The 54,162-nt window shown below is 45.1% G+C and overlaps 1 protein-coding gene and 2 gene segments (V, D, J or C); all 3 read left to right on the top strand.

The window, feature by feature from the left end:
- Window positions 1-2,238: 2,238 nt before the first annotated feature.
- Window positions 2,239-3,293, top strand: LOC134136575 (Ig kappa chain V-VI region NQ6-8.3.1-like). The segment is given in 3 exon segments: window positions 2,239-2,291; window positions 2,409-2,708; window positions 3,262-3,293. Coding segments are annotated over 3 exon segments (375 nt in total).
- A 6,793-nt stretch (window positions 3,294-10,086) lies between these two features.
- On the top strand, window positions 10,087-11,143 carry LOC134136574 (Ig kappa chain V-VI region NQ6-8.3.1-like). The segment is given in 3 exon segments: window positions 10,087-10,144; window positions 10,262-10,561; window positions 11,112-11,143. Coding segments are annotated over 3 exon segments (375 nt in total).
- Window positions 11,144-17,936: 6,793 nt separating this feature from the next.
- On the top strand, window positions 17,937-50,855 carry LOC134137074 (immunoglobulin kappa light chain-like). The gene is made up of 6 exons (XM_062569571.1): window positions 17,937-17,994; window positions 18,112-18,440; window positions 37,856-37,907; window positions 48,642-48,950; window positions 49,431-49,499; window positions 50,254-50,855. Exons 1-6 carry the CDS (start codon window positions 17,952-17,954, stop codon window positions 50,379-50,381), a joined length of 930 nt encoding a protein of 309 aa, XP_062425555.1. The 5' UTR covers window positions 17,937-17,951; the 3' UTR covers window positions 50,382-50,855.
- Window positions 50,856-54,162: the final 3,307 nt, after the last annotated feature.

The raw sequence follows: 54,162 nt of genomic DNA, 5'->3' as shown, positions 1-54,162 counted from the left end.
GCATGTTCCTCCTAAGGGCCCTGAACGGCTTCTGTATATCAGATCGGAGAGAGAAATTTCTTATGATCATGACTCCTATAAGAGCAAGTACTTTCCTATGAAAAAAGAAAGAAACATCTGTAGGCTCTCAGTAACTGACCTCAGTCTCAGTGATGAAGGCACCTACTACTGCGCCTACTGGGAGTATCACAGAACTAGCAGGCCACTGATAGCCTGTGCAAAAAGTCACTAAACTCCATGCTGATGGCATTTTCTCTTTCTTTTGTTGCAGACATGTCTACGCAAAAGCACCTGACACCGATTTCTGCATCTATCGCAAGGAAAAGAGACAGAACAAAAGAATTTGCGGTACTACTGCTGGCATGAGATTTAGCTGTGCTCAGAGTTATGGAGAAAGACCAAACAAAGATCCAGAGAGGAGTCTCTCTTTTGGACCAGAGAATCAGCAACCAGATTCTGGTGAAAAAAAGTTTGCTGTTGAGAGGTCTCCTGAACAACGAGGCACAAAATGCTTTTCTACGGGACAAGTTTCCAGAAGCGTGGCAGGTCATAGATTTAAAAGTGCATCCTCCAGTGTGTCCAGCAGCAGAGAGACATGCAGTACCTCCTCTATTCCGTGAACAAAACCAATGTTCCTGGTAGGAACTGACCAGGAACCAGCGGTAACTGGAACAAGTCAGAAGAGTTTCAGGAGAGAACTGCAGGAAAAGACAAAAACAAGAGGGTGTCTTTCGAGGTGGTCCTGAGCCCACAGCCAAATGGAGTGTTAGTAAGGAGGATGGGAGTGAAGCAGGTTCTGGCTTTGTGACTTCCCTGCTAGTAGCGTCTGTGTTTTCCAAGAGCAGCCAAGGCAGACCTAACCTGGCTCCTACCTAGGCTGATGGAATCTTTTTCAGGGGCTCCAAAGGAAGAGCCAAACCGTGATCCAAGGCAATTGGGCATCCTCGGGCTTTAACCACGCACAGTAATGGCAGGGCCAGCATTCGGATGTGGTTGATTAGGCGTAATCTTTGCAGTACTGCTGTTACCCGCCCGCAGCACACTGACAAGTCCTCCTGTGTGGCAAAGTCCCAGCGTGGCCCACTGCAAATGGCGGCAATGTCACGTAGCATCAGCTTATCCCAGATTTTCCACGGGTGCGTGTGTGTGCGTGTGTGTGTTGGGGACAAGGGACGTTTCCAATGTGGTTTTCCCTTTGTTTTCCCCTTTCTCTCCTTGTGACAAACTGTTGATTCTGATGAGTCTCGTGCAGGTGTGAGCCACAAAGCAGCACTGCTGCTGTAGAGCCGTGAGTGAACGGCTCTACAAGCCCATCACCAAGGAGGGCGAGCAGCTAAACATGAGGTGAGCCCAGGAACCTTGCAGCCCACAGGCCATTGCGGCCAGAGGAATTGGCCCCCAGGAGCTGGTGTGCTGTCCCAGAGGGACACCCACGCAAGGGAGACGTAGTTTGCTGGCAGACTGTCACGTGAAGTAATCTACTACGATCTGCTTTTGCCAGCAGCAATCCCATTTGTGCCACAAAAGCAGGCAGTATTTGCTAGGGCAGGCTGGTGAGAAGTGCTTTCAGGAGAGTGTTGGGGTGTCTGAGGAGAGGTGGACATCGTTGGGTGAAGGGATTGATTGCACGGACTCCTGACGGGTTCTGATCAGAAGACGTTCATCCGTATCAGAAGGCAAAATATATATATCGATACAGCAAGCACGAGTTGTGCACGAGACATACACAGCGCAGTGATTGGGTATACAGCGACAAGCACGCGCTCCAGCTACTAAAGCGATTGGTTATGTCCCTTGATACAATTTTCTCACAAGCAGACACCACAGTTATCTGCTTGGCTCATATTCTGCATTCTTGTTCTGTTTCTCACAGCACACCTGCTTCTAGTCTCAGCTGAAGGACGGGTCGCCTAGCTCAGTGTCTAACAAACCCCACAGTTGGGAAGGGTGGGCTTGGACATTTGGAGCCATTGTGTGTGTGCTTAGCAGGATTTGCATGTAAGCTGGAGAGGAACGTAGTAGATAGTGGAACAAAATGGGAGTATCTGAGCTCCTGACTACGCCATTCCCGCTGTGGTTGAGCTTGTCAGTAGATGTAATCCTCAGCGGCAACAAGTTGGAGAACTGCCATTGGCTCTATCAGACGAGTCATTTCCTCCTCCCGATTGCCCTACTCTCTTCCTAGCTAAAGGGCTTCACCGCATTTCTGCCTCGAGCTCAGTTCCAGGTGTAACCGCCCGCAGGCAGCATGTTGCTGCTGCCAGTCCTTCTGGTAGCTTCGTTTTGGTCTTGTAAGTCCTTTTGCCCTTCTCCTCCTCTTTGCGTGTGCTCAGTACTGAGAAGAGAATGCTTGTTCCAAAATCTGGTGCCTTCATCCCACCACCCAATGTCTCCCCTTTCTCTTGTAGGTGGAGACGCACAAGCAATCCCGGTACAAACGCCAGAGTTGGTGACGAGGATGGAGCGCAGCTCAGCCAGTATAGAATGCAGCATGAGCAGTGAAGACATTGTTCACTGGTACCACCAGCGTGCTGGACAGCCACCGAAGAGGATTCTGTATGTGTCAGGACATTCACCTACATTTGATGACAGTTCCAGTAGCCGGAAGTATAACGTTCAGAAAGATTCTAGCGAGCCCCGGTATACTCTCATAATAGCTTATTTAACCCCAAAGGATTCTGGCCTTTATTACTGTGCCTATTGGCATATCAAGATCACCACAGCATCAGAAGGGTAAAGTTAAACCGTACACAAAGCCACCCTGCACTCTGAACCACAAGCTCTGAACTGTGCCAAAATGCAGTTGCTTCCGTATTCCTCCCCTCTCAAACTGCTGTCTGCAGCGGGATAGGAAAAACAGCAGCTTCCCACTGCAGCTGTGAAATAGGTGATGTTAATAGTCATGATCGTACCCAGATGCTTACCGACATCCGTAACGTCCGGAAACTGGAGAGTCCCCATGATTTTAGGCCCCAAATGTATGGGGCTTAGCTGCTCAGATGAGGACTTGGTTGTGCAGAAAGTATTCACCGGGCCGTGAACACAAGGTGTCTGTGTGTGTGAACAAATGCCAGTTGTAGAAGGACCACTTTTGTGTCCTGAGGAGAACCCCTGGAGCACGGAGAGAAACATTTCTCCATGGCCTCAGTATTTTGCCCTGAGGAAAAGCAAGAGAGGGAACAAAAACAAGGAGAGAAGACCAGATGATCTTGCACATCCCCCCCTCTCCCACATCCTCCCTCCCAGATTGCTCTTGTCCTCCTTTTCCTTTCAGTCACTACAAACTCCTGTAAGCATCCCAGGAAGTCTAATTTCATCGACACAATTCCTCACCAACTATGTCCCGAGAAGAGCTTCAGCCCTCGTCTGTGGGCTAGGTCTCTGACAAGTGGAGAGTCCCCGGCACTTCAGGACTCATTAGTTCTCCTGGGCTTCACCATGAAATGGTAGACATTTTTCCTGATGTAAAAGCAGCATGTTTAGAAAGCTCCTTTCTCATCCTTTGGATGAGCCGTTGGGATTTTCTCTTCTAGGAGGTGCTAGAGTCGTGATGGGCCTGTTCTGGTGACTCCTCCTTGACTCGGCGTGAGTGCTCAGCCCTTGGCCAGATGAATCCTTCAGGGACGTGCCAGTGGAAGTCAGTGGAAGAAAGCCTTACCTTAGTAGGCCTAAAATTTGGCCAAGGGATAGCCACAGTGCTCTCCCATACTTGCTTCAACTCCTGCCGGAGTGGAAATGACTGGCTTTGCCTGAAGTTGTTTAAAGCTCTCCAGAAAGGGCAGGATTGGCTCCTGAAGTCAGCAGGCTCTCTAGGATTGGTGTGCACGGTGGAGGGATCAGCAGCGAATTCCCTCAGCTGCATTGTTACATCCAAGCTCTTCCCCTGGGGGTTTTTTATTTTGAAGGTGTATTTCTGCCATTCCTGCTTATGTACTGGGCCCCACTTTCCCCACCCACGCTAGAGAACTGCTGCCCCGGCGTTGTGGTATTTCAGCTCAAGTGAGGATTACGAGCCACTCGCACGTCCTCATCAGGAGGGTTTTGCGTGTGCCGCAGAAGGGCAGCAGCCTGCAGAGCTGTGTGATAGCCGAAACACAGGGTGTGAGGAAAACTGTCCTTCTTTGAAACGGCAGCGGTGTCCCAGATAGGGCTAACTTGCTTTTCCCTGCCCTGACAAAACTGATGAAAGCCCTCATGGGTCTTTTTTTTTGGGGGGGAGGGTAAGCCATGTCCTTCCCTGCTATGCACGCCTCCCAGGCGCATTCTCCTTGGAAAAATAGCTGAGCTGGCTGTCCTGTCTCCTCCAAAAGCTGTCAGTTTTCAGCAAAGGGAAAAGCCAGCTCCAGAAAGAAAAGTTGTGTCAAGATACCAGCATCCTCAAGAAGTCCATCAGAAGACAATCCGCACGTTGCCATCATTACTATTAATCATTTTAAGCAATTACTGGGCATGTGAATGTGTTTCGATTCTCTTCACAGTTGCTGTGATACACCTGTGGGCAATGCCGAAAGTACTAGTGTACTGTTAACTTGAGATTTCCTAGCTAAAATCAGAAAAATGGACAATGTTGAATTCAGTTCCTGGTATTACATAGCCCAGACCACCAAAGGCTCAAAAACTGCCCAAGCAGGCTCAGGAAAACTTTGTGTTAGCTCTCTCTGCCCTGGGTGAGATTACAGCAGTCAACGTTCAACCTTCTGGTGGACACAGAAGCCTGTACCTCGTGGGTGAGGTACATGAAATGTCATTTAATGCCATCACTCCGAAACAGCTCTACAAAACTCCTGATGACTTTATGATCTGATATCATGTAGGAGAGAAGGAGAGAAACCCCTGTTGTACCAAGGGTTTTGGCCTTGGGTTTGGAAGAAGAAAGAGTGAGGATTCTTTTTTTGTGAAAGGTGATAGATTGGTTGGTTTCCTTAGCAGAAACTCTTTTCCATTTATCTGCATGCTGTGAGCCTGGGGATTCAGTCGCTGCTGCCGTGACAGTGCTGTTGTCTGCTTTTCTTTGCAGATGGAGCTGCACAAGGCCTCAGGCAGCCAAAACCTTCCACGAGCAAGAGGTAGCAAATAACACCTGCCTGCTGCTTGGCTGTTTGAGGTCAGTAACGTCTGCTGCGCTGCGGCAGAGCAAATGATCCTTGGGAGTGCTTTCTGCAAGGCTTTGGAGAAACCTGCCAGCAGATGGTGGCAGATGCCAGGGGAGCTGGAGGCAGAAAGACAGGGGCAAAAGAGGGGTGGGGAGGGGAAGAAGAGAAAGAGCCCCAGCTCTGAGCGCAACTGTTCCTTTTTCGGCCGGTGTTTGCACCTCGTGGCTTTCTCCAGTGGGCAGCTGCTGAGGAGGGGAGATGCCAGGAAGAAGCCAGGGTCAGCCCGGGCTGGCTGAGCAGTGCCCTCAGCCCTGCTCTGCCTCCCGCAGCAGGCACCAGCGGGCGCCTAGAGGAGACTGTAACAACAAGGGGACGGCAATAATGTCCCAATACGCTCCTTGACTTCCGTGATGGCGAACCACAGCTCTGCCTGTTTGTGAGGCCTTAAAAATCTGGACAGGAAGAAGCGACCTTGAAGCTAATGCGCTTTGATCACATCTTGCAAAGAGAAGGTGAGCCTTTAGGAATCCTCTCAAGCAATCCCCTGGCCAAAAAGAGAAAAGAAGAAATGTTTGCCCCGGGAGTGGCCTCTCTTCTTACAAGGGATCTTTTTGTTTGTCTCCCCTTTCAATTTTATTCAAAGGGAAGTACTGATGTTAAGGCAAAGGCCCATGAATACTTGCCTAAGGCACCTGCAGCTGGCATGGCTGCACTGGGTGGCACTAAAAAAGTTATTGCCGCCCTCCCCCCTCCCACTCCAGATAGGCTTTCCCACTGCTCGACTCTGGTGCTGAGGTTGCTTCGACAAAGCTTGAAGGAGGGCGGAGAGAATGTGGCTGCTGAGGGTGTTTATTTTAGTGGCTGTTTTTTCTTGTAAGTGCTCTGCTCACCCTCCTTTCGGCATGCTCTTTTGTGGCCAGAAAGGAAGATCTATTATTTCTGTTTCACATTTCCATTTTTTTCCTTTCTTCTGCATAGGTGTTTCTGCACAAGCCTTGCGGCAAACTCCGATATCCATCACCAAGCCAGAAGGCAAAACGGTGATAATCAACTGCCAGGTGTCAGCTCCTGACTTTGCCACTGCCTTTATTCACTGGTACCGAAAGAGGCCGAATGGAGCTCCCGAGCGCATTGCTTACATGGCATCCAGGCTCTTCCTTGAAAATAGCGCTGATGATGAGAAGTTCAGTATCGAGAAGGACCTCTCCCTATCTGTCTGCACTCTGACAGTGAGCAAAGTAACACTGCAAGACACTGGAACCTGCTACTGTGCTAGGTGGGATGCACAACAGTAGAAAGCCATAGGCAACTTGCACAAAGATTGACGTGCACCGTTTCTCGAGCAAAAATCACAGAATCTCAGAATGGGTGAGGTTGGAAAGGGCTCTGGAGATGATCTAGTCCAACCTTGCTGCGCAAGCAAGGTCACCTAGAACACGTTGCGCAGGATTGCGTCCAGGCGGGTTTTGGAGATCTCTGGAGAAGGAGACTCCACAGCCTCTCTGGGCAGCCTGTTCCAGTGCTCTGTCGCTCTCACAGGAAAGAAATTCCTCCTCGTATTCTGGTGGAACTTCCTGCGTTCCAGTTAGTGCCCCCAAACACCCCCAAATATTTGAAAGGATGTGGGAACATCCCCACTCATTCACCCACCAGCCCCCGGTCAGACACAGCTGCTTCACTTGAACAGCAAAAAGGGCGCTTTCGTAGGTATGGCTGGATTGCCTCTGAGCACGGTGCCAGGCTGGCAGGGTGGGCTAGCGAAAGGAAGGGGAAATCTTTCCAAACTCGCCTTCAAGTGACATCATCCGGAAAATACCCACCAATCCCATTCTCATGTGGCAGTGTGACAGGAACGAAGTGAAACTAGAGTGAAGCACTGCTCAGGGCTGCAGGTGCAATCTCCCTCTTTAAGGCTGCTCTGCTGGTAGAGAATCTCCTTTTATTTTCCATTTGTTTTCAGTTTGGAGCCGATCGAGCCTCCTCTTCTGTTTCAGCACAAGTCCCTGAATTGATTTCAGTGAGGTTTCTCCCCTAACAAGGCAGCAAACCCGCAAAACGAGCAGTGACTATACAGCAGAAATTTATACTTCTGTTCTGCGAACAGAAAGGTACCACTTTACCTACTTACACCATTTTCATTTGTGCCAACGGCCAGTTGTTAATAGCCTAAGAGCACAGCGTTCTGGTCTGAAAGACCCCAGCGTAACTGGCCTCTGGTGCCCCTTCTCCAGCACCCATTTCGCAACGAGACGGCTGTTGGTTGCAGCTCACAGCGCAGTAATTTATTAGGGTTGAATCACACTACTTGATCTCAAAATGCTCCCTGCCACCAGGACCCCCTCTCCAGATGACACCAAAATGAGTCACTTCCTTTCCTGGGCCGCAGCTCTCCGTCCCGGCAAGGAGAGCGCTCGTGTTTCTGCTGAGGTGGCAGCGAGCAGCAGCGAGCAGCAGCTCTCAGGATGCTGCTGCTCCCGGTCCTGGCCCTGGCTTCAGCCTGGTCTCGTATGTCTCTTTCTTTGCAATGGGGTAGCAGGGAGCAGTGGCGGGAAGCGCTCTGTGTGTGCAGGCAGGAATGAAGAGCAGGGTGAGAGTGTTTGTTCTCGTTTCTTCCCTTCCCTTCTTTTTAGATGGAGAAGCACAAGTGCTTCTGAAACAGCGCCAGCCATCTGTCACCAAAGGAAAGACGAAAACAGTGTCGATTGACTGTATAGCTGAGGGCATAGACGACTTCCAGGCTGCTTATATACACTGGTACCGGCATGTTCCTCCTAAGGGCCCTGAACGGCTTCTGTATATCAGATCGGAGAGAGAAATTTCTTATGATCATGACTCCTATAAGAGCAAGTACTTTCCTATGAAAAAAGAAAGAAACATCTGTAGGCTCTCAGTAACTGACCTCAATCTCAGTGATGAAGGCACCTACTACTGCGCCTACTGGGAGTATCACAGAACTAGCAGGCCACTGATAGCCTGTGCAAAAAGTCACTAAACTCCATGCTGATGGCATTTTCTCTTTCTTTTGTTGCAGACATGTCTACGCAAAAGCACCTGACACCGATTTCTGCATCTATCGCAAGGAAAAGAGACAGAACAAAAGAATTTGTGGTACTACTGCTGGCATGAGATTTAGCTGTGCTCAGAGTTATGGAGAAAGACCAAACAAAGATCCAGAGAGGAGTCTCTCTTTTGGACCAGAGAATCAGCAACCAGATTCTGGTGAAAAAAAGTTTGCTGTTGAGAGGTCTCCTGAACAACGAGGCACAAAATGCTTTTCTACGGGACAAGTTTCCAGAAGCGTGGCAGGTCATAGATTTAAAAGTGCATCCTCCAGTGTGTCCAGCAGCAGAGAGACATGCAGTACCTCCTCTATTCCGTGAACAAAACCAATGTTCCTGGTAGGAACTGACCAGGAACCAGCGGTAACTGGAACAAGTCAGAAGAGTTTCAGGAGAGAACTGCAGGAAAAGACAAAAACAAGAGGGTGTCTTTCGAGGTGGTCCTGAGCCCACAGCCAAATGGAGTGTTAGTAAGGAGGATGGGAGTGAAGCAGGTTCTGGCTTTGTGACTTCCCTGCTAGTAGCGTCTGTGTTTTCCAAGAGCAGCCAAGGCAGACCTAACCTAGCTCCTACCTAGGCTGATGGAATCTTTTTCAGGGGCTCCAAAGGAAGAACCAAACCGTGATCCAAGGCAATTGGGCATCCTCGGGCTTTAACCACGCACAGTAATGGCAGGGCCAGCATTCGGATGTGGTTGATTAGGCGTAATCTTTGCAGTACTGCTGTTACCCACCCGCAGCACACTGACAAGTCCTCCTGTGTGGCAAAGTCCCAGCGTGGCCCACTGCAAATGGCGGCAATGTCACGTAGCATCAGCTTATCCCAGATTTTCCACGGGTGCGTGTGTGTGCGTGTGTGTGTTGGGGACAAGGGACGTTTCCAATGTGGTTTTCCCTTTGTTTTCTCCTTTCTCTCCTTGTGACAAACTGTGGATTCTGATGAGTCTCGTACAGGTGTGAGCCACAAAGCAGCACTGCTGCTGTAGAGCCGTGAGTGAACGGCTCTACAAGCCCATCACCAAGGAGGGTGAGCAGCTAAACATGAGGTGTGCCCAGGAACCTTGCAGCCCACAGGCCATTGCGGCCAGAGGAATTGGCCCCCAGGAGCTGGTGTGCTGTCCCAGAGGGACACCCACGCAAGGGAGACGTAGTTTGCTGGCAGACTGTCACGTGAAGTAATCTACTACGATCTGCTTTTGCCAGCAGCAATCCCATTTGTGCCACAAAAGCAGGCAGTATTTGCTAGGGCAGGCTGGTGAGAAGTGCTTTCAGGAGAGGGTTGGGGTGTCTGAGGAGAGGTGGCCATCACTGGGTGAAGGGATTGATTGCACGGACTCCTGACGGGTTCTGATCAGAAGACGTTTATCCGTATCAGAAGGCAAAATATATATATCGATACAGCAAGCACGAGTTGTGCACAAGACATACACAGCGCAGTGATTGGGTATACAGCGACAAGCACGCGCTCCAGCTACTAAAGCGATTGGTTATGTCCCTTGATACAATTTTCTCACAAGCAGACACCACAGTTATCTGCTTGGCTCATATTCTGCATTCTTGTTCTGTTTCTCACAGCACACCTGCTTCTAGTCTCAGCTGAAGGACGGGTCGCCTAGCTCAGTGTCTAACAAACCCCACAGTTGGGAAGGGTGGGCTTGGACATTTGGAGCCATTGTGTGTGTGCTTAGCAGGATTTGCATGTAAGCTGGAGAGGAACGTAGTAGATAGTGGAACAAAATGGGAGTATCTGAGCTCCTGACTATGCCATTCCCGCTGTGGTTGAGCTTGTCAGTAGATGTAATCCTCAGCGGCAACAAGTTGGAGAACTGCCATTGGCTCTATCAGACGAGTCATTTCCTCCTCCCGATTGCCCTACTCTCTTCCTAGCTAAAGGGCTTCACCGCATTTCTGCCTCGAGCTCAGTTCCAGGTGTAACCGCCCGCAGGCAGCATGTTGCTGCTGCCAGTCCTTCTGGTAGCTTCGTTTTGGTCTTGTAAGTCCTTTTGCCCTTCTCCTCCTCTTTGCGTGTGCTCAGTACTGAGAAGAGAATGCTTGTTCCAAAATCTGGTGCCTTCATCCCACCACCCAATGTCTCCCCTTTCTCTTGTAGGTGGAGACGCACAAGCAATCCCGGTACAAACGCCAGAGTTGGTGACGAGGATGGAGCGCAGCTCAGCCAGTATAGAATGCAGCATGAGCAGTGAAGACATTGTTCACTGGTACCACCAGCGTGCTGGACAGCCACCGAAGAGGATTCTGTATGTGTCAGGACAGTCACCTACGTTTGATGACAGTTCCAGTAGCCGGAAGTATAACGTTCAGAAAGATTCTAGCGAGCCCCGATATACTCTCATAATAGCTTATTTAACCCCAAAGGATTCTGGCCTTTATTACTGTGCCTATTGGCCTTATCGAGCTCCACAGCATCAGAAGGGTAAAGTCAAACAGTACAAAAAGCCACCCTGCACTCTGAACCACAAGCTCTGAACTGTGCCAAAATGCAGTTGCTTCCGTATTCCTCCCCTCTCAAACTGCTGTCTGCAGCGGGATAGGAAAAACAGCAGCTTCCCACTGCAGCTGTGAAATAGGTGATGTTAATAGTCATGATCGTACCCAGATGCTTACCGACATCCGTAACGTCCGGAAACTGGAGAGTCCCCATGATTTTAGGGCAAATGTATGGGGCTTAGCTGCTCAGATGAGGACTTGGTTGTGCAGAAAGTATTCACCGGGCCGTGAACACAAGGTGTCTGTGTGTGTGAACAAATGCCAGTTGTAGAAGGACCACTTTTGTGTCCTGAGGAGAACCCCTGGAGCACGGAGAGAAACATTTCTCCATGGCCTCAGTATTTTGCCCTGAGGAAAAGCAAGAGAGGGAACAAAAACAAGGAGAGAAGACCAGATGATCTTGCACATCCCCCCCTCTCCCACATCCTCCCTCCCAGATTGCTCTTGTCCTCCTTTTCCTTTCAGTCACTACAAACTCCTGTAAGCATCCCAGGAAGTCTAATTTCATCGACACAATTCCTCACCAACTATGTCCCGAGAAGAGCTTCAGCCCTCGTCTGTGGGCTAGGTCTCTGACAAGTGGAGAGTCCCCGGCACTTCAGGCCTCATTAGTTCTCCTGGGCTTCACCATGAAATGGTAGACATTTTTCCTGATGTAAAAGCAGCATGTTTAGAAAGCTCCTTTCTCATCCTTTGGATGAGCCGTTGGGATTTTCTCTTCTAGGAGGTGCTAGAGTCGTGATGGGCCTGTTCTGGTGACCCCTCCTTGACTCAGCGTGAGTGCTCAGCCCTTGGCCAGATGAATCCTTCAGGGACGTGCCAGTGGAAGTCAGTGGAAGAAAGCCTTACCTTAGTAGGCCTAAAATTTGGCCAAGGGATAGCCACAGTGCTCTCCCATACTTGCTTCAACTCCTGCCGGAGTGGAAATGACTGGCTTTGCCTGAAGTTGTTTAAAGCTCTCCAGAAAGGGCAGGATTGGCTCCTGAAGTCAGCAGGCTCTCTAGGATTGGTGTGCACGGTGGAGGGATCAGCAGCGAATTCCCTCAGCTGCATTGTTACATCCAAGCTCTTCCCCTGGGGGTTTTTTATTTTGAAGGTGTATTTCTGCCATTCCTGCTTATGTACTGGGCCCCACTTTCCCCACCCACGCTAGAGAACTGCTGCCCCGGCGTTGTGGTATTTCAGCTCAAGTGAGGATTACGAGCCACTCGCACGTCCTCATCAGGAGGGTTTTGCGTGTGCCGCAGAAGGGCAGCAGCCTGCAGAGCTGTGTGATAGCCGAAACACAGGGTGTGAGGAAAACTGTCCTTCTTTGAAACGGCAGCGGTGTCCCAGATAGGGCTAACTTGCTTTTCCCTGCCCTGACAAAACTGATGAAAGCCCTCATGGGTCTTTTTTTTTGGGGGGGAGGGTAAGCCATGTCCTTCCCTGCTATGCACGCCTCCCAGGCGCATTCTCCTTGGAAAAATAGCTGAGCTGGCTGTCCTGTCTCCTCCAAAAGCTGTCAGTTTTCAGCAAAGGGAAAAGCCAGCTCCAGAAAGAAAAGTTGTGTCAAGATACCAGCATCCTCAAGAAGACCATCAGAAGACAATCCGCACGTTGCCATCATTACTATTAATCATTTTAAGCAATTACTGGGCATGTGAATGTGTTTCGATTCTCTTCACAGTTGCTGTGATACACCTGTGGGCAATGCCGAAAGTACTAGTGTACTGTTAACTTGAGATTTCCTAGCTAAAATCAGAAAAATGGACAATGTTGAATTCAGTTCCTGGTATTACATAGCCCAGACCACCAAAGGCTCAAAAACTGCCCAAGCAGGCTCAGGAAAACTTTGTGTTAGCTCTCTCTGCCCTGGGTGAGATTACAGCAGTCAACGTTCAACCTTCTGGTGGACACAGAAGCCTGTACCTCGTGGGTGAGGTACATGAAATGTCATTTAATGCCATCACTCCGAAACAGATCTACAAAACTCCTGATGACTTTATGATCTGATATCATGTAGGAGAGAAGGAGAGAAACCCCTGTTGTACCAAGGGTTTTGGCCTTGGGTTTGGAAGAAGAAAGAGTGAGGATTCTTTTTTTGTGAAAGGTGATAGATTGGTTGGTTTCCTTAGCAGAAACTCTTTTCCATTTATCTGCATGCTGTGAGCCTGGGGATTCAGTCGCTGCTGCCGTGACAGTGCTGTTGTCTGCTTTTCTTTGCAGATGGAGCTGCACAAGGCCTCAGGCAGCCAAAACCTTCCACGAGCAAGAGGTAGCAAATAACACCTGCCTGCTGCTTGGCTGTTTGAGGTCAGTAACATCTGCTGCGCTGCGGCAGAGCAAATGATCCTTGGGAGTGCTTTCTGCAAGGCTTTGGAGAAACCTGCCAGCAGATGGTGGCAGATGCCAGGGGAGCTGGAGGCAGAAAGACAGGGGCAAAAGAGGGGTGGGGAGGGGAAGAAGAGAAAGAGCCCCAGCTCTGAGCGCAACTGTTCCTTTTTCGGCCGGTGTTTGCACCTCGTGGCTTTCTCCAGTGGGCAGCTGCTGAGGAGGGGAGATGCCAGGAAGAAGCCAGGGTCAGCCCGGGCTGGCTGAGCGGTGCCCTCAGCCCTGCTCTGCCTCCCGCAGCAGGCACCAGCGGGCGCCTAGAGGAGACTGTAACAACAAGGGGACGGCAATAATGTCCCAATACGCTCCTTGACTTCCGTGATGGCGAACCACAGCTCTGCCTGTTTGTGAGGCCTTAAAAATCTGGACAGGAAGAAGCGACCTTGAAGCTAATGCGCTTTGATCACATCTTGCAAAGAGAAGGTGAGCCTTTAGGAATCCTCTCAAGCAATCCCCTGGCCAAAAAGAGAAAAGAGGAAATGTTTGCCCCGAGAGTGGCCTCTCTTCTTACAAGGGATCTTTTTGTTTGTCTCCCCTTTCAATTTTATTCAAAGGGAAGTACTGATGTTAAGGCAAAGGCCCATGAATACTTGCCTAAGGCACCTGCAGCTGGCATGGCTGCACTGGGTGGCACTAAAAAAGTTATTGCCGCCCTCCCCCCTCCCACTCCAGATAGGCTTTCCCACTGCTCGACTCTGGTGCTGAGGTTGCTTCGACAAAGCTTGAAGGAGGGCAGAGAGAATGTGGCTGCTGAGGGTGTTTATTTTAGTGGCTGTTTTTTCTTGTAAGTGCTCTGCTCACCCTCCTTTCGGCATGCTCTTTTGTGGCCAGAAAGGAAGATCTATTATTTCTGTTTCACATTTCCATTTTTTTCCTTTCTTCTGCATAGGTGTTTCTGCACAAGCCTTGCGGCAACTTCCGATATCCATCACCAAGCCAGAAGGCAAAACGGTGATAATCAACTGCCAGGTGTCAGCTCCTGACTTTGCCACTGCCTTTATTCACTGGTACCGAAAGAGGCCGAATGGAGCTCCCGAGCGCATTGCTTACATGGCATCCAGGCTCTTCCTTGAAAATAGCGCTGATGATGAGAAGTTCAGTATCGAGAAGGACCTCTCCCTATCTGTCTGCACTCTGACAGTGAGCAAAGTAACACTGCAAGACACTGGAACCTACTACTGTGCTAGGTGGGATGCACAACAGTAGAAAGCCATAGGCAACTTGCACAAAGATTGACGTGCACCGTTTCTCGAGCAAAAATCACAGAATCTCAGAATGGGTGAGGTTGGAAAGGGCTCTGGAGATGATCTAGTCCAACCTTGCTGCGCAAGCAAGGTCACCTAGAACACGTTGCGCAGGATTGCGTCCAGGCGGGTTTTGGAGATCTCTGGAGAAGGAGACTCCACAGCCTCTCTGGGCAGCCTGTTCCAGTGCTCTGTCGCTCTCACAGGGAAGAAATTCCTCCTCGTATTCTGGTGGAACTTCCTGCGTTCCAGTTAGTGCCCCCAAACACCCCCAAATATTTGAAAGGATGTGGGAACATCCCCACTCATTCACCCACCAGCCCCCGGTCAGACACAGCTGCTTCACTTGAACAGCAAAAAGGGCGCTTTCGTAGGTATGGCTGGATTGCCTCTGAGCACGGTGCCAGGCTGGCAGGGTGGGCTAGCGAAAGGAAGGGGAAATCTTTCCAAACTCGCCTTCAAGTGACATCATCCGGAAAATACCCACCAATCCCATTCTCATGTGGCAGTGTGACAGGAACGAAGTGAAACTAGAGTGAAGCACTGCTCAGGGCTGCAGGTGCAATCTCCCTCTTTAAGGCTGCTCTGCTGGTAGAGAATCTCCTTTTATTTTCCATTTGTTTTCAGTTTGGAGCCGATCGAGCCTCCACTTCTGTTTCAGCACAAGTCCCTGAATTGATTTCAGTGAGGTTTCTCCCCTAACAAGGCAGCAAACCCGCAAAACGAGCAGTGACTATACAGCAGAAATTTATACTTCTGTTCTGCGAACAGAAAGGTACCACTTTACCTACTTACACCATTTTCATTTGTGCCAACGGCCAGTTGTTAATAGCCTAAGAGCACAGCGTTCTGGTCTGAAAGACCCCAGCGTAACTGGCCTCTGGTGCCCCTTCTCCAGCACCCATTTCGCAACGAGACGGCTGTTGGTTGCAGCTCACAGCGCAGTAATTTATTAGGGTTGAATCACACTACTTGATCTCAAAATGCTCCCTGCCACCAGGACCCCCTCTCCAGATGACACCAAAATGAGTCACTTCCTTTCCTGGGCTGCAGCTCTCCGTCCCGGCAAGGAGAGCGCTCGTGTTTCTGCTGAGGTGGCAGCGAGCAGCAGCGAGCAGCAGCTCTCAGGATGCTGCTGCTCCCGGTCCTGGCCCTGGCTTCAGCCTGGTCTCGTATGTCTCTTTCTTTGCAATGGGGTAGCAGGGAGCAGTGGCGGGAAGCGCTCTGTGTGTGCAGGCAGGAATGAAGAGCAGGGTGAGAGTGTTTGTTCTCGTTTCTTCCCTTCCCTTCTTTTTAGATGGAGAAGCACAAGTGCTTCTGAAACAGCGCCAGCCATCTGTCACCAAAGGAAAGACCAAAACAGTGTCGATTGACTGTATAGCTGAGGGCATAGACGACTTCCAGGCTGCTTATATACACTGGTACCGGCATGTTCCTCCTAAGGGCCCTGAACGGCTTCTGTATATCAGATCGGAGAGAGAAATTTCTTATGATCATGACTCCTATAAGAGCAAGTACTTTCCTATGAAAAAAGAAAGAAACATCTGTAGGCTCTCAGTAACTGACCTCAATCTCAGTGATGAAGGCACCTACTACTGCGCCTACTGGGAGTATCACAGAACTAGCAGGCCACTGATAGCCTGTGCAAAAAGTCACTAAACTCCATGCTGATGGCATTTTCTCTTTCTTTTGTTGCAGACATGTCTACGCAAAAGCACCTGACACCGATTTCTGCATCTATCGCAAGGAAAAGAGACAGAACAAAAGAATTTGCGGTACTACTGCTGGCATGAGATTTAGCTGTGCTCAGAGTTATGGAGAAAGACCAAACAAAGATCCAGAGAGGAGTCTCTCTTTTGGACCAGAGAATCAGCAACCAGATTCTGGTGAAAAAAAGTTTGCTGTTGAGAGGTCTCCTGAACAACGAGGCACAAAATGCTTTTCTACGGGACAAGTTTCCAGAAGCGTGGCAGGTCATAGATTTAAAAGTGCATCCTCCAGTGTGTCCAGCAGCAGAGAGACATGCAGTACCTCCTCTATTCCGTGAACAAAACCAATGTTCCTGGTAGGAACTGACCAGGAACCAGCGGTAACTGGAACAAGTCAGAAGAGTTTCAGGAGAGAACTGCAGGAAAAGACAAAAACAAGAGGGTGTCTTTCGAGGTGGTCCTGAGCCCACAGCCAAATGGAGTGTTAGTAAGGAGGATGGGAGTGAAGCAGGTTCTGGCTTTGTGACTTCCCTGCTAGTAGCGTCTGTGTTTTCCAAGAGCAGCCAAGGCAGACCTAACCTGGCTCCTACCTAGGCTGATGGAACCTTTTTCAGGGGCTCCAAAGGAAGAGCCAAACCGTGATCCAAGGCAATTGGGCATCCTCGGGCTTTAACCACGCACAGTAATGGCAGGGCCAGCATTCGGATGTGGTTGATTAGGCGTAATCTTTGCAGTACTGCTGTTACCCACCCGCAGCACACTGACAAGTCCTCCTGTGTGGCAAAGTCCCAGCGTGGCCCACTGCAAATGGCGGCAATGTCACGTAGCATCAGCTTATCCCAGATTTTCCACGGGTGCGTGTGTGTGCGTGTGTGTGTTGGGGACAAGGGACGTTTCCAATGTGGTTTTCCCTTTGTTTTCCCCTTTCTCTCCTTGTGACAAACTGTGGATTCTGATGAGTCTCGTACAGGTGTGAGCCACAAAGCAGCACTGCTGCTGTAGAGCCGTGAGTGAACGGCTCTACAAGCCCATCACCAAGGAGGGCGAGCAGCTAAACATGAGGTGTGCCCAGGAACCTTGCAGCCCACAGGCCATTGCGGCCAGAGGAATTGGCCCCCAGGAGCTGGTGTGCTGTCCCAGAGGGACACCCACGCAAGGGAGACGTAGTTTGCTGGCAGACTGTCACGTGAAGTAATCTACTACGATCTGCTTTTGCCAGCAGCAATCCCATTTGTGCCACAAAAGCAGGCAGTATTTGCTAGGGCAGGCTGGTGAGAAGTGCTTTCAGGAGAGGGTTGGGGTGTCTGAGGAGAGGTGGCCATCACTGGGTGAAGGGATTGATTGCACGGACTCCTGACGGGTTCTGATCAGAAGACGTTTATCCGTATCAGAAGGCAAAATATATATATCGATACAGCAAGCACGAGTTGTGCACAAGACATACACAGCGCAGTGATTGGGTATACAGCGACAAGCACGCGCTCCAGCTACTACAGCGATTGGTTATGTCCCTTGATACAATTTTCTCACAAGCAGACACCACAGTTATCTGCTTGGCTCATATTCTGCATTCTTGTTCTGTTTCTCACAGCACACCTGCTTCTAGTCTCAGCTGAAGGACGGGTCGCCTAGCTCAGTGTCTAACAAACCCCACAGTTGGGAAGGGTGGGCTTGGACATTTGGAGCCATTGTGTGTGTGCTTAGCAGGATTTGCATGTAAGCTGGAGAGGAACGTAGTAGATAGTGGAACAAAATGGGAGTATCTGAGCTCCTGACTATGCCATTCCCGCTGTGGTTGAGCTTGTCAGTAGATGTAATCCTCAGCGGCAACAAGTTGGAGAACTGCCATTGGCTCTATCAGACGAGTCATTTCCTCCTCCCGATTGCCCTACTCTCTTCCTAGCTAAAGGGCTTCACCGCATTTCTGCCTCAAGCTCAGTTCCAGGTGTAACCGCCCGCAGGCAGCATGTTGCTGCTGCCAGTCCTTCTGGTAGCTTCGTTTTGGTCTTGTAAGTCCTTTTGCCCTTCTCCTCCTCTTTGCGTGTGCTCAGTACTGAGAAGAGAATGCTTGTTCCAAAATCTGGTGCCTTCATCCCACCACCCAATGTCTCCCCTTTCTCTTGTAGGTGGAGACGCACAAGCAATCCCGGTACAAACGCCAGAGTTGGTGACGAGGATGGAGCGCAGCTCAGCCAGTATAGAATGCAGCATGAGCAGTGAAGACATTGTTCACTGGTACCACCAGCGTGCTGGACAGCCACCGAAGAGGATTCTGTATGTGTCAGGACAGTCACCTACGTTTGATGACAGTTCCAGTAGCCGGAAGTATAACGTTCAGAAAGATTCTAGCGAGCCCCGATATACTCTCATAATAGCTTATTTAACCCCAAAGGATTCTGGCCTTTATTACTGTGCCTATTGGCCTTATCGAGCTCCACAGCATCAGAAGGGTAAAGTCAAACCGTACAAAAAGCCACCCTGCACTCTGAACCACAAGCTCTGAACTGTGCCAAAATGCAGTTGCTTCCGTATTCCTCCCCTCTCAAACTGCTGTCTGCAGCGGGATAGGAAAAACAGCAGCTTCCCACTGCAGCTGTGAAATAGGTGATGTTAATAGTCATGATCGTACCCAGATGCTTACCGACATCCGTAACGTCCGGAAACTGGAGAGTCCCCATGATTTTAGGGCAAATGTATGGGGCTTAGCTGCTCAGATGAGGACTTGGTTGTGCAGAAAGTATTCACCGGGCCGTGAACACAAGGTGTCTGTGTGTGTGAACAAATGCCAGTTGTAGAAGGACCACTTTTGTGTCCTGAGGAGAACCCCTGGAGCACGGAGAGAAACATTTCTCCATGGCCTCAGTATTTTGCCCTGAGGAAAAGCAAGAGAGGGAACAAAAACAAGGAGAGAAGACCAGATGATCTTGCACATCCCCCCCTCTCCCACATCCTCCCTCCCAGATTGCTCTTGTCCTCCTTTTCCTTTCAGTCACTACAAACTCCTGTAAGCATCCCAGGAAGTCTAATTTCATCGACACAATTCCTCACCAACTATGTCCCGAGAAGAGCTTCAGCCCTCGTCTGTGGGCTAGGTCTCTGACAAGTGGAGAGTCCCCGGCACTTCAGGCCTCATTAGTTCTCCTGGGCTTCACCATGAAATGGTAGACATTTTTCCTGATGTAAAAGCAGCATGTTTAGAAAGCTCCTTTCTCATCCTTTGGATGAGCCGTTGGGATTTTCTCTTCTAGGAGGTGCTAGAGTCGTGATGGGCCTGTTCTGGTGACCCCTCCTTGACTCAGCGTGAGTGCTCAGCCCTTGGCCAGATGAATCCTTCAGGGACGTGCCAGTGGAAGTCAGTGGAAGAAAGCCTTACCTTAGTAGGCCTAAAATTTGGCCAAGGGATAGCCACAGTGCTCTCCCATACTTGCTTCAACTCCTGCCGGAGTGGAAATGACTGGCTTTGCCTGAAGTTGTTTAAAGCTCTCCAGAAAGGGCAGGATTGGCTCCTGAAGTCAGCAGGCTCTCTAGGATTGGTGTGCACGGTGGAGGGATCAGCAGCGAATTCCCTCAGCTGCATTGTTACATCCAAGCTCTTCCCCTGGGGGTTTTTTATTTTGAAGGTGTATTTCTGCCATTCCTGCTTATGTACTGGGCCCCACTTTCCCCACCCACGCTAGAGAACTGCTGCCCCGGCGTTGTGGTATTTCAGCTCAAGTGAGGATTACGAGCCACTCGCACGTCCTCATCAGGAGGGTTTTGCGTGTGCCGCAGAAGGGCAGCAGCCTGCAGAGCTGTGTGATAGCCGAAACACAGGGTGTGAGGAAAACTGTCCTTCTTTGAAACGGCAGCGGTGTCCCAGATAGGGCTAACTTGCTTTTCCCTGCCCTGACAAAACTGATGAAAGCCCTCATGGGTCTTTTTTTTGGGGGGGGAGGGTAAGCCATGTCCTTCCCTGCTATGCACGCCTCCCAGGCGCATTCTCCTTGGAAAAATAGCTGAGCTGGCTGTCCTGTCTCCTCCAAAAGCTGTCAGTTTTCAGCAAAGGGAAAAGCCAGCTCCAGAAAGAAAAGTTGTGTCAAGATACCAGCATCCTCAAGAAGACCATCAGAAGACAATCCGCACGTTGCCATCATTACTATTAATCATTTTAAGCAATTACTGGGCATGTGAATGTGTTTCGATTCTCTTCACAGTTGCTGTGATACACCTGTGGGCAATGCCGAAAGTACTAGTGTACTGTTAACTTGAGATTTCCTAGCTAAAATCAGAAAAATGGACAATGTTGAATTCAGTTCCTGGTATTACATAGCCCAGACCACCAAAGGCTCAAAAACTGCCCAAGCAGGCTCAGGAAAACTTTGTGTTAGCTCTCTCTGCCCTGGGTGAGATTACAGCAGTCAACGTTCAACCTTCTGGTGGACACAGAAGCCTGTACCTCGTGGGTGAGGTACATGAAATGTCATTTAATGCCATCACTCCGAAACAGATCTACAAAACTCCTGATGACTTTATGATCTGATATCATGTAGGAGAGAAGGAGAGAAACCCCTGTTGTACCAAGGGTTTTGGCCTTGGGTTTGGAAGAAGAAAGAGTGAGGATTCTTTTTTTGTGAAAGGTGATAGATTGGTTGGTTTCCTTAGCAGAAACTCTTTTCCATTTATCTGCATGCTGTGAGCCTGGGGATTCAGTCGCTGCTGCCGTGACAGTGCTGTTGTCTGCTTTTCTTTGCAGATGGAGCTGCACAAGGCCTCAGGCAGCCAAAACCTTCCACGAGCAAGAGGTAGCAAATAACACCTGCCTGCTGCTTGGCTGTTTGAGGTCAGTAACATCTGCTGCGCTGCGGCAGAGCAAATGATCCTTGGGAGTGCTTTCTGCAAGGCTTTGGAGAAACCTGCCAGCAGATGGTGGCAGATGCCAGGGGAGCTGGAGGCAGAAAGACAGGGGCAAAAGAGGGGTGGGGAGGGGAAGAAGAGAAAGAGCCCCAGCTCTGAGCGCAACTGTTCCTTTTTCGGCCGGTGTTTGCACCTCGTGGCTTTCTCCAGTGGGCAGCTGCTGAGGAGGGGAGATGCCAGGAAGAAGCCAGGGTCAGCCCGGGCTGGCTGAGCGGTGCCCTCAGCCCTGCTCTGCCTCCCGCAGCAGGCACCAGCGGGCGCCTAGAGGAGACTGTAACAACAAGGGGACGGCAATAATGTCCCAATACGCTCCTTGACTTCCGTGATGGCGAACCACAGCTCTGCCTGTTTGTGAGGCCTTAAAAATCTGGACAGGAAGAAGCGACCTTGAAGCTAATGCGCTTTGATCACATCTTGCAAAGAGAAGGTGAGCCTTTAGGAATCCTCTCAAGCAATCCCCTGGCCAAAAAGAGAAAAGAGGAAATGTTTGCCCCGAGAGTGGCCTCTCTTCTTACAAGGGATCTTTTTGTTTGTCTCCCCTTTCAATTTTATTCAAAGGGAAGTGCTGATGTTAAGGCAAAGGCCCATGAATACTTGCCTAAGGCACCTGCAGCTGGCATGGCTGCACTGGGTGGCACTAAAAAAGTTATTGCCGCCCTCCCCCCTCCCACTCCAGATAGGCTTTCCCACTGCTCGACTCTGGTGCTGAGGTTGCTTCGACAAAGCTTGAAGGAGGGCAGAGAGAATGTGGCTGCTGAGGGTGTTTATTTTAGTGGCTGTTTTTTCTTGTAAGTGCTCTGCTCACCCTCCTTTCGGCATGCTCTTTTGTGGCCAGAAAGGAAGATCTATTATTTCTGTTTCACATTTCCATTTTTTTCCTTTCTTCTGCATAGGTGTTTCTGCACAAGCCTTGCGGCAACTTCCGATATCCATCACCAAGCCAGAAGGCAAAACGGTGATAATCAACTGCCAGGTGTCAGCTCCTGACTTTGCCACTGCCTTTATTCACTGGTACCGAAAGAGGCCGAATGGAGCTCCCGAGCGCATTGCTTACATGGCATCCAGGCTCTTCCTTGAAAATAGCGCTGATGATGAGAAGTTCAGTATCGAGAAGGACCTCTCCCTATCTGTCTGCACTCTGACAGTGAGCAAAGTAACACTGCAAGACACTGGAACCTACTACTGTGCTAGGTGGGATGCACAACAGTAGAAAGCCATAGGCAACTTGCACAAAGATTGACGTGCACCGTTTCTCGAGCAAAAATCACAGAATCTCAGAATGGGTGAGGTTGGAAAGGGCTCTGGAGATGATCTAGTCCAACCTTGCTGCGCAAGCAAGGTCACCTAGAACACGTTGCGCAGGATTGCGTCCAGGCGGGTTTTGGAGATCTCTGGAGAAGGAGACTCCACAGCCTCTCTGGGCAGCCTGTTCCAGTGCTCTGTCGCTCTCACAGGGAAGAAATTCCTCCTCGTATTCTGGTGGAACTTCCTGCGTTCCAGTTAGTGCCCCCAAACACCCCCAAATATTTGAAAGGATGTGGGAACATCCCCACTCATTCACCCACCAGCCCCCGGTCAGACACAGCTGCTTCACTTGAACAGCAAAAAGGGCGCTTTCGTAGGTATGGCTGGATTGCCTCTGAGCACGGTGCCAGGCTGGCAGGGTGGGCTAGCGAAAGGAAGGGGAAATCTTTCCAAACTCGCCTTCAAGTGACATCATCCGGAAAATACCCACCAATCCCATTCTCATGTGGCAGTGTGACAGGAACGAAGTGAAACTAGAGTGAAGCACTGCTCAGGGCTGCAGGTGCAATCTCCCTCTTTAAGGCTGCTCTGCTGGTAGAGAATCTCCTTTTATTTTCCATTTGTTTTCAGTTTGGAGCCGATCGAGCCTCCACTTCTGTTTCAGCACAAGTCCCTGAATTGATTTCAGTGAGGTTTCTCCCCTAACAAGGCAGCAAACCCGCAAAACGAGCAGTGACTATACAGCAGAAATTTATACTTCTGTTCTGCGAACAGAAAGGTACCACTTTACCTACTTACACCATTTTCATTTGTGCCAACGGCCAGTTGTTAATAGCCTAAGAGCACAGCGTTCTGGTCTGAAAGACCCCAGCGTAACTGGCCTCTGGTGCCCCTTCTCCAGCACCCATTTCGCAACGAGACGGCTGTTGGTTGCAGCTCACAGCGCAGTAATTTATTAGGGTTGAATCACACTACTTGATCTCAAAATGCTCCCTGCCACCAGGACCCCCTCTCCAGATGACACCAAAATGAGTCACTTCCTTTCCTGGGCTGCAGCTCTCCGTCCCGGCAAGGAGAGCGCTCGTGTTTCTGCTGAGGTGGCAGCGAGCAGCAGCGAGCAGCAGCTCTCAGGATGCTGCTGCTCCCGGTCCTGGCCCTGGCTTCAGCCTGGTCTCGTATGTCTCTTTCTTTGCAATGGGGTAGCAGGGAGCAGTGGCGGGAAGCGCTCTGTGTGTGCAGGCAGGAATGAAGAGCAGGGTGAGAGTGTTTGTTCTCGTTTCTTCCCTTCTCTTCTTTTTAGATGGAGAAGCACAAGTGCTTCTGAAACAGCGCCAGCCATCTGTCACCAAAGGAAAGACCAAAACAGTGTCGATTGACTGTATAGCTGAGGGCATAGACGACTTCCAGGCTGCTTATATACACTGGTACCGGCATGTTCCTCCTAAGGGCCCTGAACGGCTTCTGTATATCAGATCGGAGAGAGAAATTTCTTATGATCATGACTCCTATAAGAGCAAGTACTTTCCTATGAAAAAAGAAAGAAACATCTGTAGGCTCTCAGTAACTGACCTCAATCTCAGTGATGAAGGCACCTACTACTGCGCCTACTGGGAGTATCACAGAACTAGCAGGCCACTGATAGCCTGTGCAAAAAGTCACTAAACTCCATGCTGATGGCATTTTCTCTTTCTTTTGTTGCAGACATGTCTACGCAAAAGCACCTGACACCGATTTCTGCATCTATCGCAAGGAAAAGAGACAGAACAAAAGAATTTGCGGTACTACTGCTGGCATGAGATTTAGCTGTGCTCAGAGTTATGGAGAAAGACCAAACAAAGATCCAGAGAGGAGTCTCTCTTTTGGACCAGAGAATCAGCAACCAGATTCTGGTGAAAAAAAGTTTGCTGTTGAGAGGTCTCCTGAACAACGAGGCACAAAATGCTTTTCTACGGGACAAGTTTCCAGAAGCGTGGCAGGTCATAGATTTAAAAGTGTGTCCAGCAGCAGAGAGACATGCAGTACCTCCTCTATTCTGTGAACAAAACCAATGTTCCTGGTAGGAACTGACCAGGAACCAGCGGTAACTGGAACAAGTCAGAAGAGTTTCAGGAGAGAACTGCAGGAAAAGACAAAAACAAGAGGGTGTCTTTCGAGGTGGTCCTGAGCCCACAGCCAAATGGAGTGTTAGTAAGGAGGATGGGAGTGAAGCAGGTTCTGGCTTTGTGACTTCCCTGCTAGTAGCGTCTGTGTTTTCCAAGAGCAGCCAAGGCAGACCTAACCTGGCTCCTACCTAGGCTGATGGAACCTTTTTCAGGGGCTCCAAAGGAAGAGCCAAACCGTGATCCAAGGCAATTGGGCATCCTCGGGCTTTAACCACGCACAGTAATGGCAGGGCCAGCATTCGGATGTGGTTGATTAGGCGTAATCTTTGCAGTACTGCTGTTACCCACCCGCAGCACACTGACAAGTCCTCCTGTGTGGCAAAGTCCCAGCGTGGCCCACTGCAAATGGCGGCAATGTCACATAGCATCAGCTTATCCCAGATTTTCCACGGGTGCGTGTGTGTGCGTGTGTGTGTTGGGGACAAGGGACGTTTCCAATGTGGTTTTCCCTTTGTTTTCCCCTTTCTCTCCTTGTGACAAACTGTGGATTCTGATGAGTCTCGTGCAGGTGTGAGCCACAAAGCAGCACTGCTGCTGTAGAGCCGTGAGTGAACGGCTCTACAAGCCCATCACCAAGGAGGGCGAGCAGCTAAACATGAGGTGTGCCCAGGAACCTTGCAGCCCACAGGCCATTGCGGCCAGAGGAATTGGCCCCCAGGAGCTGGTGTGCTGTCCCAGAGGGACACCCACGCAAGGGAGACGTAGTTTGCTGGCAGACTGTCACGTGAAGTAATCTACTACGATCTGCTTTTGCCAGCAGCAATCCCATTTGTGCCACAAAAGCAGGCAGTATTTGCTAGGGCAGGCTGGTGAGAAGTGCTTTCAGGAGAGGGTTGGGGTGTCTGAGGAGAGGTGGCCATCACTGGGTGAAGGGATTGATTGCACGGACTCCTGACGGGTTCTGATCAGAAGACGTTTATCCGTATCAGAAGGCAAAATATATATATCGATACAGCAAGCACGAGTTGTGCACAAGACATACACAGCGCAGTGATTGGGTATACAGCGACAAGCATGCGCTCCAGCTACTAAAGCGATTGGTTATGTCCCTTGATACAATTTTCTCACAAGCAGACACCACAGTTATCTGCTTGGCTCATATTCTGCATTCTTGTTCTGTTTCTCACAGCACACCTGCTTCTAGTCTCAGCTGAAGGACGGGTCGCCTAGCTCAGTGTCTAACAAACCCCACAGTTGGGAAGGGTGGGCTTGGACATTTGGAGCCATTGTGTGTGTGCTTAGCAGGATTTGCATGTAAGCTGGAGAGGAACGTAGTAGATAGTGGAACAAAATGGGAGTATCTGAGCTCCTGACTACGCCATTCCCGCTGTGGTTGAGCTTGTCAGTAGATGTAACGCTCGGCAGCAACAAGTTGGAGAACTGCCATTGGCTCTATCAGACGAGTCATTTCCTCCTCCCGATTGCCCTACTCTCTTCCTAGCTAAAGGGCTTCACCGCATTTCTGCCTCAAGCTCAGTTCCAGGTGTAACCGCCCGCAGGCAGCATGTTGCTGCTGCCAGTCCTTCTGGTAGCTTCGTTTTGGTCTTGTAAGTCCTTTTGCCCTTCTCCTCCTCTTTGCGTGTGCTCAGTACTGAGAAGAGAATGCTTGTTCCAAAATCTGGTGCCTTCATCCCACCACCCAATGTCTCCCCTTTCTCTTGTAGGTGGAGACGCACAAGCAATCCCGGTACAAACGCCAGAGTTGGTGACGAGGATGGAGCGCAGCTCAGCCAGTATAGAATGCAGCATGAGCAGTGAAGACATTGTTCACTGGTACCACCAGCGTGCTGGACAGCCACCGAAGAGGATTCTGTATGTGTCAGGACATTCACCTACATTTGATGACAGTTCCAGTAGCCGGAAGTATAACGTTCAGGGAGATTCTAGCGAGCCCCGATATACTCTCATAATAGCTTATTTAACCCCAAAGGATTCTGGCCTTTATTACTGTGCCTATTGGCATATCGAGATCACCACAGCATCAGAAGGGTAAAGTTAAACCGTACACAAAGCCACCCTGCACTCTGAACCACAAGCTCTGAACTGTGCCAAAATGCAGTTGCTTCCGTATTCCTCCCCTCTCAAACTGCTGTCTGCAGCGGGATAGGAAAAACAGCAGCTTCCCACTGCAGCTGAGAAATAGGTGATGTTAATAGTCATGGTCGTACCCGGATGCTTACCGACATCCGTAACGTCCGGAAACTGGAGAGTCCCCATGATTTTAGGGCAAATGTATGGGGCTTAGCTGCTCAGATGAGGACTTGGTTGTGCAGAAAGTATTCACCGGGCCGTGAACACAAGGTGTCTGTGTGTGTGAACAAATGCCAGTTGTAGAAGGACCACTTTTGTGTCCTGAGGAGAACCCCTGGAGCACGGAGAGAAACATTTCTCCATGGCCTCAGTATTTTGCCCTGAGGAAAAGCAAGAGAGGGAACAAAAACAAGGAGAGAAGACCAGATGATCTTGCACGCCCTCCCCCCCCCCCACATCCTCCCTCCCAGATTGCTCTTGTCCTCCTTTTCCTTTCAGTCACTACAAACTCCTGTAAGCATCCCAGGAAGTCTAATTTCATCGACACAATTCCTCACCAACTATGTCCTGAGAAGAGCTTCAGCCCTCGTCTGTGGGCTAGGTCTCTGACAAGTGGAGAGTCCCTGGCACTTCAGGCCTAATTAATTCTACTAGTGTGAGGGGAAAAGTTCAAAGATGCTTTTACCACTCTAGGAAAGCTAGCATTTTTTCTGACTCAGAAAACTGAATTAAGTTTTATACTTCTGAGCCTTGAATAGAACTGAGTGCACATACTCAATATCTAGTAAGATGTTCTTGAAAAACGAACACAAATACCTGCATAGTGTTGGTTTCACAGTTCCACAGCTCTATACACTGTTGTTGTTGGACTTGTTTTTATGCCATTTGGTACAATTTGAGCAACGATATTCAGTGCTTTGATATAGATTTTTCTGGCCACTTTAATTATTTAAAAAACAGATTGTAGTAAAACTGACCTGGTTTTAATTTCAGTCAGCTTGCCTTTTTTCCTCATAGTGTGGAATTTTCTGAAATATGATTCCATATGCAGGCAGGAGACCTGCTGTTGAATACTGTTGGAATAAGCCACTTTCTCTCTTCCACTGCCCTGCATCCCTACCTTTGAAAACTCATTTTAATTTCTCTCTCAGTTACATACACAATTAAATGATTAATAATTACTGTTGCCAGCTCTTTATGGCTACTTCATTTTGGTCTTAAAAAACATTTTTCACAAGCTTGTCTTTCTTTCTTATGTGTGCACTGCTCAGCAAAAGAGTGTGTTCTGAAAAATGTTTAAATTCAACTCATGATACTTATCATTTTTTTCCAGAGGAGTTTTCACAAGTAATTCCAAAGCAGGGCCATTATCTATTACTAAGCATGAAGGAAGTATGTGTCTGCACTATTATCAATCTCTCTGAAGATTTTGATAGTGTCTTCATATCTGTTGGTATCAAATAATGTTGAAGCTATGTGCAAAGTGGATGTTGGTCATTTCTTCAGAGACAAGTGTATTTGATGACAATTTTAGCCTGGAAATGCATATTGTTGAAAATGCTCTAGCCAATACATTTGTCCTCTTGCAATATGCAACATAAAGTTCAACCTGTTATTGTGACTATTGGGAGAGTTGCTATGTTAGAAAGTTACAATACAAAAAGCCACCCCATGCATGTAATATAGACTTTTAATTATCTGAGAGTCAGTCACTTCCATATTCCTTTCCTTTTAATCTGGGATCAGATACCTGACAGATTTCTACTGTGTGATATGAAGAACAGCAATGTACTACTACTATTTTTTATATGTATGCAATAATATGTAAACCTAGACTTTAAATACATGTATATTGTTAAGCATATGAAAGTACTTCATGGGCTAAAAATGTGATTATAGGCTTCTAATAGGTGATCTGGAATACAGGTCTGTCCCCCAAGAAAAACCACTCTTAGCTTGTTCAGGGCTGTTAAGGCATTACAACATGAGTGCTCATATACTTTAGGCATATATTTTAACCAGAATGTTTTCTAGCCCTGATGATTCTTCAGAAAATAAAAATGAATCTAGCATCAGTAGATGCACTGAAAATCACGGGGTTGTTTCTGCAACTGTTTTCGCAGGTGTGGTCACAAGGAAAATTGGACCTCAAGAGCTGCAGAGAAGACTTCTAGAGCAGAAGTAAGTCTAGTGTAAATGCACAATGCTTATCAGACAATTGGGAAAAGTAGAAAACCATTCCTCTAAACTAAAAGTTAACCATTCCTCTGAACTAAGTTAGTGTAAGTGAGTCTGTTACAGCCATGACGCCAGACTGAGAAAATGGGATGTCTGAGAGAGCATCAAATTCTTTCCTGCCTGAAAGCAAGCTCTCCAAAACCCAAACTCTGATGTTTGTTACTGCTATGCCACTTTCCCTGAGGTCAGAAGTGGAATCTTGATGAACTCCTCCAACTCTAACAGCAGTTTTGTCCACCTCAGTTAAAGGGTCCTCAGTGATCTGCAAAGCTGGGGCTGTGTGTGTGTCCTAGCCTCACTAACTCTATCCATGGTTTGAACACTATTAAGCTTTTGAAAGCACTTACAGAAGTTAAAAAGATCTGATCCTAGAGAATTTTTAATCTTTGTTTCTATGACATCTTGAAGAATTTCTTGATTTTAGACCTCTGAAAGAAGGTTTTTGAGAGCAGTAGTCACCTGGCACATTTGAAACTAACACAGCTAAAAATAATTATTGTATCATAACTGATACACAAGATGATGGTTCTTTTCTGGCTGTACTAATGCACTGATTCACTGACTTATTCACAAAAAAGTGCCTGCACAACCATGTTAGGTCAGCAGAATTGGATTTCAGACTGGAGGCTGAGATATATCCAGCACTGCCACAGCTGACTTTATATACCTGCATTTGGTGATACCTGTGTCTTTCTGACCCCAGACACCAGTACAGCTAACTAGAGCAAGTTCACCAACTGTCCTGTAATCTCTCTATTTATCTATCCATCCATCTCTCTCTCTTCTAATATGTCCAGGTCTTCCAAAAGAATCACCATAGAGGCTTTAAAAGCTCAGTGATGCAAGGTTTACTGAACTGCCTGCCATTTCTACCTCTGTGGTCTTCTACTGTTCTAATCAGTTTTTGACAAAACGGCCTTGATCTCAGATCCTTTCCATTTCCACACAATTGCCAATACAATTTTGATTTTCCTTAGCCATAGTCCCCCATGCAGGAGAACTGTCACTAGATGTTGAAATGCATCTCTCTGCATCTGTCCCCTTTCACCTTAAAGTCTGTTTCATATTTCTCTCTTTCTCACTCCCATGCTCTTAAGCCACCTACTCAGCTTGTTGTGCCTGATGGTCCTTAACTCACTTCTCATCCTTCTCAGGATGGCCCAACAGAGAATTAAATAAACATCCCCGTCATTATTTACCAAGCAGAGATGGACCAGTACCCACCAATACTGATACTGTGCAGAGAAAGGTGTCTGTCTTTCACCTGAAGCTCTGCAAACAAGGGGTGCATTTCCTAGCCTGCCAATAACATACGCTTAATTGCTTGCTGCACACAGCTAATGACCTAAATGAGGGAGGATGAAGCAGCTTATCTCCCTCATGCCCAGATGATCGATGGTCCCACAGCCTCTGCTAACTTGTTAAGGAGAGATCCTTCATGAGGTCTTTGCAACTTTATCGAGAGGCACCTCTGCAATGGCTATTGAGAAGCAGACTTTATTCAGTGCACAGGCAACCTCTGTTTCTGAGCCTTTCTTTCCAAGAAGAAAGCTTTCCTTTGCAGTTTATCTGAGCTTTGAAACTGAAATCTTGCAGCTGTGTATTTCCTTCCACATTTGAAACCAAAGGCTAGGCACATATTCACTGTACAGCTGCCCCAGTAGGTGAAGGTTGATATGCAACAAGCTCATCTGCCACTTCTATGATGTGGCACCACTGGCACAGGGGTGTCCTGGCCATTTCAATGCATTGGAGCTGTGTAACTGAGCTGAAGCAGCAAAACAAGGTCCCTGATGGAGTGATGGATTGCCTCCTGCTCAGTCAGACCAGCATGGGGGACACTGGTGTGGATCTCCACCCAGAACCTGCATCCCTCTGGCACTCACTGATGGCCTATGGGCTGGACTCTTCCCACCCTATTACACAGCCGGAGCTGCATTTTCTCACTGGCTCTGGCTCAAGTTTTCAAGGGTCAGTATCCTTGGATTCACAAATGTTTCTTGCATCTATCTGGAAACCTCACCAATTTTAGCATTTGCAGACCTAAATCCTTCCCCAGGCTGCAGTGGATTTTCTGCAAATGTGGCCCCATGTGCTTTCAAACAAACTTGTCACTGGATCTGCTCAGATGAGTCACTTCCTGCTCCTGTACCCTCCTATCCCCATCTGGGGCCTCTTTCCTTCTTCTCTGATTTCTACTGCTGAGCGCAACAAGTAAACATGTTACTGCTGGCAGCTCTTATGGTCCCAGTGGTTTGGTCTTGTAAGTCCTTCCTTTCTTACCTTTCTAGCAGGTGCTCATTGCTGCACTAGATGACATATGCCCAAATCCCTGAACTATAACTGATTATCTCTTTTCTCCATTTTTTTCTTCCTAGATGGATTTGCACAAGAAATTCCCCAGCAGAGCCCTATATCCATCACCAAGTTCAAAGGAAGTGCACGTATGAGCTGTGAAATTACTGAATTACTGGAAAGTTTTGATAGCACTGTCATACACTGGTATCTACAGAAGGAAGGCAAACCCCCAGAGAGGCTACTGTACTTTTCACAGGGGAAAGCTTTTGTTGAAAGTGGTTTTCAAGAAAACAGGTACATGGTTGAAAAAGTTTCTGGCCAGGATCGATGTGTTCTTACAATAAAAGATGTAAGCCCAGATGATGCTGCTACTTACTATTGTGCCTACTGGGATGCTCACTGTGATAGAAACTCAGAAATCATTTAGACAAAAACTGTCTCAGCATCGAACTTTTAACATCGTGAGACTACAGTCACTTGCCTAATCTTTTCACTGGATCTTTTGGGATCACCTGCAGAAAGGCCAAACCATTTTGTGCTACCTGGAATGTACCTGTGCACAACTGTTGTTTTGGAACATGTGCCATCATTAGCACTCTGACCATATCTACCTTATTTTTAACACAGTGAAAGTCTTTACTGCATTAAGAATTAGCATATCAATACTGGCTACTTGCTTGCTCCTTCAGTGTGGTTTGCACAATCACAAAAATGTGGCAGTCCTGGAGGAAAACAAACATTGAATCGATTCTCTAATCGAGCCACTGTTCTCTTCTAGGAAAGAGAAGATGGTAAAAAACAAAAACAACCCCCCACCAGTTTGCTGAAGAAAACCTCTTGGTAATCTGAACAGTCTGTTTGCCACTTCCTAGTATTCTAAGAAAAAACACTCTGTGTCCCCTAGGGTACTTCTTTCCTTTCTACATGGAAGTGAGATGCACCTGAATGACCTCTCAGAATTGGAGACAGCATTACCAAAGAAGAGAGCTTTCTGTTTAACAGCTTTCCACATTTATGGCTCATAAGCAATGCCTCATGCCTAGCTACTTCCTCAGAGTGTAGTGTTGAAAGGAAGCTCAACACTAGGTGCATGCCTGTATCTGTGAATAGGCATAGCTTTGGTCCTGTATTTATGGGGCAGAAGTGCAATGAAGTAGCTCCAGCTAATTAAATCAATTTTCTATTCCTACATAGTGTAGATGGGGACCCTTTATGAACCAGACAACCAGCTCCCACTACTGTTGCTGTTCATGCGCCATAAACTTTTCTCAAGAGTATAAAAGATGTAGGAGGGAAAGTGAGCAGGCTTCAATTCTGCATTTCTGTGATCGTTTTGGTTTCTCTTTCTGCTGACAGCAGGTTGCTTCAGAAAACGTGGCTGTGGGTGTAGCAGCCAGTTTTCCCCTGCCACTCACAGCACCATGCCAGCTCCACACGAGCTGCCAGTGCCCTGCAGCTCTCCTCGCTGCAGGACTTTTTGCATTAAATTTTGCTGCTGCAAGGTCACCCCACTCCTCCTAGACCTCTACCATCTTTCACACTGAAAATTTGAACTTCTCCTGTTTAATTTGATGCTGTTTCTCTCTGTGACATATAGCCTTTCCCGACCTTTAGTATAGTGATTACAGTTAAATCTTTCTTTCATTTTCCTGAAATAAGAGCCTCATAACTCTCTTATGATAACACCTTCTTTTTTTTTAACCTGATCTTGATTAATGTAGTCTTTCTCATCTCCTTCTTGTTTAATCCTCTCTCTGACCAAAAAACAAACAAACAAACAAAAAACATTATCTTTGCTTTTATCCAATGTCAAAACACAAATTAACCTGAAGTTAGACATCCCATTTTGTCCCTCTGGTAGGTTTTTGAAATCCTCCTGCCATCTTGCATGCTGGTCCCCACATCCACGAAATTCACCCACAAATGTTTTCCTCTACCATCAAGTCCCTCTTTAAAGTTCGCCTTTGCTGCAGTACCCTGATGTGGCTATGTGCTTTTTAGGAAAGAGAGGCCAGGAAGGTGAGGTGGTGGAGCTGCTCTTTATGTGAGAGAGCAACTGGAATGCATCGAGCTCTGACTAGGGGTGGAGGAGGAGGAGGAGGCAATTGAGAGCTTATGGGTAAAGATCAAAGGGCAGGCTAACATGGGGGACACTGCTGTGGGTGTCTACTACAGGCCACCTGACCAGGAAGAGGAAGTCGATGAGGCCTTCTGTAGACAGCTGGAAGTAGGCTCATGATCACAGGCCCTGGCTCTCATGGGGGACTTCAACCACCTGCTTCAACATCTGCTGGAGGGACAACACAGCAAGGCACAAACAGTCCAGGAGCCTCCTGCAATGCATTGATGATAACTTCTTGACACAGGTGCTGGAGAAGTGTATAAGGAAGGCTGTCCTGCTGGACCTTGTCCTAACCAACAAAGAGGGACTGGCTGGAGAGGTGAAGGTTGGGGGCAGCCTTGGCTGCAGCGACCAAGAGATGGTGGAGATCAGGATCCTGCAGGAAAGAAGTAAGGCAACAAGCAGGATTGCAACCCTGGCCTTCAGGAGAGCAGACTTTGGGCTATTTGGAGACCTAATTGGTGGAGTCTCAAGGGTTAAGGCCCTAGAAGGAAGGACAGGGGGGTCCATGAGAGCTGGCTAGTATTCAAACATCACTTTCTCCAAGCTCAAAAACAGCAAAGGGGGTAGGAGACCTGCATGGATGAGTAAGGAGTTCCTGGCAAAACTCAGACAGAAGAAGAAAGTACACTGAATGTGGAAGAGGGGACAGGCTGTTTGGGGGATTACAGGAATGCAGTCAGAGTATGTAGAGATGTGGCGAGGAAGGCTAAGGCCCATTTGGAATTGAGTCTGGCAAGGGATGTTAAGGACAACAGGAAGTGCTTCTTCAGATACATCAGCAGTAAGAGGAGGACTAGGGAAAATGTGGGCCCACTACTGAATGGGACAGGGGCCCACAGGTGACAAGGGATACAGAGAAGGCAGAGTTACTGAATGCCTTCTTTGCTTCAGTCTTCACTGCTAAGGGCAGCTGTCAAGAATCCAGAACCTGGAGGTAAGGGAGAAAGTCTGGAGGAAGGAAGACTTTCCTTTGGTTGAGGAGGATAGGTTTAGAGATCTTCTGGGCCAGCTTGACATCCACAAATCCATGCGTGAGGATGGGATGCGCCCATGGGTACTGAGGGAGCTGCGGATGTCATTGCCAGGCTGTCTCCATCATCTTTGAAAAGTCATGGAGAACTGGAGAGGTACCTGAGGACTGGAAGAAAGCCAATGTCACTCCAGTCTTCAAAAAGGGCAAGAAGGAGGACCCAGGCAACTATAGGCCTGTCAGTCTCACCTCCATCCCTGGAAAGGTGATGGAACAGCTCATTCTGGATGTCATCTCCAGGCATATGGAGGAAAAGAAGGTGATCAGGAGTAGTAGGCATGGATTCACCAAGGGGAATTCCTGCTTAACCAATCTGATAGCCTCCTGTGATGGAATGACTGGCTGGGCAGATGAGGGGAGAGCAGTGGACGATGCCTACCTTGACTTCAGCAAGGCTTTTGACACTGTCTCCCATAACATCCTCCCAGATACGCTCAGGAATTGTGGGTTAGACAAGTGGACAGTGAGGTGGATTGAGAACTGGCTGAAAGGCAGAGCTCAGAAAGTCGTCATCAGTGGCATGGAGTCTAGTTGGAGGCCTTTGGCTAGTGGCGTCCCCCAGGGCTCAGTACTGGGTCCCATCCTGTTCAACTTCTTCATGAGTGACCTGGATGAGGGGATGGAGTGCCTCCTCAGCAAGATTGCTGAGGATACCAAGCTGGGAGGAGTGGCTGACATACCAGAGGGCTGTGCTGCCATTCAGAGAGACCTGAACAGGCTGGAGAGTCTGGGTGGAGAGGAACCTCCTGATGTTCAACAAGGGCAAGTGTAGAGTCCTGCATGTAGGGAGAAATAACCCTAGGCACCAGGACAAGCTTGGGGTTGACCTTCTGGAGAGCAGCTCTGCAGAGAAGGACCTGGGAATGCTGGTAGATGACAAGTTGACCATGAGCCAGCAATGTGCCCTTGTGGCCAAGGAAGGCCAATGGTATCCTTGGGTACATTAAGAAGAGTGTTGCCAGCAGGTGGAGGGAGGTGATCCTGCCCCTCTGCTCAGCCCTGGTGAGGCCTCATCTCGAGTACTGCGTCCAGTTCTGGGCTCCCCAGTACAAGAGAGACCTGGAGCTACTGGAGAGAGTCCAGCATAGGGCTACAAGGATGATCAGAAGGCTGGAGCCTTTGTCCTATGAGGAAGGGCTGCGAGAGCTGGGCCTGTTTAGCCTGGGGAAGAGAAGACTGAGGGGGGATCTTGTCAATGTTTACAAGTACCTGAAGGAAGGGTGTCAAGGGGATGGAGACAAATTCTTTTCAGTTGTCCTGTGTGACAGGACAAGAGCAATGGCCAAAAACTGAAACCAAAAACTGAAGCACAGGAAGTTCCGCCTGACCGTAAGGGGGAATTTCTTCCCTGTGAGAGTGACGGAGCACTGGACCAGGTTGCCCAGAGAGGCTGTGGAGTCTCCTTCTCTGGAGATCTTCAAGGCCCGCCTGGACGCAACCCTGTCTAACATGCTCTAGGTGCCCCTGCTTGAGCAGGAGGCGTTGGACTAGATGATCTCCGGAGGTCCCTTCCAACCTTACCGATTCTGTGATTCTATGATACTCTCCTTGCTTGGTTCACTGAAGTGTATTTAACTGAAGAACATTAGTCTGATGGGATGAAAAAATGGTACAATAATTTCAACTGTGTGTGAGGCATCCAAAATGGCAGTTATGATAAGAGATAGTGCACCCTGCCCAGAAACACTTGGAGTATGTGCTAGCTTTTGTTATATCCACTCGTGTAAATTTTAAGAACTTCACCCTCAGTCTAGCTCCTCTCTGTAGCCACAAACAGTAGTATCTTTGCATTATTTTGTAGTCCTTTGGGCAGACGTTTGGGTGTATGTGTGTGCCACGCATGATCTTCATAGCACTCAAACTCTATTTCTTTCAGCTGGCAAGCTAAGTGTGCAGACTATTTGACTGAGAGAAGCTGGGCTCCCTCAGATGTTATCTTGCAAGAAACCAGTGTGTGAAGTAAAAGGTTCTTTCCCTCACATGTTGATATATGTAAAGGTATCAGTAAACTGGTATTACAGAAACTGGAATGATTCTAGGAGATAGAAGATAATAACTATGACCTCTTCATTTAAAATTGAAGGGAAACCTTCACGTCGTTCTCATTCTTAGATATAAAATGGAGGCATTATCTAGGAAATTTGAAATACTTTGAGAAAGAGCCTTACTCTGAAGGGAATTTAGATATCAGCTGTACAACTGGGCACAAGTCTGAAATACCTGATGTTCTCCAAAGAGCTGACGGTCCAGCAATCCTTCCAGCAGGTTCCCAGGAACTGGTTGGAAAATTTTGCTTTCTTTTCCAGAGACAGCACAGCAAAAGAGCACTTCAATTTATTGTAAAGTCAAAACTCAGTGTGGAGCATCTACGTGGATCAAATACTTTGGCACGGGAACCAAAGTAATCGTCTCTAGTAAGTACTGCTATTATTAATTTTGTTTTTGCCTGCTAAATGGAGCTCTCCAAAGGTATAATTAAGAATGAAAGAGTGTAGGAAAAAATAATTTATGGAAGATAAGTCATGTTTTGTCTGTGATTTGTGCATGGAGCCCCAGTAGGATGGGTGGATGGGCAAAAATTATGTGGGTCTGGTGAATACTGTGAGCACCTTTAGAACAATTCCTGAATACTCCCGAAAAATGAAGAGAATGTTAAAGTTTAAATACTGGTTTGTGTTTATTCCCTGTACTGCTCTGGGGAAGAAAAACAGATTAGCTTGAAAGTTTACAGAGCAACTCTCAAGGCAGCAAGTGAGAAAAGCAGAAGTTTCTTATTGATAGAGCTGGTTCAGTCTTCATTGACTGGGAAGGAAAGTTGCCAGAAATGGTACAGCCTTTCAGCTCCTGGCTCTGCTGGGGGTAATTGGGTTCCTTTTGCATTTGCATTTATCTCAGTTGTGCTACAGTTGTGCCACAGTTGTGCCATGGGTAACCTGAATGCCGCGTTCGGCAGAGAGTCTGCAGCACTACTCACAGTGCCTGCTGCAGAATATGTGAGAGATTAGCCAGCTGACTTTAAAGTTGTCAAGGTGTAAAGAGCAGAGGACAATTCAACCCCAATTTAAAATGTTGTTGGTACCTCTGATCAAAAATGTTCTCTGCTACCGTTTTGCAATGACAAAATTGTGTTTGTGGAGAAAGGTGATTTTGCCAAAGAGAGAACCATGCAGAAACCAGCATTCTGCATGGACTTAGTTAATACATCCTGGGGCTTAGTAACCTTGGTTTAGACAACGGGCTTTGCCTTTAAACCATCGGCTTCAAACTGAGAGCATGCTGAAATCCTTTACCTCAGAGATTCACTAGTTTTCATAGAAAGTTATGCTGATCTGCAGCCAGAGTAAAAATACTTTGGCTGTAGCATTCATGCTTTCAGGTCTGTGTCTCAAAGTTTTTCACCAGGCTGAAGTACTTGCACACAGTCAGGACTTCACAAGAGAGGCAACCTTAAGAAACTAATGGCATACTTTTTGTTGAAATCAAAAAATAACTCATGGATTGTCTGGATTTCTTTCAGGAATTAGAATATTACCTTTTGTCTTCTTAAAACAAGTTCAAAGAACTTAGAAGAAGTTATCTTAGAGAAAACCTAACAGACTAGAGATAGCAGATCTTTGTTGTGGAAATCCCAGAGGTAAAAGGATTGTGGTGTGTTTGGAAACCTGGAATTTCTACTCACTGAAAAAAATCCAGGGACTCCTAAGACTGTAGGACTCCTAAGTCCTTCTTAAAATTGCAGTTACTGCATTGGATCAGGTGTTCACCAGCCTCTAAATCAGAGAGACCTTTTCTGTAGCCTAGGAAAAGAAAGTGAAGTGCAGGAGATATTGCTAAGCATTATCATACAGTGGTATGCTGATATAAAAGTATTTGGAAGTGGAACCAAGCTGATTGTTTCAGGTAAGCGTGAAATGTAAAACTTGCACCTTCTCCAATGCATTTCAGTGGTTAGATGCTGGCTGCCTGAAGTGCTCTGTTGCTTTCTCTCCTACTAGTTTTAATCCTACTATTTCAAAATCTCTGTCTCTGTTATGAAACTTGTATCAGGTAGGTTACGTGCTCCTTTTTGTACAATAAGATTTAGGAGCTTGTCGTGGTCATAGAGAATCATGTAGTTCTCGCGCCCTGCAGGGCACTGAGCTGGGCTGGAGCCTGGGCACCAGCCCTGCGTAGGGGCCTTCCTGCAACCAGCCTCGTTGATTTGCAATGATGTTGTTTTAGGACCACAAGCATTTCTGAAAAGCAGAGGTGTTTTCTGTCTTTTCTGATCGTTGTCCTCCTTGGAAAATATGTTGGCAAGTGGTCTGTAGTAGTTTTCAGAGCCCTCACACTTTCCTCCAACTGTATTGAATGAATAAGCACAGAATTAAGTAACTGTGAATTAAACATAAGAAAGAGAAATTCTCAATACAAAGAGCTATGTGCAGAGTTTCTCATGTTGGTTACTGAGGGTTAAATTTGGTCAGTCCCACAGAATTCTTGTATTTTGACCAGTAAAAGTGAAAGAATCTGGCCCCAATTATTTTTTTATACATACAGTTCTTAAGCAGTAGAAATAAATAAGTACTTCTAAATACTTTTCATATTGCTTAATAATATCTGCATAAAGAAGTGATCCATTTTTTGCCTTTCCAATAAAGACATTTATTTTAATTAAAACTGGAGAAATAAGTCCTCTTCTTCCCTGCAGATGGGTTTTCAAACCCCATAATCCTGTGGCTAACAGCTGTACAAGCACATGGCAAAGGAACTGTTGCTACCAAATATTTTAAGCCTTGTTAGATTCATAGACTTAGATTAGGAGATCAGCAAAGATTGTTGTTAATGATTTTTATGAAAAGAAGTAAGTCAATTGTAACTACAATGCACTGGAAATATCCCTGTCAGCACATTGTTTTGGGTGAAACTTCTTCTCCTCTGAAGCACGTACATGCAATTCATTTAATACCTATAGTTTACAATACATTATTTTCTAGTGCGTTCAGTAATATTTGGTTTTCCTTAAAGTGGGCCAAGGCATCTGACTGATTATTAGAGTGAAAAGGCTGTCTTGACCTTATATTGAAGATTAGGATTTTCATCACAGATTGTCTTTTCAGAGATGAATATCAAATATTAGCTCAATATGTCATTCCTAAGGAAAATAAATGGAGAAAAGCAAGACTTGGAATAAAGAAACCTAATTCAGTGAAATCACTAGGATTTGACCTTGAGCTGACTGTTTCCCCAGATCTATACTGAAAGAACTAAATACATAAAAACCAAATTCCCATCAACTTTAGAGTGCCAGAATTTCACCTCCAAGCTGTATAATGGTACATGTTATTCCTATAAGAGCTCTTATTTGCACCGCCAGAAGCTACTGTTCAGGACAAGTATATGTTATGAACTTGACCTTGGTCTTGTTGGTCTCTTTTAATTAGTTCTACTTCACAGACCAGAACAGAGTTGTTCTAGACTTAAAATAACTTAAGTAACAGAAGAGCTGGGATTTATGAGAATTGTTTGGCATTTGCACATAGTGGAATAGATGAGTTTTAAAAAGCTTCCATCAGGGCTAGAGCACTAATCCAACATAAACTGGTAGTACGGGTTTCTTCTGTATGTATCTCTCTGGGAAACTAGGCACCCCCAAGGTCACAGGGAAGCCAAGACTGAACTGAAGACTGAATTAATCTCTTCAAATGTAGGATTTCCTCCCCCCTCCACAGCTCAGAAGCAGAACGGCTTGCTCAGCCAGCCTCAGGAAGTTTTTCCTCTGCCATCCCGGCTATGTCTACAGTTATGTCTTCCTAGCAATTCACAAGCATGCAAGCGTGCTGCTAACTTAATTTGAAATATTGATAAGAACAGTCCATTAACACTTTGAGGAAATAATTTCATATCATAAATTATGGCAGCAAAATTTGTTTTCTTTAAATGCTAACTCCTAAATATTACAGAGGTGTCCATCTTGGTTTCATCAGGTGTAGATTGAAGGTCATTTCTTTAAAAAGCTGCAATTTTTTTTGTAATTAGGAGGTTTCATACTGCCTAATGTTGGATCAAACTGATCTTCTGCCCCTATAAATCAACATGGTAACTATTACTGCATTACTGTTCACATTTTTGGGGGAGTGAAGCAGAGAAGAGAATCTGAAGGCCTGAATCAAAACCCTACAGACTTCAAAGTCCAAACCTAGAGTTCTGGTAGAGGGATGGAAATGTGTAAAATAACAAGGGAAGATGCAGCCACTCAAAAGAGGCTACAGAGTGAAGAACCCCCTCCGCCACCCATCATGATTAATATTAATAGGTACGCTTGCTAATGGGTTTAGCAAAAATATCAAGGATTTAAGGGGTATGAAGATGAATTTAGTATCTCAGCCTTCTAAGGCAACCTTCGCAAATAGATTTCAGAGTGAAAATTGCTCCGTTCCCTGTTGTTCTGCAGCAACGGCCCCAAAAGATCAACATGAATCAGTGATATCGTTAGGTGCTAGATTCTTGTAGCAGTGTATATATTTATACAGACACAGACACACACCGACGGATAAATATGGTATTTCCCATGTTATCCCTGTGTTAAATTAGGTTTCCATAATACATTCTGTGAATATGCCAAATGCCAAGCATTTGTATGTGTGCAAAGTGTTGTATGAGTGACTACAGGATCAGGCAAACAGATCTTCAAGGAAAATTTTAATGTTAAATATCAGGATGTCAGAGAAAACAAATTCACTTCTATTACGGGAGCGAAGACAGACTGCAACACAAAATGAGAGGATAACAAAACAGATTTTGTTGAGAGTAGGTGAGTTTTTGCGAAGTACTTTTATAACATAGACATATAGGAAAATCTTTGGAGCATGCACAAAATCTATTGCTTTGATTAAGTCTTTCAGCATTCAAGAAAAAAATGGCTTGTCTTGACAAAATCTAGAGGAGGGAGGATGGGGGCAGGGGGCAGGACGGCTCAGGCCACGGGCTGTGGCCTCGGGGCAGGCGGATCAGAGAGAATCTACAGAGACGAATATCTGGGCTGCTGATAAGCCCCTAAACTGCAGCAGAAGCTCTGCATTTGTCTCTCTGGTTGGGTGGGAGACCTCTCCTTGCAGATTTGTCCTAACAAAGCCAATCTATTGCAGCCCAAGGAAACTGAGCTGTCTCTGATGCACCTTTGCACAGGTTAGTTGCAGGCATGCAATAAATAATCAGAAGATTAAAATGTTGGGGGAAATCCTGGGCCTTTAGAAAATGTTGCCATTGATTTCAGCACAGCTAGGATTTCACATAATTTCCTCTAAATCATGCTATAAGCAAATGTAATTATTCTCAATTACAATGAAAAGAAGACAGTTTAAATGCACCTCCCTGAAACCTACCATCCACAGGCAGAATATTTTCTTTTCTGAGCTGCTAAGCCCACATGCTACGTGTTGCATAGAAATTGGAATAGGATTGTGCTATAATGTGGCACAACTAGATTCAGAGTGTGTGTGTGTGCGCCTAGACTCACCTAGAAATAGCACGCAGCAGTCTGTGCCTTCAGAGTTGGAAGTCATTTAGCATAAAGATGCTGAAAATCATAGAATGGTAAGGATGGAAGGAACCTCTGGAGGTCATCTAGTCCAACCCTCAGGTAGCCCATACGGGGATTGAACCCTCAACCTTGGCGTTAGCAGCACCACACTAACCAACTGAGCTGCTGCAGGACAATGAGCTTGACCAGCCTCCAGACCTCTCCATCTTTAGGCACCTTTCTTTCTTTTAGTGACTGACCAGGTGAGCAAGAAATAGTGGGGCTGGTGAATACTGTGAGCACCTTTAGAACAGTTCCTGATTACTTACAAAAAAAATGGGAGACTGGAGAAATGAAGAGAAGGTTAAAGTTTCTTTTGCATTTGCATTCATCTCAGTTGTGCCGTGAGTAACATGAATGTCACATTCAGTAGAGAGTCTGCAGCACTACTCACAGTGCCTGCTGCAGAATATGTGAGAGATTAGCCAGCTGACTTTAAAGTTGTCAAGGTGTAAAGAGCAGAGGACAATTCAACCCCAATTTAAAATGTTGTTGGTACCTCTGATCAAAAATGTTCTCTGCTACCGTTTTGCAATGACAAAATTGTGTTTGTGGAGAAAGGTGATTTTGCCAAAGAGAGAACCATGCAGAAACCAGCATTCTGCATGGACTTAGTTAATACATCCTGGGGCTTAGTAACCTTGGTTTAGACAGCAGGCTTTGCCTTTAAACTATCAGCTTCAACCTCTCTTTACCTCAGAGATTCACTAGTTTTCATAGAAAGTTATGTTGATCTGCAGCCAGAGTAAAAATACTTTGGCAGTGGCACTCATGCTTTCAGGTCTGTGTCTCAGAGTATTTTCAAAGCTTCCTTCTGGTACAGGGAAATGTGGGCCAGGCTGAAGTACTTGCACACAATAAAGACTTTGTTTGGAAACTGGACTTTTACTCACTGCAAAAATCCAGGGACTCCTAAGACTATAGGAATCCTAAGTCCTTCTTAAAATTGCAGTTACTGCATTGGATCAGGTGTTCACGAACCTCTAAATCAGAGAGACCTTTTCTGTAGCCTAGGAAAAGAAAGTGAAGTGCAGGAGATATTGCTAAGCGTTATCATACAGTGGTATGCTGCTGTAAAAGTATTTGGAAGTGGAACCAAGCTGATTGTTTCAGGTAAGCGTGAAATGTAAAACTTGCACCTTCTCCAATGCATTTCAGTGGTTAGATGCTGGCTGCCTGAAGTGCTCTGTTGCTTTCTCTCCCGCTAGTTTTAATCCTACTGAATGCTTGCATTTTCCCCTTAAAGAGTATTTCAAGATAGAGAACACAATAGAATTGTCTTCTGTTTGTTTATGAAATGTGGGAAATACAGCAATTATTGCAGCATAGCAGGATAGCTAACACCACTATCATTTTGTTTTTAAAGATCAACCTAAATATGGCTAAGAGAAAACTCAGGGAATTAAAAGATCCTTTTGTCTTTAATGATGCACATTCAATTTCTGCAAAATTTCTAAGTTGTTCTGAAAGAAAATGTCAAAGCTTTGGGTTACTCCAATTCTTTGAAGAGTAAGAGGTATTCATTTACCCCAGACTATACTGAATGGTTGCAGTTAACAGAGGTACACCCAGGTTTGTGTGAAGATAGTCCAGGTTGAAGAGCTACCACCTTTTCCTAGCTTTTTTCAGAAATATTTCAGTATTTATTATTGTTATTATTGCTACTACCATTAAGAAGAAAGACAAACTGTGGAAACATTGAGCTTTCCATCCCAAAATGTTGGACGTACTTAATTAAAATAATCTTACTTCAGATTAACTTCTAGTTAGTTAATATCTGATCAAAAGGATCAAAGAGGTCTTCTGCTGGCGCTTTCACTCTCCACAAAGCACATGTGGCTGATCAACTAGCGCCGTTCATCTAAACAGTCAGAAGGTAAAAATTAATTAAGATGAATCCTGCCTACTTAGCACCATTGATACCTTCAAAAATCCCTGCTCCTGTTTATTTTACTTTAGGTTTCTGCTCCTTTTTTATTGTTCTAGGACCTAAAGATTGATTAAACAGCAAGTCTGTCTTTCTTTAAAAATAACATTTACCTATACGAAGAGAACAGATCAGCATGGTTGTTACAAAGGCTTTATCCAATGTGTTTGTATCAGGGCTTCTTCAAAATCTCCGGCTCTGGTACGAAACTCATTGTATCAGGTAGGTTATGAACTACGTTTTGTACAATAAGATTTAGGAGCTTGTCGTGGTCATAGAGAATCGTGTAGTTCTAGCGCCCTGCAGGGCACTGAGCTGGGCTGGAGCCTGGGCACCAGCCCTGCGTAGGGGCCTTCCTGCAACCAGCCTCGTTGATTCGCAATGTGTTGTTTTAGGACCACAAGCATTTCTGAAAAGCAGAGGTGTTTTGGTGTCTTTTCTGATCATTGTCCTCCTTGGAAAATATGTTGGCAAGTGGTCTGTAGTAGTTTTCAGAGCCCTCACATTTTGGTGGGGAAAAAGACAAAAAAAGGTCATTAAAAAGGAGAACTTTGGGGAGTTGTAAAGAGGAAAATAAACAAAGTAGAAAGAGACAAAGAAATTAAATAAGCCTCAAGTAGAATAGTTTAGAGCTTGCCTCCATTTTCGTATTATACAATTATTTAAATCAAGATTCTTTTTTTTTTAAATCTTGTGGACAAAACCACTCACCTTTCCTAAGAGATTTTATTGAAGGATCTTTCTCAGAATCAATAAAAAGTTAGAGGAAATATCATTGCTCAGTTGATGCCCCAAATAACAACAGCTGTGTTTTATTATTGTTATTATTATTATTATTATTATTATTATTATTATTATTATTAACCAGTGACAGCAATTATCTTGAAACTGAATTTAAAGTATGTATCATTAAGGGTTCTTTGGGAATAGCTGAGATTCAGTTCAGGTTTTCTACATACATGCAGTCCCAAATGAATTGATTTACTTTATTCATATGATTGTTGTAAAAAAAAACAAAAAAAAACAAAAAACAAAAAACAAAAAAAAAAAACACTCCCCTTCCCAAAAAATCCCTGTGTCTGGTCAAAATGTTGCAAGCAGTTTCTGTAAGGAAATGCATCAGTGTGAGCTCTACAAGGTACAAGGTATTTGGTACTGGCACAAAACTCATCATCTCTGGTAAGTGTTTTAAAAAACTCTTTTATAAGTTTTGTAATGGCAAAGCAATAGAGTGAATGTTGACCGCTCTTTAAGGTATGTGGGGAGACTCGTGGTGGTCGGGAGTACACTATGTTGTTACCTGTGGTGATACTAGACAAGCTCACAAGCAAGACAAGAATGTTGTCTACGAACTCAGTTGCTGAGTGCCCTCAGCTCCCGCTGACTTGAAGGGGACCTGAGAAACTCTCAGGATCAAAGTTACTCCATTCTGTGGGACCACTCAAATAGTGAGGATTAAAATCTGGGCTTAAAAAAAAAAATCTTTTTTCTAAATCTTACTTATAAATATTAACAAACAAACTGTAGGGGGACATCCTTAGGGAAAAGAAATCCTAAAATAATTGATAAAAGATACACATTTAAATGTGTATCTTGAGCCCCAATAAATTACTTGAAAAATTGCAAGCCCTAACTCCAGAATTTTATTTGTGCAATATTGTGCAAAGTCACTGCCTTACTACAGGAGAGAAAAGACAGATGAGAGCTTGTGAAATAAGTGCAAATTATATGTGCGTGCTCATATATCCTTTAAAAAGGCCTGTGTATCTATTTACACTTCCCTTAGAAAACTGTTATACAAATGAAACAGTAAAATGTTTTGGAAGTTTTACTAAAACCACAAAGACAGTGGAGTGGAAGCTCATTGTTCTAAATCCTTCAGAAAGGCTCAGATCACAGGCTCAGAAAAGTTGGGGTAAACTGTCTTGTTGACATCAGTGACTTTACAGATCAGCCCAAAGATGCATCAAAATCTACAGCCAACTCTATACATATATTTACTTCCTTTTTTCCTAAGCATACCTAGAGTTTATAGGTGTATGTATGCATATACTCCCCACACAAATATAAATACATACATATATATATGTGTGTTAGTGTGTGTGTATGTGTATAAATACATATATATATCTATAAAAAACTTAATTTGTTCAGTTACTGATTGTTATCCAATTACCCATACATGCATATGAGACTATCCCATGCGTGCATATGTAGGCAGCTATTCAAGTACTACTTTTTGCTTGAAGCTTGTACTTAATTGCAAATAATCTGGATTTCTTCAGTATAGTCATATAATTTAGGCGTTTCATTTAAGCTGATCATTTAGAGTCATTTTATGGTAAATGGAAAGACACTGGCACCTCCAGAGGGGGAAATTGTCCCATCTTAACACAAGAAATGCGAGCTGGAAGCATCTCTCTCTCTCGCTCTCTGTCCCTGTATTCAGATTTGATAATCCATGAGAAAAAAATCAAACTAGGTAATTACACTTTAGCCTACTAAAATTAGGCAGGGTATCTTATGAAGCTTTGAAAATCTAAAAGAAACACCTAAAATAACCATGAGATTTTGCAGAGCAGTGTCACTGGGACAAGAGCTATATCATGCTTTTTCAAACACTCACAGCTCTTGAGCAAATAAATCATTTTGGAAATGGGGTTAATCTTGCATCCCTGCCAGGTCTGATCCGTACAGAAGAGAAAACTAGCTCCTAAATTAATGCTAGGGGACCACAAAACTGTTAGCAAATTTATTTTCTGATCAGAAAAGTAAATTCAGTCCACATCTTCCTTTCAATGACATATCTCCAAATAGAGTGCAAATTCATTAATATAAAGGTGATCTTTTTGAAAGTAGAAAGTCTTGTGCTTTGGTTATCTTTTCTTTTGAACAGTAAGTATGACGTACGTGAAAGAATCTCTGTCGGGGGGATGTGATGTGAAAGATTGCTCTAGAACAGCCCAATCATTTAAAGAAAGGTGAAAACTTTTTAACAGAAATGTATGTTTGTATTAATGCATTTTCTTAGAATGCGTGGAAACTGTGCCGCTCAGCGCAACCAACTCTGTAAATCTTTTGCTTCTAGTTGCCAAAATATGGTGGTGGAGATTTCCACAGGCCTGTGGAGGGAGGGAGCTGCGCAAGGAGGTCATCACCGAAATCTCTTTGCTGCCTTAAAAATCAGCCTTCAGCAGTATTTTCTACACAGCCAAAGGGAATTTTGAAATCTGCAGCTGATTAAGTGTAGACAGAAATAACTGCCAATGAGCACTGGCTATACATGCACTACAGAGGTGTATATATTTAATCAAAACAAACTCTTAACTTTGCTCTCCTCTTCTATAATTTCAGAGAGTCATTTTTGTATGGACAAAGTCTGGCTGATTTGGACTCCTCCTAATAACACAAGCTTTATTCCAGAGGACCAAATTAACTCTAAGCTTGTGGAAACAGCTCACTTCTCATGGTATCAAGTGCTAAATGCTCGTATGTTCATATTGAGCATGTTTCTGAAAGCGTATCACTTTCTGGAACGCTGCTACAAATAGATATGCTGTTTGGATATACAAATATTATTTGGCTATAAAGCTTTCTTCTCTTTTAGATTTCTTTTAAATCATGTTAATTCATACATTTACACAAACTTAGTATTAAAATAACAGCATGGTCAGCTTTCCTAGTTCAGAGCATTTTGTGATTCCATATTCCTGTCTTCATCCAGATCATTACCTGGCCAACACCTAGAATGTCTTCAAAAACAATGGCCCAAACCCACAAAATTAATATCAGATTTTAAAAGAATAATTTAGATATAGCAGATCTTCATTAATTAGGTAGGAGTGTCTTATCCACTTTTTAACGGGGACATAAACCTGCAAAGATTTGACAGCTGAATCAGTCCATCTTTAATAAGTTATAGACAAATTTTCCAGTTAGTCGTCTTTGTATAAGCTTTACAAAACAATATCAAATTTCTTTGGTCAAATAAATGGAACAAAGTTATTCCAAGAAATATTACTATTATTTAATAATTGTCAAGGACTTGTGGAGACAACCACACTTTCTGACAGCTGTACCACTTGGAAGGCTATGTAGCCTACACTGTCATGGAGTTCCCTAAATGTTTTTTTAATTCAGCTTGAAGGGATTATAAGTATCTTCAGCAGTATTTCAACTTCTTAACATGATTCTCAAAAATAATTTTTCAAACTCCTTTTGAAGAGATGGCTCATGGTTTAAGTAGTCAGATTTAAGTTTATTTTTCTAGCAAAATACTCCAGATTTTTTTTGTGAGATGCTTTTAAATCTACTTCATATAATATTTAATTCCTGTCTATCAGATGTCATTTGTTTACGTTTCAATTACACAAAAGGCAATTTTTCAAAGACAACCAAACAGATGCCATAAGTCTCTAAAAACTTCAGATTTATTAATATGCTGGGAGACAAGATGCATGAATGAAGCACAGTCTGGATGTCAGCGTTCACTGAGCAGTTTTAATTTTTTTTTCTCCAAAAACATGGAATAGTATTAAACTGAACATTGTCTGGACCCTATACATCTGCATGTTGTCCGAACAAAAATGAGTTTACAAAATTTGGGCTGTGTCTTTTCTTCTGTTTTTGAGTTTGGTTTGCTGTATTTTACTCACAAAAGCATCTATTCATTTTAGTTTTCTTTCAACGGATGCATGTAAAGACAAAGTTAAAAGTCTTATTTTTTATTCTCACAGTCTTGTAACTATTTGGAGTGGAAACAAATACCTGCCGTGTGGGCTCATTCAAACAGTATTTAGTATAAAGAGTGTTTGAATGCCAAGTAAGAGGGGTCGGTTCTGTTCAAACAAGAACTTATTTTTAGTTCAAGCACAGAAACAGCTGAAACTCACACATCCTATTATTGAAAGTTCCTTTTGTACATTGGACATTTCTATCCCCATCCTAAACATTGAAAAACAAATTAGAGAATTAAAATGTTTCTCAATAAGACATTTAGGCTGTTGTTCTTAAGAAATTACATTGTGCAGCTGGTATCGGACTTGAAAAAATTGAAAGTACATCTAGGTGAAATATTTATTTCTGTACACTCTTGATCTTTCAACTCTTTTATTCTTTTATTTTTTTCCTCCAAAACCAAATCCAGACAAAGCAAATACTGCACCAAAAAACCATGAAATCCTGAGTAGTGAAAACGAAAATAAGCTGACATATGTTTGCCTTATTGAGAAATTCTACCCAGAATTTATTCGGGTGACATGGACTGAAGAAGAAAAGGAAGTGACAGGTGATGTAGTAAATGGAGAGGTCTGGAAATCTGCAGATGACGAGGAGTACTCAATTGGAAGCTGGTTAACTGTACCAAAGGAGAACATAAACAAGAAATATTATTGCAAATATGAGCATGAAAGCAAAAAGGAGTCACTTCGCATCCCTTCCTACCATTCAAAAACAGGTATTCTCTATATTATTAAAAAAGGTATTCTACATATTATTATAGAACTCACTTTTCTTTGCAATAAAATTATAGAAATAACCCAGTGCGTTAGTGCTCCTGAAAGCTGTTGTGCTCCTTGGCGCATCCACAGCCAAAATGCACCTCAGGAGACGGTACGGCCAAATAACAGCCTCACGGCCGCATCGCTGAGCAGGGCAAAGGCAGAGCTCTGAATTAGGGCAACAAATACCCATTTACATGTATACGAGAATTTTCCCCTTCCAAATTCTCTCTGCAAATGAAACCTACTCATGAACATCTGCTCTGAGATGGTCTTATGTGTCCGTTTTTCTTGTTTCCTCTCCATGAAAGATAGATCTTAAGTGTTTAACGGTATCTTCCCATTTCATTGTTGCTATACTGCCTCTTCTCTTCTGTTTCACTATTGTTAAATTAAAGAAAAGCCTAACTTGAATGTTTAAACTCTCTTTCCATTAGATCTTACAAATACTGCTGAGGAACAGAACTGCGATGCATATTTTAGAAACAGTACAACTTTTTATGGAGGTAATTAAAATGTATTTAAACACAGGAACAGAATGCATGCCATGGAAGAATTAAATTTTTTTACACATGCTCAGAACACAATGAAAGTAATCCTTCTAAATGGCTTACAGGAAATATTTTAAGTTGCTGGTGTCTGCAACTTAAAAATGCTTAAACGCTATTCTGAATTAACAGCTCCTGTGGGTTATAAAAGGGGGTTCTTCTTCCTTGACCTTTATTAGCATGCTACAGCTGTTTTTCGGGCTAACGTGCTACATTATTAGCCCTCATTAAATGTTGTTGTTTTAAATAACTCAAGTTGTCATATGCTCAAAAGCTTCAGTTGATATTAGACCAGCAACTGCCCAGTATTTCAGAAAGAGATTTCAGAAAGGTTCCTTTAGTTTGAGTGGGGCTCAAGGAAAAATCTTAGGCACTAGTGTTTAAAAAAATCAAAAGGATTGGTGTAAACCCAAGATTACCCATAGTCAGTGCTGGAAGCTCTAGAATTATGTTCTTGCCTTAGCAGGCAGTAACAGCCTAGTGGCATTTAGACAAACAGTTTAGTTCTAAGAAACCCACTCAACACTGGACTTGTCAGCAGTGCAAAACTGCTCGGAGGACAGGCAGACGTTGCACTCGCTTATACACTGCTTGCTGAAAGCGCTGTAATTGCAGCAGTGCGAGTAGCGCATCATCTCGGTTCTGCCTGTCTGGTAGGAGGCCGCAGAATATTGCCGGTTAAACAAGACTTTTCTATTTGTGCTTATTCCAGATCACTTAATGCACCGGACGGCGTACTTAGTGTACACAGTCCTTCTTCTGAAAAGCTCCATGTATTACCTCATCGTACTCTTCCTTGTCTACAAAATGAGGACTCCAGCTAAGCCCTATGGAAAGTAAACCGAGGAGAATGATTTTGGAAACCTTTGCTACACCAGCACTTAGGTTTTCTTTGCTGTAAGCTTGTTATGTTTGCTTTGCTGTATACTTATTCACAGGGACCCCCTTGCTTGTTACATGTAACAGCAACAAAAAACCAAACGGATCTTCTATCCCCAGTGCACACGGCCTGTTTCGCTTTATGACTAGCTGTTTTATATCAATCTCTGCTTCTCCTAATTTTCCAAGTACTTAAATAAGGGCGGGGGGGGGCAGTAGGAGTAAGGTTATATTTCTTGTATGTTAATAGGAATTTAGTATTGCAAAATAAGGAAGATCCTCATATTAAAAACAGTTATACAGGCAGAGAAAGTTTAGAGGTTTAATGTTTAAGGCTTAAATGGGAGCATTCCGGTGCTGTAAAGTGATGGATATTTGCTCTTTCGACTTACAGTATTTGTCTTATATTATATATTGCTTTTAAAAGATTCAATTAAACATAGTATGACAAAATGGTGTGACTGTCTTTTTAAAAGGAAGGTTAATGAGCATTAAAGCAGTTCTAAGGTGCATGCCCACATAGATCTAAGGAATTCACTTGGCCACAGACCAGCACTGTTAAACATATTGTAAACCTGCACACTGTATTTTTAAAGAAACAAAACAGTTGTAATGATTGTGAACATTATCTTGTTTAGAGGAACCTTTTGAAGTTGAGTAAAACCTTAATCCTGACGCTCTGACAGAGCAAGTGTTTTCACAAAGAGGGAGAATTCTCAGATGTTGGACTCTGAACTCCTCACGTCCCAGCTCTGCAAATTTGCACTTTTCAAAATTCTGGAGAAAAATCAGAAGTAGAAGCATTTGCATAAAGCATTTCTTCAGTTTGGGGCAACATATTATCACAGGTTTGCAGATGAGGGCCCTCAGCATTTACAGTAAAAATCTACTCACCCTATCCGTAAGGATGCAGAGAGCAATAAAAGTTTTCTTTCAGACTGCATTTGTGAGGCATATGTTTGTTCTATGGTATTTCCACTGCATGAACTAAGATGTCTGGAAAACTTGATTCATTTCTCACTGCTCACATAGATTCCCCAAGAAGCCAAAGATCCTTTTAAAAAGATCAGTTTTCTGCTTTTCAGTCTTTTGAACAGGGACACTTTTTAGGTCGAAAAATAAAAGCTAACTCATTAAATTTGTTTGCTATTGAACAGCTAAGCTGGAGGAAAATGTTTTCCAGGTTCACATCATTGCAAGGGAAACAAAAAAGAAGTCAGGCTCAGTTCTAATAATTCCAGAGCAGTAAGCTCTTTTACAAATAGCATGTTGAAGCCAATGCAACTACTTACTGCAAGTTTAGTATGTTCAATGGTATGTTCAATGGCTCAGAGACCCTGAAAGTTTATTTATACAGATATATACTGTTTTCACTAAGCTTTTTATTTTATTTATTTAGCCTGAATAAGGGACAAATTGATGTTTTAAGGCTTCTGAGTGTTGGGGGAGTTGTTTGTTTAGAGGAAGGCTTGGTAATATAGTGGAAAAACCCTGTGAACTGAACCAGTCAGTACTGGTTCAGAGGAGGTGGGCTGTGATCAGTGCGGGTGATAAGTGAGGACAGTTAGACCACAGCCCGTCCTGCCTGCTACCACAGCATGCTTCTAAACCGTGCTTGCTAATGGAAATACAAAATAATAAAAACCGCATGCCTAAATTATGGGTAAAAAAAATACAGTGAACCTTACTGCAGCACCGTGCAGGTCGATCTAATTGTACGCTTGTGGTATAACATGTAAGAGCTGCATCTACTGCAAAAACATAGGTGCTCAAAGGCAGCTACAGGACTCAACGTTTCCATTTATCATGAATGCATGCCAGAGTTACATGTTATGTATCTACTACCTGCAAAACTCTGTGATCAAGAGTTGGTTAACATTTGAAAGACATGTCTTCTCAAATACAGATCTTGAACCAACTGATTTTTTCCATTTTCAGTATTATCAGTGATTTCAGGCTTCTACAAGTATGAGCATTACAGTTGCTCTACTTTTATCACAGAACTGCAAGTATTAATGCAAATATTAGGAAAATAATTACAGAATCTGGTACTTCTAATGAAAATAGTGAACTTCTGTTGTGTTTTAAAGCACAGGAGTAATTTGCCCAAATTAATTTCTTTGCAGAAAGAGACTTGAAATGACTTCTTTATCTTGCTAGGATCCTCCTGTGTCCTATACTGTGCAACAACATACACACTTAAGAATACTGATTTTTCAGCTATCAAGATATTCCAAAATAGGTGATATGGAAAGCTACCCACGGACTCCAGCCCCAGGAGACAGATCTGCGTAAATGGATTATGGCAGTCTGACAACAGTTGACTTCTGTTAAAAATGTGCCAGTTTTCAAGACACTTCAATAATGGCATATATAGAATTTGAGGTTCTGAAACAGTTGAGGTGCCAGCATAGTATAAAAATTGCTGTGGAATAAAAAGATATCTCAGAGGTATAGTCTTAGAGTATTTAAAGAGACAGAAAGATAGAACAAGCAGGGTTCCCATAATAACATAGGCCAACATTTTTTCAAAATCCCAACGTAATGCAGTAGTCAATTAACATTTGCTCAGCTATATTCAGACAGACAGCTGAAAACAATTAATTTTTCAGCAGCCACACTGCTCTGATATGTCTGACAGTATTGAGTTCAGTAAGAGATACTACAGTCTCCTACAATAAGGAGAAGAGGGAAACACAACAGGAAGATACTTGCTACTGAGTTCTGTAAAGTTGAAAGCACCATCGAAGAGTTGAAGGAAAACACATGCCAGAAAACTTCCAATGCAAAGTGTGACATCTCATATATGCTGTCTTCTGTATTAGTGAGAATATTACAGAAAGCCAGTTACCAGCAATACTTAACTATTACACTTAGATCAGGGAATACAGGGCTACAGGAAAAGTGAAAGGATCACTTATTCCAGTCTCCTTGAACCTGAATAATGTCCACCACCATCACAGGAAAGGTCACTAAGTTACTGCAGAAGAAGCGCTTTGCATCTTTTTGATACTGCAAACAGGCGAAGAAATGACAGGTCATTAGAACTAAAGTCGGTGTTCCTACAGGCAGCCACAAACTAACATAACATCTTGCTCAAAATCTATGCAAACTTAAAAAAAAAATCAGAACCCCCCCAATCCCCAAGTCAGAAATAAAGGAGTAGTGCAAACCGATCTGCAGCTGAACTAAGAGAATATCACAACACATCGCCCAGGTTTTAAAAATGTTTTTATTTTAGAAAGTGAACATATCCATTAAAAAAAAAAAAACACATGGAGTTAAAAAGAAGTAAATGTAAAATTAATGACAAATCATTAAAATTTTTACTTTTTAAAAAAATCATTAAATATACTTGCTCCATAGAGAAGGACTCCTCAAAAGATAAGTGACTGCTGGTGCAGCACCTCGATTGCTGCCTGGTATTACAAATGCTTCCACCTCACTTGTGGTCATCCTGCCTTTGCTGCCGGCTCTTCCACAGGCAGAGGCTCTCCTTTCTTGAGAAGGCTTTGGGTGAGGCCAACAGCTGAGCTCTGACACACTCCATTAAACAAGCCAAGGCACCAAGTACTAGCTAGGTAGCACCTCCACAATGAAGATGTCTTCTGAGAAAAGGCCTGCAGCTGGGGCTGTGCCAGACACCTGTCAGGTCCTGGTCTTGCAGAGACTCCCCAGGCATCTGTTTTGGCTCCTGAGCTTCTCCTACTTGGTGATTTATGGCAAAAAATGTACACAAAGG

This window comes from Rhea pennata, chromosome 2 (genome assembly GCF_028389875.1).
Source record: "Rhea pennata isolate bPtePen1 chromosome 2, bPtePen1.pri, whole genome shotgun sequence".
NCBI lineage: Eukaryota > Metazoa > Chordata > Aves > Rheiformes > Rheidae > Rhea > Rhea pennata.
The sequence above is the reverse complement of the archived record's forward strand: the minus strand, read 5'-3'. Positions and strand labels throughout refer to the sequence as shown.

Coding starts and splice junctions, on each gene's coding strand:
- LOC134137074 (XM_062569571.1), top strand. CDS start 17,952: ATGTTGCTGCTGCCAGTCCTTCTGGTAGCTTCGTTTTGGTCTT. Junction 17,995..18,111: donor GGTAGCTTCGTTTTGGTCTT/GTAAGTCCTTTT, acceptor TTTCTCTTGTAG/GTGGAGACGCACAAGCAATC. Junction 37,908..48,641: donor AACCAAGCTGATTGTTTCAG/GTAAGCGTGAAA, acceptor AACCAAATCCAG/ACAAAGCAAATACTGCACCA.